This window comes from Scylla paramamosain, chromosome 19 (assembly GCF_035594125.1).
Source record: "Scylla paramamosain isolate STU-SP2022 chromosome 19, ASM3559412v1, whole genome shotgun sequence".
Classification (NCBI taxonomy): domain Eukaryota; kingdom Metazoa; phylum Arthropoda; class Malacostraca; order Decapoda; family Portunidae; genus Scylla; species Scylla paramamosain.
The window spans coordinates 8,979,909-9,051,831 of NC_087169.1; the positions used below are offsets into that span (position 1 = coordinate 8,979,909).

General features: G+C 44.9%; 4 protein-coding genes across 8 annotated transcripts in view; all 4 read right to left on the bottom strand.

The window, feature by feature from the left end:
- Positions 1 to 7,752: 7,752 nt before the first annotated feature.
- On the bottom strand, positions 7,753 to 22,508 carry LOC135109615 (uncharacterized). Of its 3 annotated transcripts, none has more exons than XM_064021039.1 (3): positions 19,863 to 22,508; positions 19,695 to 19,778; positions 7,753 to 19,591 (listed from the first exon to the last, which is right to left on the bottom strand). In XM_064021039.1, the coding sequence occupies exon 3, from the start codon at positions 8,766 to 8,768 to the stop codon at positions 8,349 to 8,351; it is 420 nt and encodes a 139-aa protein (XP_063877109.1). In that variant the 5' UTR covers positions 8,769 to 19,591; positions 19,695 to 19,778; positions 19,863 to 22,508; the 3' UTR covers positions 7,753 to 8,348. The 3 variants fall into 3 exon arrangements, with proteins under 3 accessions (XP_063877109.1, XP_063877107.1, XP_063877108.1); XM_064021037.1 differs by having other exon boundaries at positions 19,863 to 22,495; XM_064021038.1 differs by having other exon boundaries at positions 19,695 to 22,495.
- Positions 22,509 to 30,521: 8,013 nt separating this feature from the next.
- Positions 30,522 to 35,991, bottom strand: LOC135109470 (uncharacterized). The gene is made up of 2 exons (XM_064020848.1): positions 34,459 to 35,991; positions 30,522 to 34,286 (listed from the first exon to the last, which is right to left on the bottom strand). Exons 1-2 carry the CDS (start codon positions 35,989 to 35,991, stop codon positions 30,522 to 30,524), a joined length of 5,298 nt encoding a protein of 1,765 aa, XP_063876918.1.
- Positions 35,992 to 44,997: 9,006 nt separating this feature from the next.
- Positions 44,998 to 48,237, bottom strand: LOC135109471 (uncharacterized protein K02A2.6-like). The gene is made up of 2 exons (XM_064020849.1): positions 46,532 to 48,237; positions 44,998 to 46,450 (listed from the first exon to the last, which is right to left on the bottom strand). The coding sequence occupies exons 1-2, from the start codon at positions 48,235 to 48,237 to the stop codon at positions 44,998 to 45,000; spliced, it is 3,159 nt and encodes a 1,052-aa protein (XP_063876919.1).
- A 6,801-nt stretch (positions 48,238 to 55,038) lies between these two features.
- LOC135109616 (uncharacterized) overlaps positions 55,039 to 71,923 on the bottom strand; it is a 375,792-nt gene continuing 358,907 nt past the window's right edge. For all 3 annotated transcript variants that reach the window (XM_064021045.1, XM_064021044.1, XM_064021043.1), the window contains one exon: positions 55,039 to 55,299. In XM_064021045.1, the coding sequence (XP_063877115.1) occupies positions 55,141 to 55,299 (159 nt within the window). In that variant the 3' untranslated portion in view covers positions 55,039 to 55,140. The remainder of the gene's footprint in view (positions 55,300 to 71,923) is intronic.

Sequence of the window (71,923 nt, forward strand, 5' to 3'; positions counted from 1 at the left end):
TTATATTAGCTTAATATTACGTCCTGGCACTACACAAGCAACCAGAAATAGCAACCTCACTACCGGTCATCCACACTACCAACACATCAAGCTCCTGATCCAGTAGTGGCAAGCATCATCAACTAAAGTAAGCATCATCATCAACTGGGGCGACTATCTCATCTAAACTCAGAACAATAGTGGAGAGAAGTCGCATCAATTCCAGTACAATGGTAGCAGCGGTAGTCAATGAAACAGGAAACAAGTGGTGGTCTGCAGTGTTGTGCGATCGAAAACATACGAACTCACAAGAACACACCGAGTCACGAATATCACGCCCTATCGCAGGCAAGTTATGAGGCTGATACGCCTTGTGCTCTCTCTCTCTCTCTCTCTCACTCTCTCTCTCTCTCTCTCTCTCTCTCTCTCTCTCTCTCTCTCTCCTGGCCACACCCTGCTCCTCTCCGCTCCCATGTGTCTCGTCCCTGTGGTCGCACCCTGCTCATCACTGCACCTATCTGCTGCCACAGCCAGTAGCCACCTGCTCCTGCTCCTCCACCGCTCCTCTTTGCTGATCGCCGTCCTGCTTCCCTCCTGAATTGTGGATGTCACTTGGCTTCTTCCCCGAGCCACCCCAATGCTCACAGCCTTTGCTCCTTCCCGAGCCACCCCCATCCACCACCCACTCCACCAGTGCTCACGGGCAGGCCTCATTGGACATCTTCCTAAGGACACTCCACTGACCAGACCCGTCCAAGGTCATCCTTCCCACATCTGCCCAGCTGTGCTGCTGTCACTTCCTCACCAGCATCCAATCCGATTCACATTACTCTTGTCTTTTCACTCTTCTTCCTTCTGTTATTAAGTGGTACCTAACTGTCTGTTTGTCTGTCTGTCTGTTTGCTTATCCGTCTCCTGCTGTCTGTCTGTCTGTTTGCCTATCAGTGTTTATATCATTCCCTTCTGTCTTTCATTATTATTTGTTTTTGTTTGTGTTATCATATTGTGTGCTATGTTCTCATATTGTGTGCTGTGTTATCATATTGTGTGCTATTTTGTGTGTTTATATTTCTGTGCCTATTCTTCTTTGACATGTTCACTTCATGTCGCTCACGCAAACACGCTTACAACCTGCAATTTCTTTTTCATTACCTGCCACAATGTCTACTGAAACCATCGCTACTCCTCATATTACCTTCATACACAAATCTCATCACCTTCCTAATTTTTCTGATACTGGCACAGGGACTGTTCATCAGTTTATTCAAAGAACTGAGGAGGAATGCACTCGATGTACAGCCATATCTGATAAGGAAACAATATCCATTTTAAAATAACGTATCTGTCACGAGCCTTTCGAGTCTCGCTGGCCTGTTGGTGAAATCAGACAAATTTGCTTCTCTCACTACCTTTGAAGACTTTACCACTCACCTTAGAAATCACTTCCAGAGTCATTCCAAGCTTGGAGCTATCCATTCTCTCCTCAAACTCTCCAAATCTATCTCACAGCACGTCCGCTCACACACTAATCTTTACCAGGCAGAAAACATTGCTTCCTCTCTGAGTTCAGAACTGATCACTTAGCTCCAAGACTCAAATTGGTTTGCTAATGACTCATTGTCATCAGATGGGTTGAAAAGGCTCATAGCTTATATCTTGTTAATCTCCTTTCTTGATGCTCGTAATTTTCAGGTTGCAAGTGACATCGAATTCCACATATCAGATTAAATGCATAATGTCTGTAAAGTCATTTCTGATAAGCTTCCCCTTCCCACCTTTGAACCTGTTGAGACTCTTGTTGCTTCCTCATCTGACTCACTCATCTCTTCTCATCACCCACCTTCCCGTTCTTCTTTTCCTTCTCGTGTACATTACTTTAGACTCACATCCCTTTCATCTCGCTATCAGTACACTCAATTGAAATCGAGATCAAGAAATGTCGCCTGCAGCCGTTTCAAATTGCCTAGTCATGTTCTTCCACAGTGTAGGGTTGTTCTTGATAGCACAGGGAGGCACTCATTCAATCCTGAAGCATTCTTTTCCTTTCACAAAAGGGTAGGTCATTTCTTACAAGACTGCAGGCATTGTCATACACAGTCTTAGGCTCCACATACATCGTTGGAAAACTCTTCGCGCCCTTCTATGACCAATCCACCATAACATCATCCATCCTCAAGTCTTCACCTTCTTATGTACCTAAACATCATACAAAACACAAGGTATGTTTCACACATCCTCCTAACTCAGCACTTCCTTGATTTAACATTAGATATGCTGGATTATTCAATGGCATTATCACAGATGTTACATGTCACTCTGTATCATGCAAAGCTTTCATTGAAACGGGTGCTGCGGTTAACCTTATCAAGATCGATGTATTTAGGAAACTCTCTTCCTCTTCTCAGGATCACATCAGTACATTACCTCCTGATATAAATCTCGATGGTATATCTGAGAAAATTATCCTACCTCATGGGAAAGTACTCCTATCACTCCAGGAACCAGACGTATTTGATTATTTCTACACCGTATCTGATGTATCTTTCAATGCTGATCATCTCATAGGCTTCAACACCATGTGTAAATATGACGTTAGTCTTTTCATTGAAATCTCTCAAGGGGATATTTATATTCCTACGTTCTTCTCTCTGATGCTTCCCCTCTAGCTGGTGCAGTACCATCTGTTAAAACTCTTCCTTCTACTAGCGATCAGATGTTATCTACATGGGATTCTTGAGTTACGTCATCTAATTTGCCTGTCTCACAGCGTCATTCTCAATCACTTTCTCAGTTAGACGACGGTGTATCTCCTTGTAAACACATTTTGCTAGCAGATATGGTAAGGCTATTTGAATGTGCTTTATATGTTGTAAAAGTTAAGGTTAAGTGTGCTGTATCAGGCACTGATATCCTCTGTTATGCACAACAATCTCCATGCAAAGGTGTTGAGTTAGAATCCGCTCTTACCACAATCGATGACAATGGATTTTGCAAAACTGGGCTGAAAAATGTCGCATCTACACCTGTCAAGCTCAAAGCAAATGTGCTACTTGGAGAAGCTTTACTTTACTCTGAGAAAGTTGTGGAGGAGGCAGTAGACACCTGCCGAAACGATAATTACTCCCAGTGAGGTCTAAAGCACTGTTCAGGGGGTGCTGTGAACTTATCATTAAACCCAGCTGTGACCTCACTGAACGTTTCCCTTTGTGTCTCACAACACAAGGGGGTAGTCACAGCCTGCCCTCTAAAGACAACTCTCTTCCTCCACACAAAACTACAAGCACCTAATAACACACACACCCTTCACTCAAAAAATTTTAAAATCATGGCGACTCCTACACCAGCCTCGGAGTCCCCATCTGGGAGGGGACCATAAATGTCCCCAGGTCGGACTGCCTTTCCGTCGACGACCCTAAGTGTCTTGACACCCCCCTCAACTTTTTCTTCATTAACTTCTGCAACATTAGCGGTCTAAGATCTAATTTTCAATCTGTAGAACACCACCTCTCCTCTTCTAAACCTCATCTTCTTTTCCTCACTGAAACTCAGGTGTCTGAGGCAACTGACAGTAGCCCCTTTTCTGTTCCCTCCTACTTTCTCTATCCTCATTTTCGATCCAAAGCTGGATGCTGCGTTTATGTGCGCAATGACTTAACCTGCTCTCGTGCCCACGCTCTTGAATCTTCCGAGTTTTCCACCATCTGGCTACGACTACAGAGTCATTCTCATACTAAATTTATCTGTGCTGTATACCTCTCTCCTAACTCCTCTGACTATAAGAAATTCTTTGACTACTTAACTTCCAAAGTGGAGCACATTCTGACCCTCTTCCCTTTTGCAGAGATCTCCATTCTTGGAGACTTCAATGTTCACCACCAGCTTTGGCTTTCCTCTCCCTTCACTGACCATCCTGGTGAACTAGCCTACAACTTTGCTATCCTCCATGACCTAGAGCAATTGGTGCAACACCCTACTCGTATTCCTGACCGTCTTGGAGATACGCCCAACATCCTTGACCTTTTCCTGACCTCTAATCCTTCTGCTTATGCTGTCACCCTTTCTTCTCCGTTGGGCTCCTCCGATCACAATCTCATATCTTTATCTTGTCCTATCACTCCAATCCCTCCTCAGGATCCCCCTAAGCGAAGGTGCCTCTGGCGTTTTGCCTCTGCTAGTTGGGGGGACCTGAGGCGGTATTTTGCTGATTTTCCTTGGAATGACTACTGCTTCCGTGTCAGAGACCCGTCTTTGTGTGCTGAGCGCATAACAGAGGTGATAGTGTCTGGCATGGAGGCGTACATTCCTCACTCTTTTTCTCGTCCTAAACCTTCTAAACCTTGGTTTAACACAGCTTGTTCTCGTGCTATACATGATAGAGAGGTGGCCCACAAAAGGTACTTAAGCCTTCCTTCACCAGAATCTCATGCACTTTATATTTCTGCCCGGAACCATGCCAAGTCTGTTCTCCAACTAGCCAAAAACTCCTTCATTAACAGAAAATGTCAAAAACTTTCAAGATCTAACTCCCCTCGTGATTTCTGGCATCTAGCCAAAAATATCTCCAATAACTTTGCTTCTTCTTCTTTCCCTCCTCTACTTCAACCAGATGGCACCACTGCTATCACATCTATTTCTAAAGCTGAACTCTTTGCTCAAACCTTTGCTAAAAACTCTACCTTGGACGATTCTGGGCTTGTTCCTCCCTCTCCTCCACCCTCTGACTACTTCATGCCTCGTATTAAAATTCTTCGTAATGATGTTTTCCATGCCCTCGCTGGCCTAAACCCTCAGAAGGCTTATGGACCTGATGGGGTCCCTCCTATTGTTCTCCGAAACTGTGCCTTCGTGCTTGCACCTTGCCTAGTCAAACTCTTTCAGCTCTGTCTGTCAACATCTACCTTTCCTTCTTGCTGGAAATTTGCCTACATTCAACCTGTTCCTAAAAAGGGTGACCGCTCTAATCCCTCAAACTACCGTCCTATTGCTTTAATTTCCTGCTTATCTAAAGTTTTTGAATCTATCCTCAACAGGAAGATTCTTAAACATCTATCACTTCACAACCTTCTATCTGATCGCCAGTATGGGTTCCGTCAAGGCCGCTCTACTGGTGATCTTCTGGCTTTCCTTACTGAGTCTTGGTCATCCTCTTTTAGAGACTTTGGTGAAACTTTTGCTGTTGCCTTGGACATATCAAAAGCCTTTGATAGAGTCTGGCACAAAGCTTTGATTTCCAAACTACCCTCCTACGGTTTCTATCCTTCTCTCTGTAACTTCATCTCAAGTTTCCTTTCTGACCGTTCTATTGCTGCTGTGGTAGACGGTCACTGTTCTTCTCCTAAATCTATTAACAGTGGTGTTCCTCAGGGTTCTGTCCTGTCACCCACTCTCTTCTTATTATTCATTAATGATCTTCTAAACCAAACTTCTTGTCCTATCCACTCCTATGCTGATGATACCACCCTGCACTTTTCCACGTCTTTTCATAGATGTCCAACCCTTCAGGAGGTAAACATATCACGCAGGGAAGCCACAGAACGCCTGACTTCTGATCTTTCTAAAATTTCTGATTGGGGCAGAGCAAACTTGGTATTGTTCAATGCCTCAAAAACTCAATTCCTCCATCTATCAACTCGACACAATCTTCCAGACAACTATCCCCTCTTCTTCAATGACACTCAACTGTCCCCCTCTTCTACACTGAACATCCTCGGTCTGTCCTTTACCTATAATCTGAACTGGAAACTTCACATCTCATCTCTAGCTAAAACAGCTTCTATGAAGTTAGGTGTTCTGAGACGTCTCCGCCAGTTTTTCTCACCCCCCCAGCTGCTAACTCTGTACAAGGGCCTTATCCGTCCATGTATGGAGTATGCTTCACATGTCTGGGGGGGTTCCACTCATACTGCTGTTCTAGACAGGGTGGAATCAAAAGCTTTTCGTCTCATCAACTCCTCTCCTCTAACTGACTGTCTTCAGCCTCTCTCTCACCGCCGCAATGTTGCATCTCTAGCTGTCTTCTACCGCTATTTTCATGCTAACTGCTCTTCTGATCTTGCTAACTGCATGCCTCCCCTCCTTCCGCGGCCTTGCTGCACAAGACTTTCTTCTTTCTCTCACTCCTATTCTGTCCACCTCTCTAACGCAAGAGTTAACCAGTATTCTCAATCATTCATCCCTTTCTCTGGTAAACTCTGGAACTTCTTGCCTGCTTCTGTATTTCCACCTTCCTATGACTTGAATTCCTTCAAGAGGGAGGTTTCAAGACACTTATCCACCTATTTTTGACCACTGCTTTGACCCTTTTAGGGACTGGCATTTCAGTGGGCATTTTTTTTTATTAGATTTTTGTTGCCCTTGGCCAGTATCCTTCCTACATAAAAAAAAAAAAAAAAAAAAAAAAATCTTGGCTGATTTATCTTCTTCCTCTGTCAATAATGTATTTGCATCTGACAGCCATAACGTCTTCTTTCCTGCTTGTCACTAATGATCACATATTTGTACTTGATTTCCCAGAATCTCAACATGAATTACTCGCTCTCCTAAATTCTTTCAGGAACGTTATTTCTCTCTCTGATGAACCTCTGGGCCACACATGTCATCACTCATGCTATTCATCTGACGCCTGGGTCCAGACCGTCTTACACCCCCCAGCTACAGGGTGCCACACAGCCGTTGTGTTCTGCTTGATGAAGCCGTGCGAGGTATGTTACTTCAGAATGTAGTGGAACCTGCCTGTCCACCTCATAACGTTCCCTTGATGATTGGCGTTTCGTTGTCGACTTTAGGAAACTAAACACATCTACCATTCCTGACCATTATCCAATGCTGAAGTTAGGTGATCTTCAGTATCTCTGTGATTCAAATACGATATTTTCCACTATAGATTTACATTCAGCATTCTTCCAAGTTCAATTAGAGGAAAATTCCCGGCCATATACTGCTTTCACTATCTCTTCCAGCCAATTCATGTCCAAGCACATAGCTCAAGGTCTACATAACTTGCTTTTAACGTTTCAGAAATTGATGAATTCTGTTTTCTCACGTCTCATCGGTAAAAGTGTGTTCTGCTTCTTTGATGACATTATCATTGCATCAAAGTCTCTACACGACCATTTTCACACACTAGTAGCTGAGAAATTGACATGGGGGTCGCCCCCCCTGAAAAGGCTTGCCATGGGAGTCCCCATTTCCCTGGCAAGCCTTTTCAGGGGGGTCGACCCCCCTGAATTACCCGGAGCAATTACCCGGAGTGGCGATCTATTTCAGGATGGAGACCCTGGCTGTAAATAGGGTGTTGGGGGATGGGAGAGGGGAGGGGGGGAGGATGGGGATCCCACCCCCACCCCCAGGAGCGACTCTGATGGCATGCCATATTGCGAATGGGGACCTGATCAAGTTGCAAATGGGGAACCTGGCAGCAATTTTCTGTAGACTTCAGTGGCAGTCCATTTCAGGATGGAGACCCAGGCTTGGGAAGGGGAGGGGGGTGATTCACGACGGCAACACCAGGGGGGGGGGACGGTGACGGCGACACTGACAGAGAGGTGGGGGGCGTGTGTCCTTATCCTTCGGCGACGATGGAATGACTAAATGAATCAAATGATGGTGGCGGAAAATAATTGAATGAAGAGGGGGTGGACTGGCGGCCAGACGTGGAAGCCGCCCGCCACACACGCGTGGATTAGGGGACTCTCTTGGCAAGCCATGTAGGTCGCCTTTTCATTCACGTAAATCCTGGAGGGTGGGATGACTAAGTGTTGCCATTGCGTGTTCCCTCTGACACCTCAGTACATTCCAAGGTCGTCACCGCTGGATGGTCAAGGTCGGGCGGAAAGGGAATGGGGTGGGGGAGGCCTGCACGTGTCAGGAAAGTGGCAGGCGACGCCGCCAGACCCCATGCAGCCTTACGCTGCCAGGAACCATGCGGGCTTTTTTTCTTTTTTTTTTTTTGGGCGGGAACGGGAAGTTGAGGGCTATAGAATGGACCGCCACGTGGACGTCACACGCTAGCCGCCCGCGCGGATCCTGGACGGCCTGGGTGGCGAGACTTACCATCACGCGTTCCCTCCGACATCTCAGTACATCCCCTATGGTCAAGGTCGTCGCGACTGCCCCACGTGGTCCCGTTACCTGCCCATCCTTTTTACCTGGAGGAAGTGTCTGTGATGGCCGGGGCGGAGCGGTTGCCTCCTCCACTTTCACCGACCACCAGCGGCGTAGCTGACGTAATACTTATGCTGGATGGCCTTATTATTATTATTATTATTATTATTATTATTATTATTATTATTATTATTATTATTATTAGAAATGTTATGCAGAGTCGATGGGACATTTTATTTTTATTAGGGCAAATACATCTCTTGCATTCAAAACATTTGCGAATTGAAGGCGAAGAGATCATCGTCATCGCTGTCAATGACGGGCGTAGTTTTAATAACTCTAGGAATCAGCTTCTTACAAGGGGCAGCTGGAGCAACGGGGAGTTTTGGTGTGCTGTCATCCTCTGGCATGTTAGGGGGAATATTTTTTTTTTTTTTTCTGTTTTCCTGCGACTTCTTCTTCACCTCCTGACCCTCTTTGCCGCCTACTGCCGACTCATCTGACCGCCGCAGCTGTGTTTCGGTCGGAGGCGGCATCAGCGACTCCTGAGGTGGCGGCATCGACTGCTGTGCTGGCTGCTGCTGTTGCGACTCCTGTCCTGATGGAGCATCAGGAGGTGGGCTGACCGGCAGCGGCGACATGTCGTCATCGCTAAAGATCAATTTCTTCTTTGCAGGTTCCGACATTTTCTCCACATTGACATCCTCATGGTCGGCACGGCTTCGCTTACCCCCAGCATCGCCCAGATAGATATCAAAGCGGAAAGAGATGCGTTCTGTAACAGACAAAAAAAAAAACGATGAGAACAATGGAAGAGTTTTTATTTTCCCCTCCCCCTCTCCCTCTTCTTATTCATTGGCAAAGAACGTTAATGCAATTTACAATAGTGAAGATGCGAGATGGCATGCAAGGCAATGGTGTACTCACCCGCAGTTCTCAAGATGAAACGTTTGTCAGCTTGCTCCATTCTTGGAGATGAGGCTTCGACATCCGACTGGGTTGAGAGGTGATGGCGAAGTGACGCTTATCCGTCAGCAATTACCCCATATTGACCCCCTTTGCCATCTCCCCCCCCCAATCTACCTTATTACCGCTTTACAGATGTTACGACATCTCGCTCGGCTGCCGGTTGGGCAAAACGTAGGCATGCAATGGGGCATTTTACGAAATATTACGTAAGCCATACAAATAATTTTTTTTGTCATTATATAGATATTGATGCTTTTTGAAGGTGGCGTGAATGATACACATTGCACGTTTTAATGTATGCCAACTCAGTAGAAGGCGAAAGAACATGCAATAAATACCGCACACGAGGGAATTCAACCTCTGAAGTCGATAATTTAATGTGCTAATTTTCATATGTGGACAAGTTTGCATAAAATGATGTAAGACGGCGGAATTGTATTTGGGGTGCAAGTTATAGCTATCGTAATAGCCTATGGTCTGACTTTGAAAATTAAGATAAACAGTAATCCAGTGGCCCATGGTCTTTGAGTCACTCATTGTATTTAGAATGAAAACGCATGGCTTCGCCTGTTTTTTAGCAAGATTTATCAGATCTGTTACACGGCGATGGTCATGATAGCCTAAAAAATAAACTCAATCACCCAAGATGTCTGCTAGACCGGCCTGTATTTCACGTGCATTCATGACGGCTTATGCGCGGACAATGCAGCGAACGTGACGATAATGATCAATTTTTATGACGCCAGTAGTGTCGGCGAAAAACATGATGACGCGGTTGTGATTACGTCCCTTAGCAAAAGACAGATTAATTCTTAGATTTCCTGATTTATCCAGAGGGATGGCATTGTGCACGTCCTCCGTCACAAAGTTAAAGAAACATACTGTCCGACCTTTATTAAAAGCATCAAATGTTAGGGAATTACGTGTGTCCAATCCTAGTGACTCAAGGGTCGTGTAAAACAATTTTGACGTATGATGCGGGAAAGAGCTGCGAACGTTATAAATGGTCGCCCCGTTCACGGTGATATGTACATGTGACAGATCGGCGTGTTGAAAATATAAACCATTCTTATCAATTACGCCTTGTAAGCTGTCCATATCAACTATTGCCATGGTCAAATTTTGTGGTATGATTTGCACGAAAGGTAATTCGGCAATCAAAGACGTTTGATTGGCGGCTAACACATACGTTTTATTGAACATTCTATTAAAAGCGTATTGCATTGGACTTAGAGTCAAGGAGTTATTTAACGATTCTAAGGCAGGCGGATGTGGCGTGACGCGGTCAACCCATAACTTAGCCATCTCGAGCTTAAATTTGAAACTGCTGGCATCTTGGTGTGAATTAAGAATCCATGTTTTGTTAGCCAATTCTAATCGAATTCTAACATCAACAGAGTCAAGCAGATAAGTGTCCGAAAACAAAGGCGCAGTCATCAAAATGCCGTGCATTTTACAATCTTTTATCATTTGTTTCTCATCTTTATTCCCCCCCGTGAAATAGTCTTCATCAAATTTATTGATTATGCCTTTTGATCCATCATAATCGCGGTGGTACAAGGCGACGCGACCGATAGAGTCAATTTTATCCTGAGGGATTGTTGTAATCATTTTAATGAAGGCGTGATAGTTGAACAAAGAGGATGACTCCACAAGCTGTTCGTTAAAATAACAAGCGCATGACTTAAACATCGTATTATTCAAACCATTACTAAAAACAACGTGATCGTCATCGTCTAGTGGCGCGCCATCTGCCTTCGTCGCGCTAACTTGCAATTCTAGAGACAGCGTTGATACATCCAAAAATTGCCCTGGAATACCAGGCAGTCTAAATTCAATGTAAGGATCGTTAATCACCACATGATTATTAGCATTAGCGTCTAAATTAATGGGTAATACGTCCAACTTTCCCCTCGCAGCGACTGACGATTCGATGGTATGCAGGCGATTCACCCGTGGAAAATTCTCACTCACGGCCGTCAGATAATTGCTCAGGGGGGTGGAGGTCGCTCCATCCTGCACATCCGGTCCGTAATGAGTCATCTTCGCGACTAAGCTAAATATTGAAGATATCTGCTTTATAGCAAGTCTTTCTTTTCAGTTGCCTGGTTGGTGGTTTTCTCTTTTTTTTTTTTTTTCCTACTCCAACTTTCCTCTTTTTCATTACTCGTCCGCCTCGAACTATCCTTTCCCCCACGCCCTTCACGGCTGCAACACCTCTATTTCTTAATGATTCGCGAAGTCACTTCCCCTCTAAAACATCTGTTAATAAACCTTTTCCCATTTGGAGAGCTTCGGGTGCCACAGTGCGGATGAGAAAGGGAATTGCTCTTTTAGCAAAGCCACTCAAAACAGAAAATAGGCCGCCACCTCTTCTTGAATGGGGTAGAATAAAAACCCAGATGTCGTCTAAACCTCCACCTTTGCTTTGCATAAAAAGCAAGTCGTATTCCGCTCGAGTGGGAGGTGTGAACGCTCTCGTCATGATGGATGTCATGTCATGAATAAGACGTCGAGCATAATCACCGGCTATTTATTTCTGTCTGATATGCAGCAAGAGTGTAATCGATTTACCCCTCCCAAAGTGAATGGCTCGGCCAACTTGATCCACGAGTTGACTCGCAATTGAATCGATAATAGTTTTACTGAGCGATTTATACGCAGTCTTGGGCGTTGCCCAGACTCGTCAAATACAGATAATGCTCCACTCTTGCCATGACCAAAATAAATAATAACGGCCACCCCAATTAAGGAATACATTTATACTCGATTTGTCAAACACACATCAACTTTATTTTAAAATTTACATGATAAAGTTATTCAGACTTCCTCACCAGAATAGTTTCAACTCCAAAAGGTTGAAGTCGCTGTGCCAGCCCTTCCACCATAGGTAGGTAATTATTCCTCCACTCATCCTGGCAGCGACCTCTACATCCCAGTCCTTCCGGGATAATAATTTGCTCTACTTCAGCGTTCGCCATGGCTAGCAGGGCAATCTTTTTCAGGCAATTCTGGAAGTGTTGGCGTCAGTTCATGCTTGTATCCATCTTGAGTCCTTCCACGTAAGGCAAATGCTTTGACGTCACAATTGCCTGTTGCGCCTTCTCGTTACCCTCGACGGCCTCGCCCCAACCATACTGAATCACGCAGGCCACCAGGTGAGGGAGATTTACGCTTCCTGTGGGAGACGCATGGATAATGATACGTCCTGGGTCATCTCTCGTGTCTGCCGTGGCCCGATGAAGCGAGTAGAGTCTCTTTCTAGCTGCATGTGTATTCTCGTATGGGTAAATAGTTTTGAGATCCCGCGCAATCCTGCACGGTTCGGTGGAGACAGCATTTACTGAGTAAATGATATAACAGCGGCGGTCGCGGAAGATGCCATCGGTCAGCTTGCCCTCGACCACCTTCATCTTGACGAGTAATTAGAGGGCTGATCCACACGTTGAACCCTCTGTGAGGTGAGTGAGGGGGAAATGTGACATCGCGGACCTTTATTCGCATGTATTGGTCGATATTACACCTCTTGCGTAGTAGAATTTATTCATTCAAATTAACGTAGGTGTTATTTTTTTTTCCTTTGTTGGTGGGAAGGGATGGAAGGCGGGGAACGTATTATTTATTAGGGGATGTGGGTGATGGGGGCGAACCTTTTTTGACCATAACCCTTATCAATTATCCATCCGTGGGCCTACACCCCTGACGTGCCTAACACGTGCTCTCATGTATTATTGATGTACTTACTCGTTTACAGAGTAAGAAGGGGGCCTTCTCATTTAATATGCTTCCCAGATGTCACCAACCCCGCCGCCTATCAGTTTACTTCGTTGAGTTGTATTTCTGATGGCATCCGCGGGGAGTTGCGCCATGCAAAGTAGCAATGATAATAATGGATGCTTATCGGGTGAAAGTCTTTTCGCGACCCCCTTTCCGTGACTGATTACTCGTATGAGATCAAACACGCTTATGCCCGAAAATGGCAGAAGTAAGTTACCGCGATCATTCCATGAAATCCCAGGTTTACCCTCCAATAATTTCAAGAGAGATAAACCATATTCTCTAAAGGAAGGAGGAACAGCAACTCAAATCAAATCATCCAAGGGCGGATTGACAGGCGCGCGTGGTGGTGGTGCCACGGTGGTTGTGTCAGGGAGGGCGGTGGCCGGTGGCGGAAGTGAAGTTTTTTTTTTTTTCTTGACTTGTTTTGACATGAATCGGTGCTGGGTTGCGCTCTCGGCCGGTTTAAACTTACACCTCTCAGCAACTGAGACGGGAACTAAACAATATTCTTTCATCTCTGTAGTAAACTTGTTATTGCCGACACGGCTATCGGGAGTAACGCGGCCAATATGCTGCCACCTCGTTTGAAGATTAGAATGGCTTTCTTCTTGTACACGGACGTCTTCTTCAAGGCTACAGTGCGAATATCACTCTTGAATTTTTTCAGGCGGTTAATGATGGTATCGTCATCCGTCAGGCGTTTCTTCAAAAAGTTGGTGAATATTTCCGAGATGCAATTGACTTCGCGCTTATTCAAACTTTGCAAGACCTGCTTCCGCAATTTAGGGGTGACGTGCGAGAGGAGGAAAACCAAATCTTTGTACTTCAATATCAATGGTTTTTCCTCATCCATATCTTACTAAGTCGTCCGCATCTATCCAGCTGTCATATTTATCTGGATACCCACGCCAGTGGACGAAGTACTTTCTCTTACCTCGCTCGACCTTCGATCGTAATATATCGACCTGGTAACGTGAAAGAAAAGAGGACTTGATTAATTCTTCCCTGTAGAAAGCGCCGGTCACGTCCTCCCCCGCCAAATCCCTTATGTAATAAATAGGGATTTTATGTGATTTTATGTTATCTTAAAAAGCTCCTCGGTATTGTTGACGGTATAACCCTTATTGAATTTAAATTGCGTTCGGGAAGCACGTTGCAAGCGTACAATGTCTCCCACGTCTAATTTATGACTGACAACTTTCTTTCCCCTTGGCCGATTTAAATACATTCGTTTAAATTGCCTTCTGACTTGTGACAGCTCGCGGAAGCGGTGAACCTGGGCTGGCGTTTGGTTGCCACCCAAACCGCGGTGTGGGGTGTGATTGTACGTGTTTATTAGGGTGGGCAAGACGTTAATATACGTCAGTGTATTGTTCTGCGTGAGATATTTATATATTTTTGCCTTTATGGTTTGGATGACCCTTTCTGCCAAACTCACCTTTGTTTCACGTGAGTAATTGGAATACAAGGTAATACCTTTCAAAGTTAGATATTTTTTCACTGCTTGATTATAAAATTCGGATCCCTGATCGGTAAAAAGACACGACACGCCTGTAAAACTCCCCGACTCAAACTTTTTTCAGTGCTTGCAGGCTACTGCGTCCGGATTTACTTGTCAGCGTTGCCACTTTCAAGTACCTGCTGAAGACGTCCAGGCAAAACATGACGTATCGGACGCCGCCATTGTGTCTGTGCAGCCTCGCAAAATCAGCCAAATCACAAGTTAAAATGACGGACGGTTTAGGAGCAAGAATTTTTCGTCGCGGAAAAACGTTTCAGCGTCGGCTTGTGAAGCGTATAAGTGCGGTTGCCCTGCAGAAATGCCCTCACATCGCGGAGTGTTAGATTCTTATCCCTTTTCTTCCCCTCTCTGTAGAGTGCTTGCACACCTCCTAAAGCCACAGGATTCGTCATATCCCGGTAAAGTTCGTCCAAAACGGCGTTCATAGCAAATAGACTTTCTCACAGGCTGGCTCATCCACAATATTCGTGCGCAGTTGAATTTCTTCGGGTGCGTTCGGTGATAAATCACACAACAAATAACCGTGATCTCGTCTAAGCTCGACATTTTTATAAATTTCCACAAAGTGTTTGGCGCGCTCCTTTCCATAAAGTTGCCTGCCCAGACATTCAATTTGATATATATCTCTGTTTTTCATAAGAATGTAATGTGAGGCATTTAAAGTTATCATTCTAGCATACTTTCCGGGGAAAAAGACATTCTGTGCTATCCTTATAACTGACAAATTTTTATGTCTCCCTGTGATGAAAGACTCTCCTATCGTTTGAGAATTGCCAGCCGTGAGGAAATTGTCATCTAATATCAGGAGTGTGTGCGTTTGCGGGTCGGCGTATGGGCTGTCATCATCCATCACGGGATCAATAATTTTCTCATGCACTTCGACCTTATCTTGAAAAGGGGAATTCTGCTGCAGCGAATGCGATGAGACGCCACAAATGATAATTCTGTTAAATCCATGCTGATATTTCTCTATAATCTTATTGAAGAGGTGTGTTTTGCCGGAATTTGTATAACCTGCAATAATTATGCGTGCAGGATATCTGAAGAGATTCAGCATCTCTTCGCTAAATGTCTTGTCCATGTTAAGTTCAGAGGGTTACTAAAAACGCTACGATATGTTTACAGTATTTATTGATTAACCTTTATTTACATGGTCATGTAGGTAACAGCATAACTAACCTCCCAGCTGCATCCTCATCCCTGCCCTCTAATTATGACGTGGATCTCCCCCGACCCACACCTCTTCCTCAACCTCCTCCTCCCTTTCCTTAACCTACCAAAGTACAAATGTTCTTACATTACCTCCTCTTCTTCCACCTCCTCCTCCTCATCCTCCTTATCCCATGTGGACAGTACAAATGTTCTTACAGTACATGAGCAATCCCCTCATTCCCCTCCTTAACCACGTACTCAAAACAAATGTTCTTACATTACATGAATGGCAGCTGCTAGCGGCCGTGGTCTCTCTCCACCCCTTAATTATGACGTGAATAATGTCATGGAAGGCCACTCCCGATCACGTCACAACCCAGTCATTAATCCATTCTCCGCCTCCCCCTCTTCCTTAGCCTACGTGGTCAGTGCAAATGTTTTTTTTTACATTACATGAAGGGCAGCTGCTAGCAGCTGCGTCCTCTCTTTCTCTACCCCTTAATCATGATGTGAATAATGTCGCGGAAAGTCTCTCCTGATCACGCCACAGACCACTCATTATCCCATCCTCCCCCTCTTCCTCCCCTTCTTCCTCCTCCTCCTCCTCCTCTTCCTCATCCACCTCCACCTCCCCCACATCCACCGCCACCTCCTCTTCCATCTCATTCTCCACATCTCTTTCCTGCTGATCATTGTCGGGGTGATAATACGCCCTTGAGGTATAGCCATCGACGTGAAAGCGCTTGTCGTCAAAATGTGAGAACGTATGCTTTCGCATACAAGTGGTACAAATTTGTCCTTTCACATTCCTGATATTATAGCAATCCACCATCCCACATGCGACATTATTAAGTGTTTCCCTATACTGCTGATGCAATATATTTTGCTGAAGGTGAGTTGGAATGCCTTTATCTCGAGATACTTGCTTGTCATCTTCCAACAGCAGCGAATACATTTTTGGCTTTAATATAATCGCCTCTTTGATGAGCGTGGATCCGGTTTCAGATTTCAGCAAGCCTAGTTGACCCTTCCGCTCCTCATTAAAACACGGGTGATCTGAAGCAAAGTTACTGGTGTTGAGAAAATTTGCCATGGGTCCATGTTTCAGTTCATCATTTAAGTTTGTAGGTATGTGCAGACTGAAAATGAAACTGTCAGTATCTTCATAAGCTAATTTAGCTCTCTCCCCATAATTAGCTTTGATGACGCGATACCAAAAGTTGTATATGTACTTCTTTGCCACTTCTAAAATATGGTATCCCAAGTAATTTGGCTGCCTGATTTTAATCGTATTCTTACTGTTGACACATATGACTCGGTCCTCGCCTAATTGGTGGACCCTTTTAAAGGATGGATTTCTTGCATACTTCAGGAAAGACTTTCTTTTTGTCATTAATTTCTGTTGGAGGCCATACTTCACTTCAGTTAACATGGATCTGCCATAAACTGCGTTTGACATCAGTTTGCAAATGCGATTTTTAATGGCGCACGTCTCATTTTTACACTGAGCGACGTTCCCTTCTATGAAAGGTTTCAGGTATGGAGCCTGTCTGAAGCTATATATAGCATGAACACATTGTATTTCCAGTCCAAGTGAGAGTAAAAGTTGCAGCAATTCCAGACTGATGAGATGATCTTTCAGTCCCTTATGACTGGCCACGAGTTTACGATTTTTCCTCCCCAGCTTACGACCCTCAGCTTCTAACAGTCTTTTACTGTACAGCGAGATGTCATCTTCTGTAATAGTCATGTGTGCGAGGCACAGAGGGAACTCGTCCGTGATCCGAGCCACGTCGGGGGAAACGTCACAGCTGTCCAAATGCAGCCAGTAACCGATGTCACCATCTGTCGCATGATTCTGGATGCCAACTTCAAAAAAATAATCCATCTCTGACTGAGAAAGTTTTTTGATGTCACCCATAGGCAGGGGGTAACACATAACGCTTGCATATAATGAATTATAGTCCAGATAGAACACATAGGTGCCGGGTCCACCGTCGGGTTCATGGTTTGACTGCAGGTGTGGCCTGACGCAAGTTACAAAGCCTCCTCGTACATTTCTTTTGATCAGGTGATACATGCTAGGGTCATAAGGTGGATCAAGTTGAACGCCTGTCGACTTTTAAAAAGCGTCATAAGCATAAGAAGACAGTGACACATAATGTGCCACGTCCAGCCCATAAAATTCATGCAGGTATGATCTATATTTGAGATATGTGTCGGCTAATAATCCCACATCAATCTCACAATACAGTATTATGTAATCGCCTAAAGTGCGGCAGGATGTCATACTCCACACGCTTTGAGCGTGTTCATATTCTCCAGGTGACAGAGCCTTCCCCTTGAGCGTGTCATAAAATGCCTCGCGAGGTGGCAATTGTCGATCTTCTAAGCGGCCAAGGTCGGTGATGTACTCATAACAAAGAAACTGTTTTTGAGTGCAAATTACACGCCTTACATCCTTGGGGAGGTAATTCACCATTTCCTGGGCGTAACGCGTGCTATAGCCCGCCTGCACGTGACTCTGAGCGAGATGACCGAGGCTGGCATTATGTGCTAGAGTGATGAGATATTTCCTCATGTCACGACACTGGAGGTTGCATCGCGCGCACAATGCCCCCTTGTAATTATTTTGTGGTAATGAGTGGTCGTGATGTTTATGAGGTGGGGTTTTCACATTAAAGGGTTGATGGCAGAGCTCGCAGTGACGCTGACGTTTGAAGTGGACTTCATCCTCCGCAGACATGGTAATTGGATAGCTAACTACACTTTCCTTGATGATTCGCCAAGCTTCGGATAGGCTATCAATGAAATTATTCATGGGATCTTCAACGAGATAACTTCTCTTTTCCACGACATCTCCATGCCTATTGATGATGAGATACGAGTATCCAATTGGGTAATGTTCAGCTATCACACTCCTATTCTCCTTAGGTTTTATCATAGTTTCAAAATCAAAAAATGCTAAGTAGGCAGGCTGATAGGTGTAAGCAAAATTTTTAAATTTTACTTTTTCGCCATCACCTGGAAAGAGAAGAGTTTGAGTGAAGTCGCAGTGACACTCGTGATCACTCAAACTGACAGACTTGGGAACTGAGCTGAAACATATTTTGCAAAACTGATGACCCTCTGGGATGGGACAGCTTCTCGTTAATTTCCAGTGCAGCTTCTCCACGTCTTTAATGAGCGTCATATGTCTTCCACCTAGTAAAAGGAGTGAGACTACAGTTTTATACTTCCGTGAGCCTTTTCTTTATAATGTTAAATAGTATATCTCACCGCTTTTGGTCAGTGTATAAGCATCCAGAGACAGGCGATTTAACCTTTCTAACTGACTCAAGTTCTCCCAAGTCACTGGACTGTCTACTTTTCCGCGAGTGACGTATTTCTCTCCGCCATGCCGTCTCCGTAATATTTTTGGAATTCTTTTCCAAGGTACACCTCGAGCATGAAGTCTGAAAGCCGCCAAACACTGAATAACACAGGATGAATGTCAGCCATCAGGATTGAAAATTTCATTCCCACCTCGCACGCCTCTAGGGTAAGCAACATAATTTCCTATGCCACTACATGCGACGTGTAAGCAATAGTTGATGAAAAAATTCTGTACTCTTGAAATGATGAAACCAGATCCTTCAGTCTCGCTGGTAAGGCTTTCCAGCCGACTGTTCAGCTGATGGATCCATAAATCAACAAGGTCAGGCACATCTTGATAGGTGATCAGTCGTGCTCTAAAAGCAATATGAATGACTCGATGTTCATCCTCGCCTAAGGTAGAGAATTTCACTAGTAACAGAGAAATGTGTGAAAATATTTTCAGGGTGGGGGGGAATGGCGAGCCGTGTGACGTGAAATATGATCTAATTTCCCGTTTAAAGAACTCCCTGTATTCGGTAAGTAGACCAAGTGGATCTCTGCTTATATGATCAGGTATGTCATATTGATGTCTGGTGAAGCTCCTCATAAAATTTTCCCTTGAGTCAATTAACCGCGGTTCTTCTGGCATCCCGCGCTCGTCAAGGTCTGCATCCGCCGACTCTCCCACCATGCTGCGCTCATCGTGGTCTGCCTCCGCTTGTGGCGTGTCTGGGAAGAAAAAATAGAAGTAGCAGCGATAGTTTATTATTATTATTATTATTATTATTATTATTATTATTATTATTATTATTATTATTGAATTGATATTTACCTTGTGTAGGTAGTGAAGGACTTGAAGTCTCGGAAGAATTGAATACGTTCCCCGATAATCCACTCGGTCCTGGCCGTGGCGAGTCTTAAAAAAAAAAGAATATTAGTAGTGGCGGCGGCACCGCATTTATTGGTTTATTATTTGTAGTATTTTTTTTTTTTTTCTCACCTCTTCCCCCCGCCTCCGCGTGGGATGTCGCCTTGCGACGCCCACCGACGTGTGTCTTCTACGTCGCCGTTCTGCTCAACCTCAATCGAGTGTGAGCCTGTACAGGAAGATGTGCTCAGAGCTCAGACTTGTAAAGATTGACAGTCATTTCATCTTTATTATTATACATTCCCGCCAAAATAAGTAATAATGCTTACCAGAAAAAGCAGGATTCCCAACTTCGCAGGTGTGTTCTGGTGGAGGATATGGAAACAGAAGTCCACACCGCTCGCATAAATCACACTGGTCTTCCACACATGAGGGGCAGGATGGATTAGTGCGCAATCTCCCACACACTTCACATAAAAGCCGCGCATCTGCTGTTCCACAGTGAACACCCATTTTCTTTTCTTTTTTTTCTATAACATTGTCAACACTTTTGTCCCGGCCGCCATGCCGCACGGGGAAACACTGAAGCTTCCCGCGCAGATGGTCGCGAGGCGCATGACTTGTCTCGGAAGTAGGCAACACCTGCCTGTTTCATTATCCTCCACTCCACCCATTATCCCACCTTGATCGATTCTCTTCAAAACTTTACATCCGAGACGCAAAGTTAACGTAGTCTTATATGTAACACGCAAGTAACACTGTTTTCCCCATCTTCAAACTGAATAGGTTTGCCTCTTTGATTAGCAATTTTGATGGCCACACTCTCTATAGTTGATACAGAAAGTGGTTTATACGTAACTGAATTCGCACCTTTACTGGTGCTGTCGCCGGCGAGTGGTATGACGTCTAATATATTAACTAGTTGGTTACCAAATCGCGTGGGGGAAATGATGTCGGTATAAACGTACATATAATCCGTCCCTGCATCAGCTCGCGGTACGTATTGAGTGAATAATTTTATGGGTGATGAGGAGGAAGCTTCGCTCGCGCTGCAAGATGAAATGACGTCGCCAGATCTTTGAAAGTAGACGGTGTAGCGAAAATTTGGATTGAAACCCAGAATGCGAGCTATATGCGATGCAAATTTTGTACTTATATCACTGTAAATACGATTGTCATTAGGAGGGACAATCGCGTTATTCACAACGACCCGCTCCAAGTCATGGTCATAATAAATGATATCCGAGTAAGGGAAATAGATCTTAAAGGAGTCATTCAAGATTGCTTGAAGTTCTCTCACTATCTGTCCATTAATCACCTTAGTTATGGCCGGTATGTTCTTATCGGTAAAATTGGAGATGATATTCCTTTCCGGTAGATAGGTATACATATTATAGTCAATATCAAAGTCTGACTGCTTAACCCGACCATAGAACGATATACTGGAATTTGGATCCCCTTCCGTAATGCAGTAGAAATATTTAGGGAATAAAATATTACACAGGCCGACTTCATAATCCCTGCCGGTGTCTAAATGAATAGGTAAGATTCTGTTTTCAAATTCTGTTGTTGTGTTTTTGGGAAATGACCTACCACCTGCAAGAGAAGATAGGTATACGTATATATCGTCACTATCTCTCAATGACAGTCTGTCAACTAACAGACTGACTTTAAACTTTACTTTTTCATGACATATATACGTCGACAGACTGGAGATTATAGCGGTACAGCGTGGATAGTCGCGGTGACCTTGACCATAGGGGAATGTACTGAGATATCGGAGGGAACACGTGCCGGCTATAATAATAATAATAATAATAATAATAATAATAATAATAATAATAATAATAAGGCGACCATCTGGCATAAGTATTACGTCAGCCACGCCGCTGGTGGTCGGAGAAAGTGGAAGAGGCAACTGCCCCGCTCCGGCTATCCACGGACGCCTTGTCCAGGTAAAAGGATGACAGGTAACGGGATCACGTGGGGCGGTCGCGACGACCTTGACCATAGGGGAGGAATGTACTGAGATGTCGGAGGGTACAGACCATCCAGGACCCGCAACCGCCCATTCTATAGCCCTCAACTTTCCCGTTCCTGCCCAAAAAAAAAAAAGAAAAAATTCAGTGAAAGTGTGAGGCGGCCGCCACCCGCTCCGGTCATCCACAGACGCTTCCTCCAGGTAAAAAGGATGGGCAGGTAACAGGACCTCGTGGGGCAGTCGCGACGGGGGGGGGGTTGTACTGAGATGACGGAGGGAACACGTGATGGCAAGTCTCGCCACCCAGACCGTCCAGGATTCGCGCGGGCGACTAGCGTGTGGCGTGCAGCCCTCAACTTCCTGTTCCCACAAAAAAAAAAAAAAAAAAAGAAAAAAAAAAAAAAAAAAAAAGCCCGCATGGTTCCTGGTGGCGTAAGGCCGCACGGAGCCTGGAAGCGTTACCTGCCACTTTCCTGACACGTGCAGGCCTCCCCCACCCCATTCCCCTTCCGCCTGACCTTGACCATCCAGTGGCGACGACCTTGGAATGAACTGAGCCGTCGGAGGGAACACGTGAGTGAAAGGGCAACCTACATGGCTTGCCAAGAGAGTCCCCTAAACCATGCGTGTGTGGCGGGCGGCTTCCACGTCTGACCGCCAGTCCACCCCCCTCTTCATTGAATTATTTTCCACCCACCATCGTTGATTCATTTAGTCATTCCATCGTCACCGAAGGATAAGGACGCACACCCCCCACCTCTCCGTCAGTGTCGCCGTCACCGTCCCGCTTCCCCCCCCCCCACCTCCTGGTGTTGCCGTCGTGAATCACCCCCCTCCCCTTCCCAAGCCTGGGTCTCCATCCTGAAATGGACTGCCACTGAAGTCTACGGAAAATTGCTGCCAGGTTCCCCATTTGCAACTTGATCAGGTCCCCATTCGCAATATGGCATGCCATCAGAATCGCTCCTGGGGGTGGGGGTGGGATCCCCATCCTCCCCCCCATGAAATGGGGACTCCCCTGGCAAGCCTTTTAAGGGGGGGCGACCCCCATGGCAATTTCCCAACTACTCACACTGTCCCTCGTTCGTTCATGCTTTAAAGCTGTTGGCTTAAAGATCAAGCTCAACAAATGTTCGTTTCTCCAACACCAAGTCAAATTCCTTGGCCACAACGTCAACAGAGATGGTATTCACACTTTAAATGACAAGGTCAATGCTGTGAAAAATTTCCCTGTCCATACTAATATCAATCAGATCAGGCAATTCATCACTCTTGCTGGATTTCATCACCAGTTCATCAAAAATTTCAGCCCTATCGCTCAACCTCTCATTCATTTGGTCAAGAAAAGTGTTGCATTCATCTGGTCTGAAAAGAAAGAAAAATGCTTTTGATCTCCTCAAAACTGCCTTACGTCAAGCGACACTCCTTGTTTTTCCTAATTTCAAGAAAATGTTCATCTTATACACTGACGCTTCTGGCTTTGGAATCGGTGCTGTTCTCATTCAGAAAGATTCACTTGGTAAACACCGCGTATTAGTGTACGCTAGCAGACTTCTCAACAAGGCAGAGCAAAATTATTATGTCACAAAGTGTGAAAGTCTCGCTGTGATCTGGGCGTTACGTCATTTCTGTGAACTCATCTTAGGTTGTAAGATTCATGCCCACACTGATCATCATGCTGTCACAGAGACCTCCAAAGACAACAACTTCACAGGTCAATTTGCTCACTGGCATCTCACGATTCAAGAATTTAATCCTACATTTTCATATATTCCTGGTAAGGCAAACTCAGTGGCAGACGCACTTTCGCGCAAAGTTGCCACTATCTCCGCCATCAAAGAAAATCCTGCCATGCCAGCCATTGATGAAATAAGGAAACATCAACATTCTGACACTTTCTGTTCTAGTGTTGCTTATTACCTCGAATCTGGTGATGAGACAAATCTTCCTAAGTTGCAAGTGAATGCTGATGCGTTTTTCATGCAAGATGGTCTCTTGTATAAGTTGAATGATGTCTCTACTAACGATTCTAGTGAGCGTTTATCTCAGCTCGTGATACCTCAGTCTTTAGTGAGTACCATACTTCACCACTTTTACGACTCAGCCCACTCACCCCACGCAGAACATTCATGTCGGGACAGATGCCTCGCGCAAGCAAAACGATCATATTTCTGGCCGACTATGAGAAAAGATATCTTTCAACACTGTGCGCTCTGTCCTCAGTGTGTTTCACACCGTCCTTCACTCACTCACGACAGTCCATCGCTTCCATACCCCATCGCTTCAGCTCCTTGGGATTCAGTCTCTGTTGATCTGCTCAAACTTCCGCTTATAGAGAACGGCTATCAGTATCTTTTAGTTTGTGTGGATAGTTTTACTCATTTCACCATTCTTGTTGCTGTCAAGAACAAAACTGCAACTTCTGTAGGTCGTACAATCATTGACAACATAATTTGTCCTTATAACTCTCCTCACGTCATCTTATCTGACAATGGCGCTGAATTCAATAACTCTGTCTTATGGGAGATTTGTAAAGAATTTCATATCAAGAAAAGTAACATCATTCCTCACTCACCTTGTTCAAACAGCAAAATAGAGCGTTGTAATAAATGTATCTTTGACGTTCTGCATTGCATAACAGAAGCAAAGCACTCATGAGACGAATGGCTTCCTCAGATAGCCTGCTCTATCAACTCAGCAACCCCCTCCACCATCAACGAGTCTCCACATTTCATGCTGTTTGGTACTGACAAGTGTCTTCCATATGAATTTCTCCACAGCACACCACATCCTGTCTACAACATGGATGACCATGTCAAGTGTCGTCTCCGCGATTTTCAGTTCACCCATAAGCTTTTTTATGGTCGCCTCATTGCATTGCAAGCTGAGATGCTGCGGAAACAACATCATAGAGCAACAGATTCTTCCATTGAAGTTGGTGATATAGTCTTTGCCAGAGTTCACGATTGCAACTCTAAATTAGATCCATTGTTCTTTGGGCCACACCATGCAATCGAATCTTTCCATGGCCACAAAGTAAAAATTCTTGATCTCAAAACCAGGGGAGCAGATCGTCCATGCCAATCATTTGAAGTGCGTGAACAAGAGATTTGATGATAAGTGTGCACATCAGGTACCATTAAGTTCTGATTTAACAGATCCTTAAAGTTTCTCAGGCTTAACCAAACACACATCTTCTTACAGACTGAAACTTCGTCCCCATTCTAAGGTTTAATCATCCAGTTTCAATATCATGTATCTATGTGTATATTTCTCTTATATGTGTTATACATGTATTATATTACCTTATCATGTCTGTATGTTATTATTAATGTCCTCATTCCATACTCTCTTTCTTTCTGATGTCATGTATTATCTGTTAATTGCTCCCATTTTATATATTTATTGTTATGTGCAAATGTTAGGATGCATTTTTCGTGGAGGAAGGCAATTGTATCACTCAACAATTATTATTATTATTTATATGTACATTCATCATTCATATATCCAGTTTCACATGTGTGTGTTCATATTAATCCCATGTGTGCCCATTGCCAGCCAGTCTATTCTGTTTTAACCTTTCTCCTCCTTCTCTACCTCTCAAGGGAATTTCGCATCCACTTCCAGTCCTTAAGAAAACATCTGCCTTCGCTCTGAGTCCTTCTCACTGGTCATTGGCCAAAATAATGAGCTCTCTTATTGGCCCTTTCACCTCATTTCCTGTCATTTCATTGGTCATTTCTTCATCCTTAAACCTAAAACATGATTCACTTAGCTCACATAAATATTGCCTGCATGGTAGTCTCACTCTCAGTCAGTCAGTCAGTCTCCATCTGAGAGTCAGTCACGAGCAGTCATTCTTGATCTCTCACTCAGTTCCGCTCAGTCAGCAGTCAGTCTTGGTCTCTCAGTCAGTTCCGCTCAGTCACAGTCAGTCTTGAGAGACGCTGCTCAGTCACCACCAAAGGTTCATATCAGAGAGAACAATCATTAGTCACATTATAATCTCGTCTCGTATCAAGTGTGTACATTCTCTACAATTAAATCAAGAACTCTCATTATCGTGTCTTTTACTCACACACATCGACAATATCATCTTATTACCCACGACCTCCAAGCAGCCAGAAATACCCATCTCACTACCGGTCCTCCACACTACCAACACACCAAGCTCCTCATCTGATCCAGTAGTGGCAAGCATCATCAACTAAGGCAAGCATCAGCTGGGGCGAGTATCTCATCTAAATTCAGAACAGTAGTGGAGAGAAGTCGCATGAATTCTAGAACAGTGATAGCAGCAGTAATCAATCAAACAGGAAACAGGATTATAGCTGATACTATTAGTAAGGGGAGATATGGAGGTGTTATGTAATGATCAGCAGATGTGTCTACCGTGGAGGTCTTCAGTGGTGAACCAGAGCCTTCAGTGATTAGATGGAGATGTTGGCAATTGTTTTGCTTGGTGAGTTGTTTCGTCTGTTTAGGAAAGTTTCAGTGTCAGGGCAATCCATGATGTAGTGGTGTAGTGGATCATCTGTTTCTGTTTGACAGTATGTGTAGATCTCAGGGAGTGTTCCTTTGAACTGGTTAAAGGTCTTGTACCATAGCTGTAGCAGATGTATGTCTACTTGTATCTTCCTAGCTTTATGTGGGATGGATATGTCTTTGGCAGCAGTTTGGAGAGAGAGAGAGAGAGAGAGAGAGAGAGAGAGAGAGAGAGAGAGAGAGAGAGAGAGAGAGAGAGAGAGAGAGAGAGAGAGAGAGAGAGAGAGAGACGGTGGGGAGGGGATGTCGGGCACAGCAATGGGGTCTACTCAAGTTCGTCAAGAACGTGTCAAATGTGCACTGACCTGTACTGGACATATAACGTACATAATACAGGAATGGCAACACTGCTGCATGACCCAGCAGCATGCTGAGCCAGCAGCATGCTGAGCTTGTATGATTGAAAGACATGCAGGAACAATAAAACATGTGAATAATGTGAAAACCCTGAAAAATACAAGAAGCATATTGGATATGCCGTCTGTTAGTGGATACAGCAAGAAAGAAAAAATGGTGAAAGAAGGCGAAATAAGGTCAGCGGCTGTTATCAATGAGCTTAATCTTCCTTTTCAGCCATTGATCATATTCTTCCCGTGATAAAAGCATTATGCCCTGATTCAGATATAGCAAAAAAAATTTGTGGGAAAACAAAATGCTCGGCAGTTGTGAAGAACGTGCTGGGTAAGAAGGAGCAGGATGATTTACTTGATCTACTAAGAAACAACTACTTTTCGTTTATAGTGGATGAATCAACAGACCCTGGCTGCATTAAACATCTAGCTCTTGTAGCCATAGTGGCAACTATGAAAGGTGTGAAGGATATGTTTCTAATGTTTGTTTCCTTGGAAAGTGCCACTGCATCCAGCCTTTATGAACATATGAAGTCTGTGTTCAGAAAAGCTGATATACCATACAAGGAACACATGATAGGATTTGCTGTTGATGTTGCCACTGCAATGATGGTGATAAATAACTCCCTTTCAACTCTACTTTAACAAAATATTCCAAATTTGTTTGTGATAAAATGGATTTGCCACTCTTTTCATCTCTGTGTTTTGTATGCTTGCAAAAAAATTGCCTAGGTGGGTTGAGGACCTGGAACGTGACATGTACAATTACTTCTCGTCTCCTAAGTAGTCCATGGCTCTCAAGGAGTTTCAGGAATTTGTTAATGTGAAGCTGTACAAGATTCTACAACCATCCCAAACACGATGGCTGTCACTGCTCTGTGTAGTGAAAAGACTTCTGGAACAACTCCCAGCTATAAAGCTGTTTTTTTTTTTGCACAAGCAGTATTGGAGGATTGACTGCAAACATCCCAGTTCATCTTACAGAAAAGTTAATGATCCTGTAAGTAAACTGTACCTAGAATTTCTAGATTATGTATTGCCTTTCTTCATTGACCTTAATAAGGAAATGCAAGCTGAGGACCCAAAGATTAATACTCTTAGTCTCTTAGAATCTCTGCAGTCTTGGTTACTACACTTGAGTGTTAGAGTCAACAACACTAGCAAAGGTGAAAATCAGAGACCCGACTAATTTTTTTTTCCCTTAGAAGGTATGTACTTCTGTGGTTGGGTCAGGCTAAGATGTCTTGATTTTTATATTGAGTGCATCGCAGCTTCTACACAGATTTAATTTTGCTGATCCATTATTTGAATCTTTCAAAGCATTAGATCCTCAGTGTATTTTGATGAAAACCATCCCTTCCATTGCCTCATTAGCATCTAAGTTTCAAATCTTGTCCATGAGAATGACTTAAACACCATTGACACTGACTGGCATTTTGCTAAGGGATACATAAATTAATGTTCAGAGCGAAAGTTTTGGATGGAAGTGAAGTTTTCAATGGTGGGAAACTTCATGACAAAACTGTTATGCTTGCCTCATTCAAGCATCAGTGTAGAGGGAGTCTTTTTTTTTTTTTTTTTTCTCATATCAGTCTGTTGAAAACAAAAACCAGAAATTCTCTGAACACAGACAAATTAACTGGAATGATTCATGCTAGGAGAACATTAGAAAATTCAACATCAGACAATTTTGAACTTACATCAGTACACATGAATCTGATCACGGATTGCATATACAAACCAGACCAGCAGGAGTAAACCATCAAACATCTATAGATGGACAGTAGCAACATGAGTAGATAACTGTGCAAGTACATGTGAGTATATTATTTCATCACTGTACGTATTAAGGTAATATTTCTTACATATACATATGTATGAATGATCCTTAAAAAAAGATTAACAAACAGGATAATTTTAAAGCAAACAGGGTAATGTTAAGGATGAATTAGGGTAAAGTTGGCAACTCGACCTGACAACATTTACAGTTACAGTTACACTCCAGCTCTACTACTAACTGCTCCACCCCAGTTTACTTTTTATCCATGTGGACAACTCAGCTAAGTATTCCAAGTCTCAGGCCTTAACTTTTAGGTATTTAGCATATTCATATGTCTGCACAACTTAAGGTAAACATCATAATTATATAACCTGGACTTGGTGTCACGTATGCTGGTAACAAATTTTCACACCAGCAGGATCAGGACAGAGAAAGCAAGACTGGGTGAGATATGGCAGAGTTGACAACTGCCAAGTGCTTGACATTTATGCCAGTAATGATAATAATAATACAAAAAGGTTATGACGATACAAGCAGTTAGGTTCCATTTGAATTGCTCGTATAGTGAATTCTCATATAACAAAATATAACTAATGGCAAAAAAAGGGTCCATGATCCTTGTCAAAAGTAAGTTTTCAAGCTAAAACATATGATACCAAACACAACAAATGCCTGTATTACAGAAATGCCGATAAAGCAACAGGAAAGAGAAACCAGCATAAAAAGAACATGATTTGACATTAATTAAACATATAAAACATGCATAATACTCACCAATACATAGCTAATGCGTCAGGGAGGGTCATTCGCTCACCATTCGTGCCTCTTAACAATTTCTATCATCTATGTGTTATTGGGACTCTACCTCATTTAGTCTTACCGCTATGACTTACACCAAAACTCACTGGTCACTTCGGAGGCATAGGTAGCACTTAAGAGGCAAAATAAGGTACAATCTATCAATCTATACACCACGTGGTCAGTCACACACACACAACACACCAAAGACAATAAATGAAAGAATACGTCAACAGTAACACTGTGATACATCCCAACACCAATCGGTCACATAAAGCACTGAACATTTTACTTGTACTATATTGTAAATGTGCTTGCAAGCAAAATAATGAGAGTGTACAAATATAAAATCGAGCAGTAAGGCCATAAGGATGGGAGCTTGAGAGACACCAAGTTCAACTGAAAAGAGGACTGAAGGAAGAATGAATGGTAGATAGGGACAAAGGAGGTGTACACTGTTCTCTTCCAGTGCTCACAAACTTGTCCATGTGCATCTGAATCATTGATACAGCCCAGATGTGTTAGTGGGAGGGTGCCTTTCAAACTTTGTAATTTTACTTGCCTAAGACTGAAGCTCATAACATCAGATTTTTGCAGTCATATAAAGAAAATACTTCCAGATTTACACATCTCATATCATAGATTTCTCGTATAATGGATGCTTCTATAATGGGACCTCCCTGTAATAATAATAATAATAATATTAATAATAATAATAATAATAATAATAATAATCATCATTATTATTATTATTATTATTGTTACAATGCCAGGGGGAGGGGTGGGGAGTGGAGCCTAGTAGCCGCCACCACCACCACCGGCTGCTGTTGACCACCGTCTCAGCGTACGGGGAAGACAGACAGCAGTGTACCCCCGACGTCGTAACTCCTCCGGATCGGTGCACGCCACTGCGGCGGGATAGGCCTCTCAGGGAATGCGCGAAGCACTCTACCTTGCCTTTTGCCGTTCTGCGACTCTCAGAGACTTTCCCAAGCGCTCTAGCTAGGGTGAATAGATCATTTCCCTCTCCTATGGTCTTAGCCCAAACCCACATACGTGAGCGTCTTTTAAGTCACTTAAGGGAACACTGGAGATCGTCAAGGAAACAATCTTTTCCTAAGTCTGGTTTATTCACTTTATTATTAAAGGTTTATTGAGTATTATGTCAACATATACATATATACATATTGCACAAAGGAAAAAATATACATGAATGTACATAATACACAAAGCGGGCACCAGCCCGCAGGTGGGGGAGTCTTGGGTCCCGGTGGTGGGCAGTGCGGTGGCGCGGCGAGGAGTGCTGCTCGCCGGTCAGGAAAGGAGCTGCGACCTGATCAGCGGGGCGGGGGCGCTGCCCTGAGAACTCGCAGCATCAGGTCTGTGGGCGTGTGGCGGACGATGAGGGCAGCCCTGGCCTCGCGGCTGCTGAGGAGATCACCGCCTACAGGATGGGCCGGTGGTGGCGGCGTTGGTCTGAGGGCGGCGGTGGCCGGACAGGACAGTAGGTAGTGCACTAGCGGGTGGCGGCTGTGCCTCCCGCAGTGGTCGCACTCCTGCCCCCGAAAGTCGTCGTACAGCTGTTCCCTGGAGCAGTAGCCCAGCCTTACGCGTTGCAGCAACACGCCGTCTGCTCTGGGCTGCTGCTGGGAGGCGTCCAACGACTGGTAGCCAGTGGCGGAGGCGTACCAAGCTGCCTGTCTCTTCCTTGTTTCCAGCTGCCGGTGCGTGTGGCGGGCGCGCTTGGTTGCGGCGAGCCTGGCTCGCGCCCTCACTTGGCTCAGGCTGGGCGGCACATGCCTTGTCACCTGGGGGCCACTAGCAGCTCTCTTGGCGGCTGCGTCAGCAGCCTCGTTGCCTCGTACTCCCACGTGGCTGGGTATCCAGTTGAGCCTCACCCGCCGCCCCTGCGCGGCGAGGCTCTGGAGGCTACCCAGGATGGCGGTGACGAGGCCCACGTTGTCGCTGGGATACGGCTGTTGTAGAGCCTGTAGCCCCGTTCTGGAGTCGGTGTGGAGCACCACGGTGCGCTCCCGCCGGTGTTGAGCGTGCTCCAGGGCCAGCAGGATGGCCACCAGTTCTGTCTGCAGGGTGGAGCAGTGGTCGGGAGTCCTCTCACACACCTCGGCCCCTCTGGTGATGGCAGCAGCACCCGTCCTTCCGCTGTCAGGGTCAGCCGAGCCGTCGGTGTAGTACACAACACTGTCTGGCCCGGTGACCTGCGCCATGGCCATGAAGGCGTGCTGCCGCATCTCCTCCACGGCGCAGAGCGCCTTGCTGGCGGGCAGCTGTGTGGCGGAGAACTCTGCCGCGGGTGGCTCCCACGGGGGTGGGGCGCGGAAGGTGGGGGCAGGGAGGTCCGCCTGTGGCCAGTTCTCCATGCGAGCCAGGTTGTGGGTAGCCAGCGTGCACTGCAGCAGCCACGGGTTGCGGCGGAGAGATTCGGCACCCTGCGTCCCCGCCAGCCTTAGTCTCCTCTGTGTCACTCCCTCCGCGTCACGCTGCAGCACCCTCGCTACGCGGCAGGCCGTGATCTGCTGTACCCTGGTGGTGAGGGGTACCAGTCTGGTCTCGCTCTGCATGACACATGCGCTGGACCACCTCGGTGCCCCCAGCATGGTCCTCATTGCGGTGTTTTGTAGCACCTCGATCCGCTCCTGCTGGTTTGGAGAGAGTGCTATGAGGACGGGGGCGCTGTAATCCACCAGCGAGCGAACAGCGTGCACGTAGTACTGGCGCAGGACGGAAAAAGTGGCGCCCGCGCTGATTCGCGTCATGGCCCGCATCACGTTCAGCCTAGACTGCGTCCTCTCCCTCAGGTAGGCGGCGTGGGCTGTGAAGGACAGCCGCTTGTCCACCCACACACCGAGGTACTGGTAGGAGTTGGTCCATGCCAGCTCAACTCCCTGGACGCGGAGCTGCCAGGTTGGGTCTGCCGCCTTCACCATCATGGCCCGGGACTTCTCTGCCGAGATCTTGAGCCCCAGGTCCTGGCATTTCCCGCTGATGAGGTCGAGTGCCTGCTGCGTCCTCCTGAGCTTGTTGCCCCTTCCGGTGACGACGAGGGCGAGGTCATCGGCGTAGCTCAGCAGGACGGTGCCAGCGTGGAAAGGCAGTGCCACTAGCTGTTCCATCAGCAGGTTGAACAGTAGAGGGCTGAGGATGCCGCCCTGGGGCGTCCCGTTCTCAAGTACCTTGAAGGTCGACCTCAGGCCCTGGAACCTAACCCTGGCGCGGCGGCGCTGCAGGTAGTCGCGGAGCCAGGCCAGCAGCCTTCCTCGCACCCCTTTCCGCACGAGTGCGTCGAGGATGGCGTGAGGGCTGGCTAGCTCGAACGCCTTCTCGAGGTCGATGAAGACGATGACGGCGGGGCGGTGGTCAATTTGGGTCAGCAGGGCGAGGATGCTGTCTGCCGTGCTCACTCCGCGGGTGTAGCCGAACACATGTGGGTGAGAGGGCCCCACGCGCCACTGTAGCCGCGCGAGCACCATCCTCTCAGCCGTTTTGGCCGTGCAGCTGAGGAGAGAGATGGGTCTGATCTTGGTGGGCTCCCTCGGCTTTGGAATCGGCTGAATGTCGGCTTCCTTCCACGCGGGCGGCAGACAGCCCGCCATCCATGAGGCGTTGATGGTGGCCAACAGCGCGGCGTCCCCAGCCGGCCCAGCGTGCGCCAACATGGAGTATGGCACGCCGTCCGCCCCCGCTGCCGTGTCGCGGCCTCTCCTCCTAGCCCGCTCCAGCTCTTGAAGGGAGAAGGGCTGGTCAGTCACGTCGGCTTCCTCCATCGCCTCCCTGACAGCCTCGTCGCGGTGTGGTCGGAGCTGCTGCTGGATGCGTTGTGTCTGGGGAGGAAGCTGGTCACTGGAGCTCCACGTGGTGAACATGGTGGCGAGCCTCTCTGCCTCCTGCTGCGGGTGCGGGTGGGCGGGCGGGCGGGGCGGGGCAGCGCCGGAGGCTGTCCTCACGCTCCTCCACAGCTGGCCTAGAGACGTGTGGTGGCTAAAAGTGGCGCACCACTCCAGCCACTTAGCCTCTCTGGCCCTCAGGGATACCTGCCGTGCGCGGGCCACCACATCCTGTAGGAGTCTTAGGTTGTTGGGGTTGGGGCGCCTTTTGTACAGTTTTCTGTGCTGGTTGACACGGTGGTTGTGCTCGCGCACCTCTTCGTTGTAGTACCACCAGTCTGTCCGGTGGCGGCGGCTCGGGGTGCACCTGGGGATGGCTGCGGCGGCTGCGGTCTGGATGGCCGTCGTCAGGTCCCTCTCCTGCTGATGTAGGTCGGCGGGCGGCTGATAGGCGGCCCACCACTCGTCAAGAGAGGCCTGAAACTTGGTCCAGTCCGCTCTCCTTATGTTCCAGCGTGGGGGCGGGCGGGGTGGGACCGGCGGGGCCACTGGGAGGGTGGTGAGGGTGGCAAAGTGGTCGCTGGTGAGGGTCGGGTGCACCTGCCACGTAGCGCCTGCCGCCAGGTCACTCGAGACCAACGTGAGGTCAAGCCTTCCTCCCCGGGTGTGGGTGGACTCCCCTGTGTTGAGAAGGCACACGTGAGGGATTTCCTCGAGCAGCACGGCCAGGTGGCGGCCCGTTTCGTTGGCTGGGGACGGTGACTGTAGCATGGGGTGGTGGGCGTTGAGGTCGCCCGCAACCAAGAGACTGGAGTGGGAGGCGAGGGTGAGAAGCTCTCCTGCCTCCAGCTGGTGTCGCTGGCTCCTGTATACGTTGTATACCAGGAGCGGGAGACTTCCCACCTGCAGCTCCAGCGCCAGGACCTCCACACCGTCCCCGCAGTTGACTGGGGCTGCAACCCTACGGTGAGGGATTGTGCTCCTCGCCAGCGCTGCACAGCCTCGGGTGCCCTCCGCTGTGGGGAGCGAGTGAAGGGTGTAGCCCGCCACCCTCCATTCAAAGTCGGCGGGCGTCAGTGTTTCCTGGAGGAGCACAACGTCAAGGTGCTCCTCGAAGACGGCCTGTAGGACTTGATGTTTCTTGGGTCGCAGGCCCTGCACGTTCCATTGCAGGACTCTGAGCCTGGGGGGCCCTGCAGGCTGGTCCGCGTGGGTGGCGCCCTCAGCATATCTCCTCTCCATGTTGGTGGTGAAGGTCTGGTGGTTGGAGGGAGGGGCACAGACGTGGGTCCCTCGAGTTCAGCGGTGGTGGCAGGAGGCCGCACTCAGAGATGGCCGTGGCCGTCTCCTGGCGGAGAAGCGCGTCCAGATCGTCCCGCCTAGCGGGGACGTGATCGGGGCTGGCAAGCAGCTCCGCCATCAACTGCACCATCCGCGCCACGAGGCAGTTGACCACCGCGCGGGTTTCTTCGCTGAGACAGGCAGGCACCCCGTGGAGAGGATCGCTCGGGACCATGGCTCTCCTCCTCACCGTTGTCGGTGCTGGGCCTGTCGCCGCACGGGCGGGGGCGTCGCCGGGAGGGTCTCTCCCTTGTGTGCCGCTGCTCGGGTGGTGGGTCTTGGCTCGAGCATGCTTGGTAGGGGTGCTACCTGAGCGAGTGGAGGGGTGGGCGGAGGGGGTGCGGCTCTCCGTGCCTATGGCTGGAGGCTGTACCTCGGGTCGGCGGTGAGGGGGTTGCCGGTTAATCTCTTCCGGTCTTGCCGCTGGCTGGGACGGGGGTGGGGGGGTGGCCCAAGCTGACCTGACTGGAGGTGGGGCGGGTGCAACGGGATCTCGCGCTGACCTTCCTGGCTGGCCACGTGGTGGATGCTGTTGCTGCTGGGGCTGAGCGATCTGTTGCCGGGGCTGCCCATGCGACGCTTTATGGCGACGTCGACGTTGCCGCCTTGGTGGCGCCTGAGACTGCTGTTGTTGCTGCTGGCGTGAACGAGGCATCCTACGGAGCCTCTCAGGGCACTGGGGGTTCCACGCGTGGTGGTTTTTCCCACAGTTTGGGCACCTGGCGGTGGTTGCCTCGTTGGCCTTATGGCGGGCGATGCACTCCTCCGTCGGGTGGGGCAGGCTGCACACGCCGCACCTGGCGGCATGTTCGCACCGCGCCTGCAGGTGGTTGTACCGTTGGCACCTGTAACATCTTACAGGCTCACCTTGGTAGGGGCGCAGGGAGTATCTGCCCCAGCAGCCGAGATCCAACTTGGCGGGCGGCGGCCCCACACACACAAGTAGCACCTGTCTCGTGGGCAACTTGTCCCTCCTGGAGGTCAGACGCTGGGCGGAGGTCACCTGAGGGTGAGCCTCTACCGCCTCGAGAGGCAGGTCGAGCGGGTAGCGCTCCAGCACCACCTTGTGCCTCTTTTCGCTTGGGTCGAGGAGGAGCACCCTGTTTCCTTCCTCCGCGATGCGGCGCAGGAGTGCCGTGGAATCCTCGTCCTTGGGCGTGACCACGTGCTCACCCTTGAGATTAACCCTTACCTGTATCCGAAGGGTCGGATACTCCCTCTCGAGGGCAGAGATGGCTCGGTAAGAGTTCTCGTATTCGCCCAGGCTGCCCAGCTTGAACTTGGGCCTCGGGGGCTGGTGGCGGCGAGCTCGGCTGGTCGTGACGGTAGTCCATCCTTGCTCTTCACCGCCGTCCTGCTGCTGCTGCTGCACCACGTCGCTGAAAACGGAGAGGTCGAGTGGGGCCCAGTCCGCTTCGGTAGCGTTGTCCTCCTGCCATGAAGGCTGGAGGCTGCGGGTGGCTCGCTTCGGTGAGCGCTCATCACTGCTGCTGTCCTCCAGCAGGTTACGGGCCGCTTTCTTGGGCGTGGAGCACTTTAGGGATGCTGAAGAAGAAGATGCTCTTGCCCTCTTCCCTGAACCGTTGTTCAGCACTAGCACTTGGTCACTGTTGAATGCCATGACGATTGAACGAGGCGGGAACGACACACGTGGTATTTAGGGTAGGTCAGAGGGAGCGTGGCAGCGACCACGTCCGACCCCGACCGTGGCCCAGTCGTGACTGTGGTTTATTCACAAATTTTCCTTACTCTTATTACAAATGTAGAAAATAATACTCAAGTTTCTTAAGTATCTATGCCTTTACACATTAAGGAAAAACTAAATTAACAAAACAATCACTTCTTGGAATAACTAAAATAATAATGTAACCTATTCTCCTCCCTTCATCTTAAATGAATAATGCATCTCACTGTATAATAAAATAATGAAACTTATCTCTTTGAGTAAATATAGTCCTCCCTACAGAACATCCGTTCTCTCTTTCTCTCTCACCTTCCGTTTTTTCCTACTCCCACAAGCTATACTATGCGATTATGTAACATTATTATTATTATTATTGTTTTTATTATCATCATCATCATCATTATTATTATTATTATTATTATTATTATTATTATTATTATTTAAGAACATAATAATGTTAATTGCCAATTTGTTACTGTACAGTAACATGTAACACGTGTTACATGTTGTATTGTACAGGGTCCAAGCTAAAGCTCATTTGTCCTGTCTCCATATCTACAGTTATCCAATTTCTCTTTAAATTTGCTCACACTAACAGCTGTAACCACCTCGCTTAAACTATTTCCTGAGATTAATGCTTTGATACAGGAAATTATATTTCTTTGTGTCACTGAGACATTTACTCTTTAATCTTTTTTTTTGAATGTCCTCTTGTACACAATGTCCTCTCATCCATATGTATTTCCAAAATCTGTCTGTCCATCTTTTCCATTTGGTTTATTAATTAGTACATTGTTATCAAGTCTCCCTTTTCTCTTCTCTCTTTCAATGCTGTTAATCTCATTTCATCTAGTCACACTTTTCTTTCAATTCTGGCACCATCTTTGTTGCTGTTCTCTGTATTCTTTCCAATTTCCTTATATTCTTTTTCCTATGTTGAGACCATATGATTGCAACATACTCCAACTTAATACATATCATAATTATTGTTTTCATCATACCCATGTCTATGTAGGTAAAAGCCACTCAAATGTTACTTAACATCCTGCATGTGGAGCCAAATATCGCACTTATGTTTCTCTTTCGACATTGTATACTGAATAATCACCCTCAAATTCTTTTCTTTATTACTTTTCATTATCACATCTTCATTCGTTTTATAGTTCCATGTAGATCTCCTTTTATCTTTCTCCCATTTCTAACACATGACATTTCTCAGGATTAAATTCAAGTTTCCACTTTAGACTCCAAGCATAAATTTTATCTAAATTTCTCTGTAGCTTTTTACAATCCTCCTGGTTCTTTACAGCTCTTAGTAACTTTGCATCATCAGCAAACAAATTAATGTAACTATTTAATCCCTTCTGCATTTCATTTATGTAATCTGAAACATAATCAATGCTAATACAGATCCTTGTGGTACTCCACTTGCTACCTTGCTCCAGCTTGAAGTATTGTCTCTGATTATTGTCCTCATTTGTCTGTCCTACAAAATAGTCTTGCATCCAACTTAATATTTTGCCATTTTAGACCTCCTATATTTTCCAATTTTCACAGTAGGTTTGTGTGAGGAACCCTGTCAAATGCTATTTTTATATCCAGATATACAGCATCCACCCATCCATCTCTCTTGCACCACATCTATCACTCTTGTATAAAAGCTCAACAAATTTGTAACACATGATCTTTTGTCTAAATCCAAATTGTTAATCTGTAATTACCATATTTCTTTCCAAATACTGCACTTTTTACAGAGTTTAACTGTGACACTAGTTAATGATACTGGTCTGTAGTTTAGTGATTCAATTTTGTCACCTCCTTTATAGATAGGATTATATTGGCTCTTTTCCAACCTTTAGGCACTCTTCCTTCTTTCAATGAACTATTTACCACGTTTCAAATTGGCTCCACCAGTTGGTCTCAACATCCCTTCAATACCCATCCTGACATACCATTTGGTTCCATTACTTTTTTAACATCTAAGTCACTCAATAACTTGTAGATTTCATAATTTTACTTCGGGAAATCACTTTTCTGCTGAAGTACGCTTTCCCATGAGATACGCTACGTCACCCCGTGCCGGCAGTTGCTGCAGTGATCCCAAGCCGTTTAGACGTTTGTCCTGGCTCTCTTGTTTGGGGTGACCTTTTTTTTGTTTCCTGTTTCCCGGGACAAGTTTCTGGTCACACGGGTTCCAGTGGCCGTCTCTACCCGTTATCCATCTGTGGAGCGGGTTGGTGCCTTTATTTCGCCCAGTTAAGTGTTATTCTGTTGGGTTGCAGGGGGCAGGTAGCAGGCCCGCCATCATGGAGGAGACTGTGGATGAAGCCTCCCCGAGGGGACTCAAGGCTTCTGGCACCAAGGATCGTTCCTCTTACGGAGGAAGCTCAAGTAGTTCTGCAAGGACTACGCACAGGAGCTCTTCTTCACGCCGAGAGAGCTCTAACGGAAAGTGTTATTCTTCCGGGAGGGGTGATCGTGGGCAGGAATGCCCGCTCTCAGGGGAACAAAGGCGTGAGCTGTTGTCACCTCCTCCAAGCTCCCTGTACTTCAAGGGATGATGCTAACGCCCCTCCATGGGCAGTGATGTTTGAGGCTATTACTGAGTTAGGTGGAGAAATCCAAAAATTGAAGAGGGATAAGGTTAAGTCTGCCTATGATAGGCAGCAAGGCATCTTGGATGCCGGGGACCCCCCAGGAGGGGGGGAAGCGCGGCAGGGTGGCGCCCATAACATCAACAACGCAGCCTCACACCGCCACGAACGGGCAGTAGGACGTCCCCTCTTTGTACAGTCAGGACTCACGGATTCCACAGCCGGTTTTTCTGGTTTTGATGATGGCATTGATGATGAAGATGGTGAAATTCACGATGAGTCAAGTATTGGCAGCTTACTCATGCACAGTGCTAAAACATACGGGCCTTTGGACGACATTTCAGTAGATATGGAGATGCCTGTGGCTGATATGGTGAATTACTTGTTTGACCACGGCATGCGTGAAGAAGAATACAAGCAGATTGTGGAGGACGAGGCTACCAAGAGGCCTGGCAACTGCCCTGCATTAACCCCTGTTGTCTGCAACGCTCAGATATTTCCTGCTCTCAAGGTTGAGGCGAAAAAGACTGATTCTCGTATGAGAGAGGTGAGTAATGACATTATGATGGCTGCCACTATCGTCATAAAGTCGCTCACTATAGACAAAATTGCACAAGATGAGGGTCACGCAAGGGTTGCCCAGGAAGTGGGTATGCTAAATGGAGCTCTTGCATTACTTGGGAACGCCAACTACCGTAATAACTTGGCCAGGCGATTCATCATCACGCGGGAAATTAATCCCAAATACACTCACTTGTGCTCAGATAAGGTACTCATGATGCGGTATCTATTTGGTGACGATGTCTCGCGGTCAGCAAGACAGATTGAGGAGTCTGAAAAGCTCAGGAACAAGATCGCGCCGAAGAAACCTTTCCCAACATGGCAATCAGCAGCTGGCAGGTTTGGTGGAACAAGACCAAGAGGCTTCTTTGGGAGAATGCCTTACAGGGGCTTCTCGTCCCAATTCCACCCTTACGGGCCCCGCAGGGGTGGCCTCACAAGGCAGTCCTTCTCCAGGCAGGACACTGAGCCCAAAAACGCCTGGGGTTAGGGAAACAATCCCCGGCAATAACTCAGGTAAGCCACAAATTTGAAGCAGGTAGACTGCATAAGTTTGTGCATGAATGGCATAAGATCACGAGTGATCCATTTATTTTATTGTTGCAAACTGTCATCTTGATATTGATGTAGCCAACATTGAACATTTATTTCATGATGAAATGGAATATGTGTTTTCCATTGAAGAACAAAGAATTTTATCTCAGGAAATTAACAAACTGCTCGAGCTTAAAGTAATCACAGAAATTTCATAGACAGCATGAGCAGATTATATCCCCTATTTTTCTGAGGAAGAAAAAGAATGGTGAATATAGAATGGTCCTTAATTTAGAGAAGTTAAACAAGCATATTCCATATAAGCATTTTAAGATGGAAAACTTTGAGCAGGCAATTAGGCTCATCAATCATAATGACTACATGGCCTCAGTTGATTAACGGCATGCTTACTACTCTGTAAAGATAGCAGATGAGCAACAAAAATATCTTTGTTTTAAATGGCAGGGGAAAATTTACCAGTTCACATGCCTTCCCAATGGTATTTCTGAGGGCCCACGGCTCTTTACTAAACTAATGAAACCCATCTTTGCTACGTTGAGAGAGAAGGAATACACTATCACCAGCTTTATTGATGACACCCTCATGTGCAGCCATTCATGGTTAGGTTGCAAGGAATGCACTCAAAGCACAATGCAGGTCTTAAGCAGAATGGGTTTCTGCATCAATGTAGAAAAGTCTGTGTTACAACCCACCAAAAGAATTGAATATTTGGGTAATATCATCAACTCAGAGACCATGACGGTTACACTACCAGAGCGCAGAATCCTTAGCCTTGTGACTAGTTGTCGACAATTACTGAACAAAAAGAAAGACAAAATCAAGGAAGTTGCTAGAGTAATTGGCATTTTGGTAGCTACCATCCCAGTGGTTGAAATGGGTTAAGTTACATTACAGAAAGTTGGAAAGGGCAAAAATTGCAGCTTTAGCTAAAGAAAGAGGCAACTTTGAGAAGTGGATGGAAATCACAGATGAAATGAAAAAAAGATTTGCATTGGTGGGTTAAGCATGTGGCAGGTGAAAACAGGAAAATTTTCAGGACAGGTACTGACATTGAGTTGTACACCGATGCTTCAAGCTTAGGTTGGGGCTGCTTCCTTAACCACCAAACGGTAAATGGCAGGTGGTTGCCAGCAGAAAAAGAGTTACATATTAATGCACTGGAACTCAAAGCCATCCTTCTTTCCTTGAAATCATTTGAACAGCAAATTCAGGGGAAGAACGTTGAAATATTTTGTGACAATACCACAGCAGTGAGCTATGTTAATGAAATGGGTGGCATAAAATCGGAGATGTGTAATGATATCTGCATTGACATATGGGAATGGTGTGTAGAGCACAAAGCATGGATTATATGTTCTCATATACCAGGTAAAGCAAACGTTTTGGCCGACACGGCATCTCGCAAATTTAATGACAAACATGAGTGGAAACTGGATGAAAACATTTTTGGGGATATTTGCAAAATTTTCGGACTCCCAAGCATTGACTTATTCGCATCCAGGCTAAACAAACAGGTGTCTGCAGAAGGTTCGGGCAAAAAAGGCAAAAGGATGGATGGTCGTGCCACTATTGACATCCCAGCCTTGGATGGGAATGTTAGTCAGCATGCTCATCAGGGAACCTCGCCTCATAACGAGGAAGAAGAATGTGTTACGGCTGCCCCTGTCCTCAGAGGAACACCCCATCATGAAACACACGAGACTGGTGGCCTGTTTGCTGTAAGGGAAAGAATACAAAAGCGAGGAATTTCTGAAGCAGGTACAGACCTTATCATGGCATCCTTGAAACCAGGAACAGAAAAGCAATACAGACCACATATTAAAAGATGGACACAATTTTGTAGTGAATGGGAAGTTGATCCCTTTAATCCCAATGTAGAACAAATCATCAATTTCTTATCTGAAACTTTTCACAGAGGTGTCGGGTACGAGTGCATCAACACTGCAAGGGCAGCTCTCTCCTCACTAGGGATAGTGGTGGATGGCCGCAGGGCAGGTGACCATCCACTGGCCATCAGGTTGTTAAAGGGAGTATTCAATTTACACCCAACTAAACCCAGGTATATTGAAACTTGGGATGTCAAGCCAGTTTTAGAAAAATTAAGGAGCATGAGCCCTTTACACTCTCTTTCCCTGAAAGATTTAACTTTGAAATTAGTAATGTTGCTGGCACTTACACAAGCAGCCAGAGTGCAAACTCTACATTTGTTACTTTTGAAGGATATCATCATAGGCAAGGACTTTATATGTATGTGGTTAGCAGGCAATATTAAACAGTGCAGACCAAACTTCAATATTCAGTTTATCAAGGTGAAAGCTTATGAAGAGGATAAAAATTGGTGTGTAATGGAAACTTTGAAAATGTACATCAGTAGGACTGAGCATATAAGAGGTAATGCTGGAGATGAAAGCAAATTGCTCATCAGTTTCATTAAACCACATAAAAATGCCTCTAAAGATACAATTTCTCGGTGGATCAAGTCCGTCCTTCACCTGTCCGGTGTTGACACTACAAAATTCACTGCAGGAAGTATCCGCCCAGCTGTGGCATCAAAGGCCAAGGCAATGGCTGTTCCAGTGACCCACATCATGGCTAAGGCTGGCTGGGCTGGGGCGACAACATTTGTCAAATATTATGATTAAACCATAAACCAAGATACAGATCAATTCCAAGAAGCAGTATTAGCTTAGTTAGTGTTCAAGGCTCCATTAAGTAGTATTGGTGTCCTCAGTTAACAATTTTTCATTAACCATTAGATGTTATTCAAAACTTTAACTGAATTTTTTTTAACGTAAATATGGAAGAAATATGAATTATAACAATATTAAGGTACAACATCCACATGGCTTTAAAACCTCATGGGAAAGCGTACTTCAGCAGAAAAGTGATTTGCCGAAGTAAAATTGATGAAGTATACGAGACTTACTGAAGGTCAGGTGAAATGTGCTTCTAATTTTACGAAGCAAATTACGTCTGCTGAAGGGAGCTTTCACATGCCCTCCACTCACACCCATAATGGTATGGAGTGACGTGAAATGAATAACATTTACCACAGTATTGATAGAGCAAATTTTTATCATGTGGATTGTCGTACCCTTTAAAGTCTGCCGGCATGGGGTGACGTAGCATATCTCATGTGAAAGCTCCCTTCAGCAGACGTGATTTGCTTCGTAAAATTAGAAGCACATTTCAACTGACCTACGGTAAGTCTCGTGTACTTCATCAATTTTCCAACTTAATTTCATGCAACCCTTCATTTGACACTCCACTTATAGGTGCTACAAAATCTGCTTCCTTTTTAAATATGGATTTAAAACCCTCATTCATAATTTCACTCATCTCCTCATGATCCTCTTTTTAACTTAACAATACTATCTCTATGTTTCCTTTTATCATTTATCTATCTGTAGAAAGTTTAGGTTCCTCTTTACATTTGTTCACTGTATCCTTTTCAAATTTCCTTTCTTTATCTCTTCCTATCCTAAGATATTCATTTATCATTTTCTTTTTTATATTCTTCTTTATTCCCTTCATTCCACTGCTTCTTCACTTTCTTCTATACCTTGTCCTTGTCCTTTTTGGTCTTTGCACATCTGGCATTATACTAACTATGCCTGCTCATCTTCACTTTGTATATTGGTACAAATTCAAATACTCCCTCATTGTTTCATATTTTGTCTGTACTTCCATATCTTTCAACAGCTTATCCCACTTTATACTTAAAAAAAAAAATAAATAAAAAAAAATAAAATCATCAAAATTTGCCTTTGCATAGTTTAGCTTGCCATTTCTGTATTCTTTCCAGTCCTTTGCTTTTATCTTTTCTGATTTAATCTATATTGCAACATGATCACTTTTTTCTTAATGGGGGCAGATACTGCATATATGGTCTGGATTCTGGTTTTTCTGGCAAAAACTAGGTCATTCAATGAAGGCTGCTCTTCTCTGTATCTTATAGCTTCATCTACCCACTATTGTAAAGCGTTCACTATTGCTAATTGTATCATCTCTTCACTCCACTAATCCACACCTTCCCCTAGCTTCAACTCATTTCAATTTACATTCATACAATTAAACTCACCCATAAGCAACACCTTATTTGTTTTTCTGATCATATTATCCAAGCATTTCACCTTCTTGCATCTCCTTATTCTCATTTGTCTTTTATGCATTTGTCTTGGATGGTATGTATGTGACAAACTCCTCCTCTGTTTCCTTTTGCTGTCTTTAACTACAATGTTCAAAACTTCTAGCATCCTATCACTGTATTCCACTTCTTCAACAAAGATGTCATTCTTCACCAGTATTAAGACTCCTCTACCATCTTTATCTCTTTTGTCTCTCCTCCAAATGTTGTATCCTTCCTCTGCAAAATTTATCTGTATTTCTTCTTTTAATTTGGTCTCTTAAACATACAATATCCAGCTTTTTATTCCTTAAAATATCCCTTTGTTACAATATACTTGACACAAGCCCATCTTTATTTGATTACATAATCAATATTTTACATTCCTTCTCAGTCTTACTATATTCCTGCTATTGTTACTCCTCTTCATTGGCATTCTTCAACCACTACTTTCTTATCTTTAAATCCACAAATTTCCATACAAATTCTTCCACTTGATCCTGTGTCCTTTTTTTTTTTTTTTTTTAACCTCCCATCACTTTCTGTTTATTCATCTCATCCTCATTTAAATCTCTTCCTATCCATATATTCTTCATATCTTGTGTCTTTGGCAGTTTCTATGTCCCCACCATTACAGTTTCCACTGCCATTTGTGTACAATACCTAATTTTTAGAGGCCTTGTAAGATAGCTAGGCAGGGGAGCGAGACACAGGGACACACATCTCTCCTTTATTGGGCTCGGCCCGGAACTGAGGATACACTCTTGGCGACAAGCAGTGCTTGGCTTGCCGCCGGGAAAACATATCGTACACCACGTACAAATAATAATATATCCAATATCCCCCCCGTAAGATAAATGTGTGCCTGCAACACATTAATCTGATATGTGTATGAGCATAACGGGGTACGACGGCACGGGAGGGGAACGAACTAAACTTGGAATGGAGGTAAGTATACACGTACGGGTGAGGAACAAAAAGAGAACAATACCTTTGAAAATAATAATACAAAATACAAACTAGAAGAACGATGGTTTTACCTGGCCTGAAGTCTGTCTGTGTATGTGCGTGTGTGTGTGTGTGTGTGTGTGTGTGTGTGTGTGTGTGTTACACATAGTCGCTCAGCCACCCCGGTCGCCGCACCTGCCTCCTGGGTGCGGGGCGTAGCTGAGGTTGGGTGGGGGTTGAGACTTGTGCGGGTGTCGTCACTGTCGTGGTTGGTTGAGCGGCCGGCGGGGTTGGTGGGCGCAGGGTTGGCGGTGCGGGCGATGGGGTTGACTCAGCGACGGGCCGCAGATGCTTCCTGTTCCTGAGGCTTATTCGGCCACTACCATCAAGCCTGACGGTGTATTGCCTGTAGGGCAGCGCCTCCACGATCAAGCCCGTGCGGTCCCACGTGCCTGAGGCCTGGTTCTGCATCCTTACTCGTGTGCCGGGGGACAGGGGCCGGAGCTGTCTGGGTGTGCAGGTTGCCATCAGGGTGTTGCCTTCCTCCCCCATTTTCACTTCTCTCTCACGCAGCGTCCTTCCCCAGTGCCTGTCCACCTTGTAATGTCGTCGGGCCGTTGACACGCCATCACGCAGCTGCCTTCCGGTGGGAAGTTGGGCGGGGGACTTGTTGACAGATCGCAGCGGGGTGTTAAGGTACTGCAGCACAGCGAGGGAGGTTTTGTCCGTGTCCAATGAGCCCCCACTACCTGTGTTGGCTCTGATGATTCTTTTGGCCGTCTTGACCGCTGCTTCGGCCCGCCCGTTTGACTGTGGGTACTGTGCTGAGGACAGGCGTGCAATGACACCCCACTTCTTGAGGAATTCCGACATTTCCTCGCTCGCCAGGTTCGGTCCCCCATCAGTGGACAGCTGTTCCGGGGCGCCCCATCGCGTGAAGTACTGCCTCATTTGACTCTTGATTTTATTAGATGTAGCACCGTGTGGGAAATGGGCGAGTTCTAGCCATCCAGTGAGCCTGTCAGCGTAGACCACGTAGGTGTGCCCCTCATGCTGAAACATGTCCGCCACTGTGGATTGGAATGGGTACTCTGGGGGCGGCGTGATGACGAGTGTTTCTGAGGGCTGAGAGGGAGCGTGCATCTCGCATGACGTGCACGATGCCCGGTAGTGCTGCAGGTCCCCTTCCAACCCGGGCCAGTATACACATTGCCTTGCCCTCCGCAGCATGGAATCTAGCCCTTGGTGACCAGTGTGTAAGTTTGCTGGTACCTGTGGGCGGAGGGGCTCAGGAATCACGAGTCGCACACAACCCTGGTGAAAGGTGTATGTGACAAGGTCTTGAGAGACTGCCAACCGGTCCCTCACGCCATAGAACGGGTGCAGGCAGGCCACTTCTTGCGCCTTGTGCAGGTGCCAGTCCGCGGCCAACACTTTGGCCAGTAGTAGTTGGTAGACAGGGTCGTCGGCTGCAGATTTTCTCACCGCTGACTCGTCGAGAACGTGACCTTCGTGTTCGGCTGTGGCGATGACCACGGCTGCTACTGCCTCGGTGAGGTCCTCATCCAGGTCGGCGTCGGTGTCTGTGGTGGGGCTTCTGAGGGCTGGGTACCTGGACAGGAAGTCCTTTGCAAGCTGGCATATGGTGTCCTGAGCGTGGCGGAATTTCTCCTGCAGGTGCTCGTCCTAGTACACAGCCTTTCCGCACGGCTTCTTCAGGAGCTCCCTGAAGGCGTTCATGATTGGGGCTGTGGCGAGGAATGGGGCAAGTTGATTGACAAACCCGTACCACGACCTGATGTCTGAGATGGAGGGCTTGTCAGGCATCCTGAAGCTTTTGATTGCACCTAGGCACTCGTCTGTGGGTTTGTACTCCTCCCAGCCGAGGTGAAAACCCAGGAAATCCACCTCCCTCCGTGCGAACTGGAATTTTTCAGGCTTCAAAGTAATCCCCTTGGCTGCACAGGTCGCCAGAAACTCGTACGTGTGCCAGAATGCGTCTTCGATGTTGCTGTCGTAGAGGAGGGTGTCGTCGATACACTTGTGCTTCCTCACGATGCCTTGGATGGCGTCATCGAAGCGCTTTGTGTATGCGTCGCCAGCAGAACAGTGGCCCATGGGGCTCCGGAGGTACCTGAACCTCCCCCATGGGATGATGAAGGTGGTGAGACTTCGACTCTCCTCGTCCAGCCTGACTTGGTGGTACCCCCAATAAGCGTCAGCCACTGTCTTGAAGCAATGTTTGGGGACACTAGACACCATGTCGAAGGGGGCGGGGGTGTGGTGTGTCTCTCTGCGGCATGCGGCGTTGAGGCGCTGGTAATCGACGGTGCGCCGCGGTTGCCCTGATTTCTTTGCTACCACAACCATGCGGGCACACCACTCCGTGGGTTCCCCGATGACGCCTCGCCGTACGTCGTCTTCAAGCTGGGCTTTCACCTCGTCCTCCCAGTGTTTCGACACCGAGGCGGGCGTGTGGCAGGCGTAGGGGACAGCGTTGGGTGCCAGGTGGATGTGGTGAGGCTCGCCGTCCATCACGGGCAGCGGGCTCCTTGTGGTGTTGAAGGCGGAGGCCGAGAAGTGTTGTAGTAGCCACTCCTCTAGCCGTCGTACGTGCTCCTCGTGTGGCGGGAATAGTATTGTGGCGGGCTTGGCATGCGGCTGGGCAGGCTCGGCAGTCGTGTCACGCGCTTCCACTGCTTGCACTGTCGGCAGGGGGTGGTGAGGGAAGCCGGCGGGCACCAGCCCCAGCTCCTTGCACGCGCTCAGTGACAGGAACAGCGACCTGGCGGAGGGTATGAAGTATACTTCTTGCGGTGTAGCATGGCCGCCAAGGTAAATGTCACACCGGCACGATCCGAGGCACCGTAAGGGCAAGTCCGCTACATCCCGCAAGCCTGCACGTCCCTGTAGCTGCGTGGGTTGTATGTTGAGACTGGACAGGAGGGCCGCCCCCGCGACGCACACCTGGGCGCCGGTGTCCGCCACAGCTGCTGTGCGGTGCTTGGCGCCCTTGCCAAGCGCCACTGTTACCTCTATGGTGGGTTGGCGGGACACGTTCGCGCCTGCCGTTGTCACTGATACCGAGACGGCGTTGGTAGATGCAGTGCCGTGTGGGCGCTTGGAGCTCCTGCGGCACCTCTTGAAGTGACCTTTCTTACGACAGGCGACGCAGACTGCTTCCCTGGCCGGGCAGGAAGCTCTGTCAGGGGCGTGCGAAGTACCACAGTTCCAGCAAGTACGTGAGGGCTGTGTCTTGCCAGAGGTGGTGGCAGCGGCGGCGTCGAGCGTCTGGTTCCCGTCCTCCTTGGCCCGCACGGTGCCAGCCGCGCGACTGCTTTCCCGCCAACCGCCCACGCCTGTGGTGTGTTGGCGGGCTGCCTCATATGCACAACACATGGCCCTTAGGGCGTCCACACTGCCTAACGAGTCACACGCTTGATACACCTGCTGTTTGAGGCCCGTGTCGCGGATGCCTACCACAAGCTTTTTCAATAGCAAGTACTCAGAGAGGTTGAGGCTGCACTGGGGACACTCGAAAGCGCAGTCGTTGACTCTGGGTGCCCCGTACGAAGTAGTCACTAACACACTCGTCCTGCCCTTGGCTGACACCGAAAAACTCTGCCCACTGCACTGCCGGGGTGGAGGAGCGAAGCACTAGGTTACCAATGGCGTCTAGCGCCTCCTGCTGTGTGAGGGCGCTCCACTGGTCGAAGGTGAATCTGGCGTCCAAGGCACGTTGCAGCGGGGGGCCACAGAGGAGTCTGACGTGATGGACCGCTTCCTGGCGTGGCCACTTGCAGAGGAGAAGCCAGCACTCCATGGACCGTTTCCACGACCTGAATGCAGCTGGTGTCATATCCAGGTCGCATTTCTCAGGGGCAGCCGAGAGAGGCACCCGAGGGGCGGGCGCCACGTTGCCTCGTGTGATGAGCGCCGCCATGTTGGCCTGCAAGGTGGTGATGGCTTGTTGCTGGTCACTGATGGTCTGCCTTGCCTGCTGGAGGCTGCGAGGAACCACTGTCGTCGAGGCCCTAGGCGTCGAGCGAGGGGATCGGCGAGGTAGAGGCATCTTGACCGGTGTAGGTAAGGGTTTCACTGCGCCATGTAAGATAGCTAGGCAGGGGAGCGAGACACAGGGACACACGTCTCTCCTTTATTGGGCTCGGCCCGGAACTGAGGATACACTCTTGGCGACAAGCAGTGCTTGGCTTGCCGCCGGAAAAACATATCGTACACCACGTACAAATAATAATATATCCAATAGGCCTCACTCCATTTTCATCATAACAAAAAAGTAAACACATAAAAAATAAGCAATGTGGTTAAGCCCACATACTTTCTACCTCCTACTTTCCTTCACACTTCTCTTCTCACCCACTTTCCCTCATCAATACGTCTTCCTTTCCTCCACACTTTCCTATCCTATTCACTATTCACTATTTTCATCATACTTGCCAAGCCTCTGAACTTCCTCTATATGCTCCATTATTTACTCTCCTCTCTTACTCACTACCACTGCTGCTATCTCCTTTGCTCTCTTAAGTTTTTCTTTTATAGTCTTAATGGGTAATTTCTTTTTTTTATTGCCAAATATCAAATGTATTTTTTTTTCTTTTTTTAGGAGGGGCACCAGCCAAGGGCAACAAAAAAAAAAAAAACTGATATGCTGGTTCCCAAATAGGGTCCAAAGCAGCAGTCAAAAACTGAAGGATAAGTGTCTTGAAACCTCCTTCTTGAAGGAATTCAAGTCATAGGAAGGTAGAAATACAGAAGCAGGCAGTGGGTTCCAGAGTTTACCAGAGAAAGGTATGAGATTGAGATTGGATTGAGAATACTGGTTAACATTTTGCACTAGAGAGGTGGATTGAATAGGGGTGAGAGAAAGAAGAAAGTCTTGTCATAGGAAGGTAGAAATACAGAAGCAGGCAGTGGGTTCCAGAGTTTACCAGAGAAAGGGATGAGATTGAGATTGGATTGAGAATACTGGTTAACATTTTGCACTAGAGAGGTGGATTGAATAGGGGTGAGAGAAAGAAGAAAGTCTTGTGCAACAAGAAGACCAGTTAGCATGAAAGCAGCAGTAGAAGATAGCTAGAGAGGCAACACTGTGGCGATGAGAAAGAGGCTGAAGACAGTCAGAGGAGAGGAGTTGATGAAACAGAAAACTTTTGATTCCACTCTGTCTAATAGAGCAGTATGAGTGGAATCCCCCCAGACATGTGAAGCATACTCCATACATGGACAGATAAGGCCCTTGTACAGATTTAGCAGCTGGGGGGGTGAGAAAAACTGGTGGAGACATCTCAGAACACCTAATTTCATAGAAGCTGTTTTAGCTAGAGATGAGATGTGAAGTTTCCAGTTTAGATTATAAGAAAAGGACAGACCGAGGGGAACAGTTGAGTGTCATTGAAGAAGAGGGGATAGTTATCTGGAAAGTTGTCAAGTTGATAGATGGAGGAACTGAGTTTTTGAAGCATTGAACAATATCAGGTTTACTCTGCTCCAATCAGAGATTTTAGAGAGATCAGAAGCCAGGTGTTCTGTGGCTTCCCTGTTTGAACTGTTTACTTCCTGAAGGGTTGGATGTCTATGAAAAGATGTGGAAAAGTGCAAGATGGTATTTACCTAGTTGTGCTTTATGAGAAAGAGCTATAGGTGAAGATTACATTAATCCTCCCTGAAAATCTCTCATGGGTGCACACTCACCTCCTAGTTGTTTTGAAAGGCAGACTAGAGGCCACTCACTCAGAATGGCCAGGTAACTCACCAAAACAAGAATATTGTGCAATAATAATGCCTAACCAAGGCAGAGTAAGATATCAGTTAGACATAGGAGATGGAAGTAGGGAACAGGATGGATTCCCTGGTGACTAAGTAGTGCAAATGAGAATCACAGTCAGTCAGCCGCTGCCAGGTGGGTGTGGAAGGATATCCACACCCTGCCCCATGAATGACTCCACCTTCTTCACTCTTTCTGGTTCTGACATCCAATGTGAGAAGATGTGCTCACCTGTTATCCAAGAACCACATTCCAGACACCAAGTCCAGGCAGGAATGGTGAGTTGGTGGCCACCATGTGTTGACAACACCATAAGGGAAGCAGCTAGCAAAGAGATGATGCCAAAGATTCCCCATTGGTGCTGTCAAGGTCATGTCAGGTGAAGGAAGGAAGGGACCACTGTGCAATCACAACGACACCACAAGGCCCACCAAGGACCGTGAGGGACTGCCAGGGATGCACCTGCAGACCTCTACCTCTGTCACCTGTCCTCCCACTTCGTCTTCACACCACTGGTGAGACTAGGTGGCCACCTAGCATAGCCATCCTACATCTGGACCTTGACCAGTCTGCTGAAGCTGCATGGATATACATCCACCCATGGCACAGATAAACACTCTGGGATCCAAAAGTATTTGTTCGATTAGATAGATAAGTAGGTAGTTCTGCCCTCAGGATCCTCAACCCTCAAGAAAGGGGGGGGCTTAAATACCATATTTGATAGCTTGTAAGATGCACCTTTTTCCCCTAAAAAAAAATTTCAGGAAATGATACTGTGTCTTATAAGGCCAAAGTTCAGCTTTGGGACAATGGCTAGTGGTAAGTCTGTGGCAACAGTGGCCCTTAAATCAAATCCCAAACATTTTTGCACATGTAAACAAAGTGATGATTGGTACTACACGACAAAAACAACTTTTTTTTCCCCATTCAGGAAGAAATTAAGTGGTGATGCTCACATTGCATGTATCAAAATAAAATTGTGGTTGGTTACACACCAAATCTGGCAACACACACAAGATTCGCTGTGTTCCTTAATATGATGCCATTATTCCTTGAGGTAAGACACACCATACAAATGAAATTGCGCCTATCTTTTAACATTCTCATCTTGCATACAAGTTCAACAAAACTTGAAGCTAATAAGAAACTATTGCTTTCTTAAAAAATAGCTTACTGCCTAACAAAACAAAAGATTTTATATGTGAAGAGAGCATCATAAGGTAGGGTGGCTCATAGTGATGGCCTATACTGAATATTTCAAATAAAAATACATTGTAGAAAACAAGGTAAATCTATTTTTTTCTCACATCCTTATGCTTTGAAAATGTACTAAAATATTACAGTTAGAATTATGTGTAAAATGATGATAAAAAAAAGTATGATGTATTACGCCCTCCGGGCTCTGACAATGTCACTGCCTATGCCATATTCGTTTACATCTCACAGCAGGATTGGTCTAAGGACCAGTGTTGATATGTTCTAGCAGATAATTAAGGTTTTTAAATGTACAATATTGGGATCAATAAGGATCTGAGTAGTACGTATGAGAGGGCTTCAAATGTCAGGTGAAACTCTTCACTTCATATTCAGAGCTTAAATCTGCATATTTATTTATATTTTATTTATTTATTTTATTTATTTATTTTCTTTTTTTTTCAGTGCCCATGCGTCTTATAAGCTGTCAAATATGGTAGGTAGGGATCCTCCTCAGCCCAGTGCCCATTTTGAGAGTGTGATAGTAAAGGTATTTATCTATTTAGTTTGCTCTTTAACCAGTAACTGATTCTCTCTCTCTCTCTCTCTCTCTCTCTCTCTCTCTCTCTCTCTCTTTTTATTTTTTACTTCAGTTTACACAAGTAAATTATATATATATATATATATATATATATATATATATATATATATATATATATATATATATATATATATATATATATATATATATATATATATATATATATATTTTTTTTTTTTTTTTTTTTTTTAATGTGACTGGGGAATCGGCACAGTATCATCTTTGTTGCAGCTCTCTGAACTCTCTCCAACTTATATCCTTTTCTTGTAGGGCAACCACACTACAGCTGCATATTTCAGTCTAAGTTTAATCAGTGATATAATCACATTCCTGATCATCTCTTCATCCATATTTGCAAAGGCCAGCCTTATTTTTCTCAACAAGTTATGAATTCTTCCTGTAATTTTGCTAATGTCTCTCTCCAGGGTCAAATTTCCAACCACCATAAAATCCAGATTCTTTTCCTCTTCTACTCTAATCAACCCCTCACTATTTAACATATTTTTTTACTCTCCTCACACTCTTTCCAAACTCCATTACTTTATGTTTCTTTGGATTAAACTTCATTTCCCACCCATAACTCAACTCAAATATCTTTTTTTCAGATCCTCTTACAACACTCCACAATCTTCCTCACCAACTCGGCATCATCTGCAAAAAGGCTCACACACTGTCATATTATTTATATAGACTGTAAACAAGATTGTTGCCATTACTGAGCCTTGGGGTACTTTGCTTTTGACTTTCCCAATCTTTTACCATTGTTCTCATCTCTGTTAATCAAGAAATTCTCCATCCATCTCAGCAGGCTAACCCCCAGACCACCATCATGTTCTAGCTTCCACATCAATCTTCTATGTGGAACTTACTTCATCAAAGGCTTTCTTCAGGTCTAGACATACACAATCTGCCCATCCATCTCTGTTGTATCACATCCACCACTCTTGAATAAAAACTCAGGAAGTTTGTAACACACAACCTTCCTCTTCTAAATCCTAGTTGTTGCTCAATCATCATGTGTCCTGTTTTTTTTACATACTTGACTTGAAGGGACACTGCATTGGTTACCCCTTCACCACCACCAGTGAGACCAGATCGCTGCAAATGGCCACTTTCCCTAGACCTTGGATCTGCCTGATAGGAATGTTGCTGGCCTGCTCATCCATTGTCCCCTCTCCTGCTACCAGTCAAATAAGCACAAACAGGATCTCAAGAGTTTCCTTAGGGTAGTTAGGTAAGTAGTCCCACCTCCTGGGGAAGTGATAGGTAGGGATCCTTCTTGGCCTGGCCAATGTTAAGACTTCCATCTTGTGAACAGTTAAAAGTAAAGGTATTTATTTATTTTTTTTTTTTCACTCAAAACCAGTAATCTATCTTTTTTTTTTTTTGGCCTGTTCTTTTTACTTTTTTTTTTCTTAAAGTATGTGGCCAGAGACTGGCACAATCACTTTATTTTATTTTAGGTACTGCATCCATCTAGCCTTCACTAATCTTTCACACATCTTACTCACCATACTTGTTAGAGACACTGGTCTATAATTCAATGCCTCTTCTTTGTTACCACCTTTATAAATTGAAACTATGTTTGCTCTCTTCCATTCAAGCTGGACTCTAATTTAAGGAGCTCTCAATAACACTGTGAATCACCCATGTCAACTGCTGATTGCATTTTTTCAATATCCATCCTGACACTCCATTAGGTCCAGGGGGTTTTCTAATATCATCCCTCCAACTGTTTCCGCACATATTCCTCAATCATTTGGATTTCCCCTAGACCTGTTTCTTGACTCATCTCACTCTGCCCCAAAAATGTCCTTCCTTTCGTGAACACTAATTAAAAACCCTTATTCCTTATCTCCAACATTTCAGCTGGACCTCATAAGTTTGACCATTCATCTTCAACCTATTTATTGCCTCTGTTTTTCATTTTGCTATTCACATCTCTGAATAATAGTTTTGGTTCCTCCTTACATTTGTCCATAACATCCTTCTCATAACTTTTGCTTTCTTCTCTAATAACCCTTCTTGTAGTTGTGTAATTTTGCCACAGCCCCTGTGTACTTTTTTCCTCCATTTATTCCATGCCTTCTTCCTCATCTCTCAATGCTACTTCACATTTTCTATTACACTGGTCTTTGTTATATCTTCTCTTTGTATTTACTTTTGATATACATCTTTTCATTCCCTCTTCATGTATGTTGATGAATGCTTCCCACTTCTTTTGCACACTTTCTGCTATAATAAAAGTACTCCAGTCCGTCTCACCACAGTATCTCTTCACTTGTTTGAAATTAGTCTTACCATAGTCTGGTCCTTCATTACTATAAAATTCTTACCATCACATGGTCATTATTCCTACTGGGCAATCATAGTTCATGTCTTCAACAAGCTCTAGAGAGAGAGACTCATGAAATGCATGAAACTTGCATGTTTTTACTCAGAGAGCACCAAACACAAGAGCCCACCATAGTAGCTAGAAGATAAGTGTGACAACTGATGGAGATAGTGTGAAATATTTTATAACTATACAGTGACATGTGGATTTGTTCTAAATGATAACTATAAAGAGTTTTCCCTAAAATTTGGTAGATTTCAAAAGAGGGGTGCATTTTACACATCAAAATACTGTATTCTTTATTTCTTTTCTCAATATATTTCTGAAAAAAATTCTTAATATCAAAATACAAAGTAATGACTCATATACCTTTGAAAAGCTTCTGAATTAGAGCAATTTTGCATTGATGATTTCATAAACCATTCTTCTTCGGAAGTAAGGCATGTGTTGTTGATCAAACTTAATCTTAGCTCGGCGAGACAGATAGTCTGCAAACTTGCATGCAAACATGCCACAATCTGAGCCATTCATCTGCTGTGGGATATCCTGTAAGAGACCAAGAGTAAATTTAAATTATCTCAAGCTACAAGGAACTAAAAAGAACAATGCAACAAAATCCTGAGTTCATATACAACAATATAAAGGGATTCTTTTCTAAACAGCCTATTGAAAATGTAGTATTCTTAATCACAAAATACATTTTTCACTTACTGTATTTGTGTATCAGTCTCAACAATTACTTTATTATATATGTATATTTCACTATTTCATATATTCATTCCACATGTACCATGGCCAGCCAGTCCTTTCTCTGCCTCTCAAGGGAATTTCACATCCCACTGCCAGTCCTTAGGGATAACACTTGTGTACATATGTTCATCTTCCCTCCTGGTCATTTCTCCTCCTTTCTCTACCTCAAGGGGACTTCACACCAACTTCCAGTCTTTATGGATAATACCTGCATTCGTCCCCCTTTCTCTACCTCTCAAGGGAATTTCACACCCACTTCCAGTCCTTAGCTCAGATAAATACAGCCCACATGTAGCAGTTCATCACCAGTTCAAGTTCAGTCCCAGTCAGAGACACAGTCAGTCAGCCACCCAGTCACGAGTAGTCAATCTTGGTCTCTCACTGAATTCCGCTCCATCACAGTCAGTTGTGAGTGACGCTGCTCAGTTATAAATCATATCGCTTCAGAGAGAGAGAGAGAGAGAGAGAGAGAGAGAGAGAGAGAGAGAGAGAGAGAGAGAGAGAGAGAGAGAGAGAGAGAGAGAGTAGAATCTCATGTTACAACCACCTCAAATCCAGTGTGTACAAATCATTTACCCATCATTAAATCAAGAACTCTCATCATCGTGTCTTTTATTCACACACATCAACATAATATCAGTTAATTACCCATGACCTCCAAACTACCAGAATCACTGACTCACTCTAGTTCTCCATGCTACCAACACAACAAGCATCTTCATCGACTGTGCAAGTAACAAACATCATCAATCATCAACTCCAGAACAACAGAGGTGACTAATAAATTTAGGAACACCAGTGGGTCATCAATCATCATCGATACACTGATAGCAAAAAATCCATCAGAACATTTGCTGGCACATTAGACACACTTTTTCATGAAAAAAAAATTATTAATTACCATATGTCTAATGCAGCCATAGTATAGATAGATGCCTAGGCCTGTAAGCCTATGCCTGTAGGTGTGGAGTTAAAGCAGTAGTACACTAAGCACAAATATTGTTACTCTCTCTCTCTCTCTCTCTCTCTCTCTCTCTCTCTCTCTCTCTCTCTCTCTCTCTCTCTCTCTCTCTCTCTCTCTCTCTCTCTCTCTCTCTCTCTCTCCTTCCCTGCCCTTCTCTCACTTCACTCCTCTCCCCATTCCCTGCCCTCCTCTCCCTTTCCTCCTTCCCTTCCCCTCTCCTGCCCTCCTTCCTGCTCCCTTCCCTACTTTCCTTCTCTCTCTCTCTCTCTCTCTCTCTCTCTCTCTCTCTCTCTCTCTCTCTCTCTCTCTCTCTCTCTCTCTCTCTCTCTCTCTCTCTCTCTCTCTCTCTCTCTCTCTCTCTCTCTCTCTCTCTCTCTCTCTCTCTCTCTCTCTCTCTCTCTCTCTCTCTCTCTCTCTCTCTCTCTCTCTCTCCCCTTCCCTTCTCTTCTCTTCTCTTCTCTTCTCTTCTCTTCTCTTCTCTTCTCTTCTCTCTCTCTCTCTCTCTCTCTCTCTCTCTCTCTCTCTCTCTCTCTCTCTCTCTCTCTCTCTCTCTCTCTCTCTCTCTTCCCTGTCCTTTTCTTCCCTCCCCCTTCCTTGTCCTTTTCTTCCCTCCTCCTTCCTTGCCCTTCTCTACCTTCCCACCCACCTTGGGGGCAAAGAAGTGGAGAAGGGTGAAAGAGGAGGATGGGAGAATGGGGAGAAAGTAGAAAGAATAAATAAAAGCAGCAAGGATGAGGAGTGATGGAAGAATTAGAGGGAAATGGAAAGTATAAAAAAATGAGTGTTCTCTTTTCCTGTCCTGCACTTTTAATTTTTTTCTCCATCCATTTCCTTTCCATTTATGCTCCTTCCATCTGTTTTCCTTTTCAATCAGTCTCATTCAACTTCGCAATCCTCAGGATTGTTCTTAATCTCTCTCTCTCTCTCTCTCTCTCTCTCTCTCTCTCTCTCTCTCTCTCTCTCTCTCTCTCTCTCTCTCTCTCTCTCTCTCTCTCTCTCACACACACACACACACACACGCATGCAAGGAGAGAGAGAGAGAGAGAGAGAGAGAGAGAGAGAGAGAGAGAGAGAGAGAGAGAGAGAGAGAGAGAGAGAGAGAGAGAGAGAGAGAGAGAGAGAGAGAGAGAGAGAGAGAGAGAGTTGAAGGAGGGAAGATGGGTAGGTGAGACAGATGGAAGGAGGAAGGGAGGAAAGCGGGAGATCAGGAAAGGGAGAGGGAGGGATTGGGGAGGGGAGAATGAATGTGTGTGTGTGTGTGTGTGTGTGTGTGTGTGTGTGTGTGTGTGTGTGTGTGTGTGTGTGTGTGTGTGTGTGTGTGTAGAGAGAGAGAGAGAGAGAGAGAGAGAGAGAGAGAGAGAGAGAGAGAGAGAGAGAGAGAGAGAGAGAGAGAGAGAGAGAGAGAGAGAGAGAGAGAGAGAGAGAGAGAGAGAGAGAGAACACTCACACACATACATGTGTGCAGTTTTAGGTGTGATGATAGTACTGCAGAACCACAACGCTGCATCACACCAGATGTGAGGACAAAACACATTTTTCTTTTAGGAATTTTGGTGAAGGCTGTTGCCTTAGACATATCAAAACTTTTAATAGAGTCTGGCACAAAGCTTTGATTTCCAAAATTACCTTCCTATCCTTCTCTCTGTAACTCCATCTTAAGTTTCCTCTCTGGCCATTTTAATGCTGCTGTGGTAGACAGTTACTGTTCTTCTCTTAAATAAATTACGAGTGTTGTTCCTCACAATTCTGTCCTGTCGCCCACTCTCTTCATATTATTCATCAATGATCTAAACCAAATGTCTTGTCCTATCCACTCCTATGCTGATGATACCACTGCACTTTCCTACATTTTTTTGTATATCTCCAACCCCTCAGGAAGTAAACAGTTCACACCAGGAAGCCACAGAATGCTTGACTTCTGATCTTTCTAAAATTTCTGATTAGGGCAGAGCAAACTTGGTATTGTTCATTGCTTCAAAAACCCAATTCCTCCATCCATCTACTCAACACAACCTTCCAGATATCTATCTCCTCTTCTTCAATGACACTCAACTGTTCCCCTCTTTTACAATGAACATCCTCAGTCTCTCCTTTACTTATAATTTAAACTGGAAACTTTATATCACATCTCTAGCTAAAAAAGCTTCTATGAAGTTAGGCATTCTGTATCATCTCTGCCAGTTTTTCTCCTCTCATCCCCACACACCCCAGCTGCTAACTCTGTACAGGGGCCTTATCTGTCATGTAGGGAGTTTACTTCATGTGTATGGGGGGATTCCATTTACACCACTATTTTAGAGAGTGGAGTCAAGAGCTTTTCATCTTATCAACTCCTCTCTTCTAACTGACTGTCTTCAGACTCTCTCTCATCTCCACAATATTGCAGCTCTTGCTATCTTCTACTGGTATTTTCATGCTAACTGCTCCTCTGATACCCCTCTTCCTGTGGTTTGCCTAAACAAGATTTTCTTCCTCTCATCCCTATTTTGTCCACCTCTCTAATGCAAGAGTTAACCAGTATTCTCAATCATTCATCCCTTTCTTTGGTAAACTCTGGATCTCTCTGCCTGCTTCTGTATTTCTTCCTTCCTATGATTTGAACTCTTTCAAGAGGGAGGTTTCAAGACACTTATCCTGTATTTTTTTTTTTTATTCTATTTGACATCTGTATGGAAACTGGCCCTCTTACATAACACACACACACACACACACACACACACACACACACACACACACACACACACACACACACACACACACACACACGTAGAACATTTGTGTGGCAGAGTGAGATGATTGAGGAAATGGGACTGGGGGAAATCCAAGTGACTGAAGAGGATGTCCAGAAACAGATGGAGGGACTAGACTTAGGAAGGCCCCTGGACCTGATGAAGTGTCAGGATGGATACTAAAAGAGTGCAATCAGCAGTTGAAATTGGTAATACATAATATTATTGAAAGCTCCCTAATTGAAAGTAGAATCCCAATTGAATGGAAGAGAGCCAACATAGTGCCAATCTACAAAGGTGGTAGTAAAGAGGAGCCCTTAAACTATAGACCTGTGTCTCTAACAAGAGTGGTATGCAAAATGTGTGAAAGATTGGTGAAGGATAAATGGATGCAGTACCTAGAATTTAGGAGAGGGAGATTGTGTGACAAACTTACTGAGTTTTTATTCTAGAGTAGTGGATGTAATGCAAGAAAGAGATGGATGGGCTGATTGTGTTTATTTAGACCTGAAGAAAGTCTTTGATAAAGTGCCACACAGGAAATTGTTGTGGAAGTTGAAGCATAATGGTGGGCTAAGGGGGGACCTGCTGAGATGGATGGAAAATTTCTTGACAGAGAAATGAGAACGGTGGTAAAAGATCAAAAATCATCATGGAGGGAAGTCATAAGTGGAGTACCCCAAGGCTCAGTACTTGCATCAATCATGTTTGCTGTCTATATAAATGATATGATGGGGAGTGTGAACAGCTACATGAGCCATTTTGCAGATGATGCAAAGTTGCAGAAGAGAGTTGAGAGTGCAGAGGACTGTGGAACGTTACAAGAAGACCTGAACAAGATATCAGAGTGGAGTTATAGATGCGAAATGGAATTTAATTTAAAGAAGTGTAAGATAATAGAATTTGGAAAAAGTACAAGAAGAGTAAAAGGAAATTATGTGTTGAATGGTGTAAGGTTGAGTGGAGCAGAAGAGGAAAAGGATCTTGGTGTTACAGTGACTGGGAACCTGACCCCAGAGAGACACATTAGCAAAATTACAGGAGAAACCTATAACTTGTTGAGAAGAATAAGGCATGCCTTTGCATACATGGATGAAGAGATGGTCAGGAAGATGATCGTGTTGCTGATAAGACCTAGACTAGAATATGCAGCAGTAGTGTGGTTGCCATACAAGAAAAAGGATATAAGGAAGTTGGAGAGAGTTCAGAGAGAAGCTACAAAGATGGTACCAAGTATCAGGGACTTGTCATATGAAGAGAGACTGGAAAGGCCACATCTACCAAAGTTGGAAAAGAGGAGAGAAAGGAGAGACTTGATTGCGATATATAAAGCATATGAGGGAGTAGAGGAGGTGGACCGGAGCGACTTAATGGTCTGGGATACATGGGACACTAGAGGACATGGGAAGAGGCTGAAGAGGAGTGTTTGTAGAAGAGACGTCAAAAAGTATAGTTTCCAATATAGAAGTATTGATGTATGGAACATACATCAATAAATACATAGTAAATGCAGAAAGTACACACGGATTCAAGGCTAAGTTGGATATTAAAAGATATGGAGATGGGACAGCATGAGCATAGCTCTTTTCCCCATAAAGCACAACTAGGTAAATACACACACACACACACACACACACACACACACACACACACACACACACACACACACACACACACACACACACACACACACACACACACACACTCAGACATGGGTGCTAGAGTTCCTGAAGATATAAGCTACTGAATCTGAACAAAACAACGAGGCCTCAAAAATACTCCTTTATGTATTTAATTTGGAGACAGGACACTGTAGCCCCCTCTCATCCCTGCATATATATTATATGCAGGGGTGAGAGGGGGTTACAGAGTGTCCTGTCTCCAAATTTAATACATAAAGGAGTATTTTTGAGGTTAAAAGAAATAGAAGGAAAGGAAGATCTAGGTAACTCCACCAGTTGTGATGTGTTTGTAAACAAACTGAGTGAGGAGTTGAGATAGAATTTTATTGAAACCCCTGTGGGCTTGAGACAATTGGTGGAGACAAGTGTGGAAAGGGATTTTTCAGGATTCAGAGAAGAGAAAGGAAATATGAGGAGGATAATCAGTGCAGAGAAAGAAATAAGGTACATGAGGTAACTGATCTCTGGCTTTCTGGAAAAGCAGGACAAACTTATCATGGAAAACAAAGAACTGAGAAAGAAGTATAGTGAATGTGAGAGTCTAAAAATAAACAATGAGATGAAAGAGGCAATGGAGGAGCTAAAGAAAGAAAGTGGGATACATAAGACTAAGTGTAATGGATATGAAGTAACTCTGCAGGGGTTGCAAGAAAAGGTGGAGGATAGTGCAGGAAAAGTGGAAGGGGTGGTATGTGAAACCAAACTTGAGGTACTGAAAAATGCCTGGAAGAAAGAACATGAGGATGAAAAAGTTAGCTTGACAGAGGTGGTTAAAAACAAATACAGGAAAAGACCAAGAACACAGTAATTCAAGTAATTAAAGAAAAGGAGGTTTTGGGGAGAGACACTGGATAAGAAGAAATGTATGGTCATTTTTGGACTGCAAGAGAAGAAAAACCCAGTAGAGTCTGTGAGAGAGGGGGAAGAGAAGGAGTTGGTAAGGAAAATTATTACAATGTTCCAAGATGAGGAACAGGGACTGGAACAAGAAGTGGAAGAAGCATACAGAATTAGAAAATATAGTGAAAGAAGTAAAAGACCATTAAAAGTGAGAATGAGATCCCAAGTTGCAGTAAAGGAGATCCTAGTGAGAACCAGGAAGCTAGCTGAAAGTTCAGAATACAAGAATATTTGGGTAAAAAGAGATATGAACTTGGAAGGAAGGAAAAAAGAGAGGGATCTGAGAAATGAAGCAAAGGAAAAAAACAAAAAAAAGGACAGAGATCGAGAAGAGGAGATTTTATTGGCGGGGTACTAGATATGAGACTAAGGAATTGTTATATTCGGGAAATGGAACAAGAAATGAAAGAACCACAGCAGCAGACAGACAAATTGCATGTGGTGGGTGAAGTAGTATATTAATAGTAGTGTATACAAACATAGAAGGGTCACTTTCAGGTGTACTGGAAGTGAGAAATTACTTAAAGGAAAATAGACCAGATGTGTTGTGCCTAACCAAGACAAAGTTAAAAGAGGAAGTCCACTTAAGCTTTAAGGAAAAGGGATATAATTATTGGAGGAGAGATAGAAAGGGAAAAGGAGGAGAAGGAGTACTGATAATGATTCGAGATGATATATGTGTGGAAGAAGTGCAATATGGAGATGGCATGGTGGAGGTTATAAGCATAACAATCACGACCAGTGGGAGAAAAAGGAGGAGGATCATATTAACATATGTGCCACTGAAGACTAATACATGGAGGCTGGAAGATCACAAGGAAATGCAAAAGGAAGCATTGAAGTGCCTAGACAACATGATAAAGAAGGACAGTAAAATACTACTAGTGGGAGACTTTAACTGCAAAAACGTAAGCTGGGAGGAGATGGAAGATAATGGAAATGCTGGACCATGGAGTGAAGAAATACTACATTTAGCTATAGTGAATGCAATGAACCAATGGGTGGAGGATACAAAATACAAAGGGAAGGAGGAACCATCTATGCTAGACCTGGTATTCAGAAAAAAAACAAAGCCCAGTCCAACCATTAAATACTTGAGCCCAATGGGAAAAAGTGACCATGTGGTGTTAGAAGTGGTACTGCAAGAGTACCACTTCAAGGTGGTGTAAAGTGCAAGGTAAGGAGAATTATGAAAATGGGAGACTAAATCATTCAAAGCCAAATTTTACAGTAAAGAAAATTCTTTGGGAGTATTGATTGGAAGAGACTTATGGAAGGCAAGACGGTGCAAGAGAAATACAAAACATTCCTGAAGAAGTATAATGAGGGTGTGCAGAAGTATGTACCTGTATATAGAGCAAGGAGGAGTGAACATATTTGGTATAATACCAGATGTGCAGAAGCTAAGAAGAGAAAGGATATAGCTTGGAAGAAACTAAAGAAACAAAGAAATTGAAATAATAGAGAACAGTATAAGGAGGCAAGGAATGAGCATGTTAGAATAAGAAGAGAGGATGAGAAACAATTTGAAAGGATGTGGTAAAGAAATGTGAAGAAAAGTCCAAGCTTTTTTACAGGTATATCATTGGAAAGATGACAGGTAGATCATTGACAAGATAGTAAAGGGAGAAAGGATATATCAAGCAGCAGAAGAGATGAGTGAAATTATGAATGAGAGTCTGTGTTTTGAAGTGTCTTTTACAGAACCAAACGAGGAAGTGTGGCAGGGAGGGTTACAGGAGGTCTTGGTGCAAAAACATGAAATTGGCAAATTGTTAGAGAAGTTGGATGTCAGGAAAGCAATGGGGCCTGATGGAGTGTCAGGTTGGACACTAAAGGAATGTAGAGAACAAGTGGTGGAGCCAATTTGGGATGTGATTAACAGCTCACTGATAGAGGGAAGAATACCAAGGGAGTGGAAGAGAGCAAATATAGTGCCAATACACAAAGGAGGAAAGAGGACTGAGCCACTAAATTATAGACTGGTGTCACTAACTGGTGTTGTGGGCAAGATCTGTGAAATAGTGATCAAGGAAAAGTGGGTGAAATATTTGGAAGCAAATGAAGTTATAACAAATAGTCAATTTGCTTTCAGAAAAGGAAGGTCATGTGTGACAAATTTACTAAGTTTTTATGCAAGAGTACAAAAAGAAGTACAAGAAGTACAAAACAGAGACGGGTGGCTAGATGCAGTGTACTTGGACATCAAAAAAGCTTTTGATAAAGTTCCACAAAAAAGACTATTGTGGAAGATGGAACATATGAAGGCCGAGAGGGATAATGCTAAAATGGATAAGAGACTACCTACTTAAAGGATAGAGAAATGAGAACTATGATCAGGGACACCTGTTCAAGTTGGAGTAATGTAACAAGCGGAGTACCAAAGGGGTCAGTGTTAGCACCCATTATGTTCCAAATATACACCAGTGATATGCAGGAGGGTTTGACCAGTTATATTAATCTGTTTGCTGATGATGCAAAATTGTTAAGAGTAATAAAGAGCCATGTTGATTATATAGAGTTCCAAAGAGAGACTGACAAGATTTATGAGTGGAGCGAGAAGTGGAAATTGGAATTCAATGCCATGTGATGAAACTGGGAAAGAGTAAAAGAAGACCTACATGGGACTATAAAATGGGGGAGGAAGTAATAATGAGACAAGGAGGAAAAAGACTTAGGAGTGGCTTTTCAAGATACCCTGACCCCAGAACAGCATATAAATGAGATATTTAGCTCGACATACAGGATGTTAACAAATATTAGGGTGGCATTTCATTATGTGGATAAGACTATGATGAAAAAAATTATAGCCACTATCTTATGTTCCAGATTGGAATATGCAGCAGTGGTGTGGTCTCCACACATGAAGAAAGACATAAAGAAGTTGGAAAGAATTCAGAGGGCAGCTACAAGGATGGTACTGGAGCTGAAAGACCTAACGTATGAAGAGAGGTTGGAGGAAATGGGACTGCCAACTTTGCAAGTTAGAAGAGAAAGAGGAGATCTAATAATGATGTATAAAATAGTTAACCGCATTGAGAAGATAGACAAGTAGGATCTGGTGTTGCTGCAAGAAGATGAAGCTGGACAGACAAGAGGGTACTCAAAGAAAATCAGGAAGAGTCAGTGTTTGAGGGATATCAAGAAGTACAGCTTTCTACATAGAACAGTGGATATCTGGAATGGTCTAAATGAGGAGATTGTGCATAAATTTAAGGAAATTCTGGATAAATATAGATATGGAAACAGGACACTATAAGCCTTGCTCGAATGCTGTATTATACAACTAGGTAAATAAACACACACACACACACACACTACAATTTTTTTCCATAACTTTATGAAACAAAATTTTTTTCACAAAACATCTTTGTAAAATTGGGGTGCATCTTATGCAGAGGTGCATCTAATACACCAGCAAATATGGTACCTATATCACACATAGCTTAAGCTTTGTCCTGTACATAAATCACACCCACAGCACAAAAATAAACATCACAAACATACACCTTTGAAGTGAATGCACTGCTGCCCCTGGGTGCAGCAGCCATCTTGGCCATGCATGATCATTCCAATGTTTGTTATGAAATTCATGAAGCAAGTAAGTGAGAAAATGTATTTTAGGATTAAGGGTTAAAAAGGCTCTTCAGGTGTTCCAGGAAGAATTGGGACCCTTGTTGAAGGTCAGATCACATGATATTAGAGCTACTGCTACTTCCATGTTGTTCTGGAAGAGATCCATCTCAGCCATTTTGGTGGCAGCAAGTTGGAAGACTCATTCAGTCTTTGCTGATCACTACCTCAAAGACATGCAATGCAGGATGGTGATATCTTTGCCTTGGGCTCAGTAGTAGCCACAGATGATATGGTCTAGTTTTCCTATCAGAACATGCTGAAATCACGAGATTCCAATCTTTGCAAGGCCTTTACTCAAGCTCACTTTGCATTGAGGTTGGGCCCATGGAGTGGCACCAGGCATATTCTGAATGGGCACTCCAGCATGCTGCATCCCAAGACATAGCACAGTTATTAATCAGGACAGCCTATTGTTTTGTGTATAGATCACCTTCAAATATACACTTGATTTCGTTTCATGGGCATGACCCTCTGCTGTAATGTTGTAGTGACCCTAAGTTATGTGTGAGGCAGGTTAGGCATGGAGCAAATTATATTTTTAATTCTTAAACAGTGGTGATCATCTATTTAGGTGCGACTCGGCACCTCGCTCGCGTAGGTGATCATCATTAAGGCATGCTTTTTTGCACCTTGAGTTTTGAATTCAGGTCTCATTTTCTTCTCGGATGTTATGGAGACACATGGCAACTAAATTGCTGGGGAGATGAGTGATTATCTCCCAGGATAGAGGTCTCAATCGTGACTTATGGAGCTATTGAAGTGTCTGACAACTAATCAGGTGAAACGGGTGCTTTCTATGTGTTTTTATGCCACAAATGTCACAGTATTGCAGCTTTGAGATCTTTGTCTGTGTGAGCATGATTATTATTATTATTATTATTATTATTATTATTATTATTATTATTATTATTATTATTATTATTATTATTATTATTATTTTTACTCTCTCTCTCTCTCTCTCTCTCTCTCTCTCTCTCTCTCTCTCTCTCTCTCTCTCTCTCTCATCAGCTTTTTTGTGTGCTTCTTTACTTCTTGTCCTCTTTTCCTGCCCATCTTGTACTTTCATGCCTTTCTATTTATTCATATTGCTCTTGCTGTTGTAGCCACATACACACAAGTTGTCCTTCTAACACATATTGTTTTCCTTAAAATACAGTTCTTCCTGTTTTTCAAACCAATTACTCTCTCTCTCTCTCTCTCTCTCTCTCTCTCTCTCTCTCTCTCTCTCTCTCTCTCTCTCTCTCTCTCTCTCTCTCTCATATCACCTTTCTTACTGTAAATATGGGGAAAGGTTCAAGAAGGAGGTCAGAGGGAAAAAGACAAGAAAGACATAAGGGGAACAGATAACAAAGGGGTCAGTGGGGATTGGCACACCAGTGAAGAAACAGATAGACTGACAGAGAGACTGTTAACAAAGTTATTTATTTCTCTATTTTTATTATTATTATTTTTTGTACTTATTCTTATTTTTCATGTATTTGTGAGGGGAGGGAGGGAGGCCATGGTAGGGAGAGATGGGAGAAAAAAAGAAATGAAATAGCAAGGTGATAATGATGAGAAGAAGAAGAAGAAGAAGAGAGAGAGAGAGAGAGAGAGAGAGAGAGAGAGAGAGAGAGAGAGAGAGAGAGAGAGAGAGAGAGAGAGAGAGAGAGAGAGAGAGAGAGAGAGAGAGCAATGTTTGGAATAGTAGCTGTTTCAAAAAAACAGGAAGAACTGTATTTCAAGGAAAACAAGATGTGTTATAAGGGCAACTTCTGTGTATGTGGCCACAACTGCAAAAGCAGTATAAATAAACCTCTCTTCAGGAACATCTCCCTGCTGGACGAAGCCTTTCTGCAGTACAGCGCGTCACCATGGCCAGAAGTCTTTTCTTCTTGTTTACCTAACTGTAGATTTTGCCTCAGCTCACATACAGAAAATAAAAGTTTATTTTCATTATTACTAAAATATGCAGGAATAAATAGACATGTAAATTCTTCTCATACTGAAAACTCTATTTTACCCAGTATGTGGAGACCAAGTTACCCTGCTGTTTAATGGACTATCTCAGGAAGGAGAGGGCAGCTTTAGACATTGGTACTGACTTATCCTTAACTGAAGTGAAAAGCTGTCTAGGATGTGAGGATGATGCCATTATCTGCCAGTAGTTGGACAAGGCTCTGATCGGTCTGAGCAGACATTCCTCCTCCCCTGGACCCACAACTAAGGTGAGACTATGAAGACAAAACTCTCTTGGTATTAAAGTTCTCTCTGTTTCTGTCTTGGCTATGAACTTTGGAAGCTAAGAAAGAAATAAATGTTTATCTACCAGTCAAAACTGATAAAGGCCTCTAGCTCTCCAATTCTCTTGGCAGTTGTAAGGGCCACCAGGAGGAGGGTCTTCTTTGATAGATTCCTGAAAGATGCCTGGTGCAATGCTGAAATGGAGGTTTGCTCAAGGCTCTACAGACCACATCCACATTCCATGAAGGGGGGCCACTCCAATACTTTAAATGCCTCCCGGAATATTATCTGATCAACTCTTGAAGTACCGGCTCCCTAGATAGTAGAAAATGCTACTGAGCATGAACCTGTAACCCTTTATCAGTGAAGATGACAAATTGCATTCCAGTTTCAGGTATAGTAAGAAGTCAGTGAACTTAAGGACCAAAGAAATATGGTATGCCCTGTCTGCTTGCACCACAGTTGATATCTCCTCCACTTAACTTTGTTCCTGAATGCTGTTCAAAATCTGAAATGCTTGGCAATCCAAACTATTTCTCTCATAGGAATCAACGTAAAACAGATTAATCTGTTTCCGGACACCAGATGGGTGCTTTTTCAAACTGTTACAACGGTACTTTGTGCATAAAATCATACAGGGAAGTCCTGTTATATGAGCATCCAGAAACTGATGATATAAGATAAGTAAATTAGGGACAGATTTTATTATATGAGCACAAAAATTTGATATGAGAATCAGTTTGAGGTGAATAAAGCTATGAAGGCCAGATGGAAGACTTCTAGCTCAGTCACCCCAACAAACATTCTGCCATTTTCTCTCAAGTTTCAGAGGGAGTGGGGACTGCTCTGCTGGGGAGTAGCAACATCATGTGTTGCCCTTCCCCAATACTTAACATATCAGTTATGCTGTATAGATAAATGTTACGCATATTTTATGTCAATTTAAAATTAAATGAAGAACAAAGTTAAAAATAAGAAAGCCAAAAAGAGAACAGAATGATGCAGACATACTCTGAGCAAGAGCTGTGGCATGATACATGCACACTGTGATCCTGAAGTGTGCTGGCTGCCATGTAGCATGTTCAAGAACCAAATTATCGTATGGTAACCAAAGCAATTATAAGTTAAAAATTTACTTTGAAAACCAATTTATTTGAAAAGGCAACCATTTGGTAACCAAGGTTCCATTGTAGTTTACAACAGTGGAAGGTTACTGAGACTTGTCCAAGCACTGCAAAACTTCCTTAGAGAAGCCCTCAAGGACAGTCACTGAGTGACTAAAGGAAGCACATGGGAATTTCAGAAGAAACATTGTACATGTGCCTGGTGTAGTAGGTTGAGATGGGGGTTAGATATTTCACCATGTCTGTTATTGCCTTCCAAAGGTCAGGAAACCATTCCCATCTGGGCCAAAATAGGGCAATCCAGGTGAGGTGTGCCCCATTGACACCAGGAATTTGTTCAGAATGTTCCTTCCAAGTGGAAAGGCAGAAAAGTGTACATTTCCTAGTGATCCCATGGGTACAGAAAAGGACCTGTCATGATTGCCATGAGATCCAGGAATGGTGAGACAAAGTTTAGTAGGTGGAAGTTTTAATAAATGACAAATAGTCCATGAAGGGGCACCTCCATAGTTTCCATAGCTAGTCACACAGCTACTGGTATAGAGTCCATTCCACATAGATGATCTGATGCTGCTTGCTGAACAGTCTGCTAGAATGTCTGATGATCCCCTGATGAACTGCATCACTAGACAAATGTTGTGAGACTCCACCCAAACTAAGATGGCCTGGGCCTCCTCATTCAAGAGGACACAGAATGAATGTCCCTTTTTTTTGCTGTAGAGTTGTTTGAAAACAGAGCTATGTTGTGCTCCAGGAACCTCTTGAACCACTGGAGATCCAGACAAATGGCCTCTAGAATACTTATGTGAAGTTGAGCCTCCATTTTTCCCCAATCTCCACTCATTGAAACTTGCCAAGGGATGTACCCCTTTTTCTTGGAAGCATCTGTGAACAGAAAGTGGTCCAGGACTGCCAGCTGGAGTAGTTGGCCCATCATGAAATACTCCTCCAACTGCCACCAGTGAGCATCCTGTATGATCTCTACATCCCACATGACTGGGAAATCCAAAGAGTGCAAATCAAATACCTCTACTGCAGTTGCAGACTTCTCATATGGTGCCTTGTTCCTGCAATGAGGTGACACAGAAAATATACATGCCCTAGCAAGGTCAAACACTCTTTTGCCAGAGGGTAACTGAAGCTGAGGAATGACTTGAGCTGAGCCTGCAGATTGTGTAGACATGTGCAAGTCAGAAAGACCTTCAAGGAGTGTGAGTGAATAGTCACCCCCAAGATCAATGTCTGAGTTGGAAAGAGACTGGACTTTTCTAGGTTGGGTATGATGCCCAACCTCTGACAAAGGAAGAGTTGTTCCTGGATTGCCTCCTTTGCCTTCCACTCCAATCCCTCCAGTACTAGCCAATTGTTGAGGTATCAGAGCAGACAGAATCCCCAATAGTGATACTCAGCCAAGACAAGAACCATAATCTTTGTGAAAATCTGCAGAGCTGTTTTAAGTCTGAAGCAAAGAGCTTGGAACCAACAGAACAGGGCCAACAGAACCAATTCTATCTCCTGTCACACCAAGAAGTATTGGGCAAGATGAGTGGCAGTGATGGTGGCCAGAGCTGAGGGAATCAAGTGAAAAAACACTCCCCTCTTGGTTTGAGACTGACCATGTGATGTGGAACCCAAGGCCAGGCATTTCCAGGGTCCTAGCTTCTGCCCCCTATGCTGGGTGGAGGATGAAGCAGAATGTGAGAAGGCAGTTCTAGAGTAACCTGACATCGAAGGCTGAGGATCCCATTCAACCAGGGGCATACCAACACAAGGACTAGGTTTGGCTAATGCCCTCATACCCTGCTGTTGGAATGACAATGTGGTGTTGTTCTTCACAGCCTTGATGACTCCTTTCAGAACCTTCTCATCAAAAAGATGAGAATCCATGGAGGATTCCCTAAGTTCCTCCCAAAGCATCACATCAAAGGAAGAAAGAAGGCTTGCCAAGAAAGAATCCCTGTGCATGACCCTGACATTTGCTAGGGGTGTGGCAGGGTCTGTTGCACCATCCAGCATAGCCAACTGCATAGTTCAAGAGACCTAACCAAGCAAGGCCTTTGAGTATGGAGGAAAGAAAGTTGTCTTGCATAGACATGAAAGATACCCAAGTGCCCATGTGGTGAAATCTTCCTGATGGCTGCCAAGTAATCCTCCCATATCTGCCTGTTTCACCCTCACAAAAGGTTCCTTTGACTTAAGGGGTCGGGCCCTGTTCCATGTGCCAATGATAATGACATCAAATGAGATGAAAATGAGCATCTTCTTGCTAGGAGTGTTGGCCCTGTGATGACAGTGATGCAAGCTTTTATTGGATTCCACTGTTGCATCCAGGAAACATTGAGAGGTATTGCAAAATAAACATGGAAGTCCACCATAGGAGCAAAAGTCTCTTAAATCCTGTTCCTCCTTTCCCAAATTGAGCAATAAGTCAACTCCCAGCTGATGAGATGTTGCTAGAGGAGAGGCCACTATACATGGGGATCCAAATTCAGTAAGTGACAGCTGCTGCCATTGCTTCATCACAGATTGTTGCTCATATTGCTCTGGAAGTACGAGTACATCTCTCATGTTGCTTGTGTTGCATGTGTCACTCATGCATTCCTCTGTCATCCATGATGCTACACACACTGCATGCAATAACAGAGAGCATGCTACCTGTAAAAAGGGTGGCCACCTGCCACAGTAGCAGGATAAAAGTTGTGGCAAGAAGGATGGCATGAAGAGGGGTTTCTGTAGCTGGTTTCCTATTGCACAGTGGACATGGAGTATAAGGAAGCAGGCTCCACTGTCATCTTAACCCTATCATCTTCTGATGGCTGCATTGGCTGGACATGCTAAACTGTTCTGAGTATCCTGGTGCCACTTGCGAACTGGGTCTCATACTGGACCCCGAGACTGGGACTGGGTCATACAGCATAGTTTCCCAATTGTGTCCTCTGTCTCTGCCACATACTATGAAGACTGATGACCCAGGGAAATCAGTCCTACCACCATTGGATGCAACAGCTTTTGCCGCCAAGCCACGTCCTTAGGAGGACTCTTTGATGTGGGGCCATCATGGGCCAGGGTCTGACCACTCTTTCCTAAACCTACATTGACCCAGGTCCCCTTCCCCATTTCAAAGTCAGGCACACCCTCTGGTACATCAGCTTGGAACAATTT

Bases quoted from the DNA above. Each gene is read 5' to 3' on its own strand.
- LOC135109470 (XM_064020848.1), bottom strand. From the start codon at position 35,991: ATGGCATTCAACAGTGACCAAGTGCTAGTGCTGAACAACGGTTCAGGG. The intron at 34,287-34,458 runs GTGCAGTTGATG...TCCAACCACCAG, and splicing joins ACTGCCTCGTGGCGCGGATG to ACCTTCACCACCAACATGGA.
- LOC135109471 (XM_064020849.1), bottom strand. From the start codon at position 48,237: ATGTGTTGTGCATATGAGGCAGCCCGCCAACACACCACAGGCGTGGGC. The intron at 46,451-46,531 runs GTACTAGGACGA...CTTCCTGTCCAG, and splicing joins AAGCCGTGCGGAAAGGCTGT to GTACCCAGCCCTCAGAAGCC.
- LOC135109615 (XM_064021037.1), bottom strand. From the start codon at position 17,585: ATGTATCACCTGATCAAAAGAAATGTACGAGGAGGCTTTGTAACTTGC.